The sequence below is a fragment of the Globicephala melas genome, chromosome 14, assembly GCF_963455315.2.
Source record: "Globicephala melas chromosome 14, mGloMel1.2, whole genome shotgun sequence".
NCBI classification, from domain to species: Eukaryota; Metazoa; Chordata; class Mammalia; order Artiodactyla; family Delphinidae; genus Globicephala; species Globicephala melas.
The window spans coordinates 21,204,093-21,276,181 of NC_083327.1; the positions used below are offsets into that span (position 1 = coordinate 21,204,093).

Consider the following 72,089-nt stretch of genomic DNA (forward strand, 5'->3'; position numbering starts at 1 on the left):
GCAGTTTACTGTCTGCCAAATGGGGATAATGATACTTCACAGGCTGGTTGAGAGGTTTAAATGAGATGTTGCATCTCCAAATCAATGAGATAATGCTAACCATTATTGTTAATGCTAAGTACAACACAGGTTCTCAGTAAATACTTGCTATATTGTATTTTACGATTCTAACAAATTATATTTCATTGACTAGTAGAGTATTATTTCCTAGATGCCTTGTTCTATATACAAGTTAAAAATAAAGCACGTGTTTTTTTTTAATTAAGAGAATTAAAATGAAAACTTTGTGGTGGGAAGTGGCCAAAGAGGTGGAAAAATAGTTACTCTAAGCGAGATCAGGAATATATTTGTAGCAGCCAGCTCAGGGGATAAAATAAATCAAACTTCTCAGCCACTGTTTCAGCTACCCAAGGTGAGTGATGATTTATACTAGGCAGGTGATGAAGAACACGGATTTAATTTATTTTGACATCCAGAATGGGTTGGATAAGGTTTCAAATTGCTGCTGTCTGGAGAATGAAGGAGGGAAAACGCAGGTACCTGGCTAGAACCGTGCACCTCAGCACATCCCATGTAACACTGCAATGTTGTCAGGGGGAAAGATCCCGAGCTGGGAGCCCAAGGACCCGGGTTTGAGCTCCAGAGATTCAACTCACTACTAACTATCCATGTAAACTTGGGCAAGATCCACACCTACATATGTGGAAATGTACTGTAAAACACAAGAACTTTGGGTGTTATCTGTAGCAGGCATTCTGGGAAGAAAAGGTAAGTTTCCATCTTTGCATTTCCTAGTGCAGGGGAAGTTTTTGACACGTACTTGTGGAATATATGGCTTTAAATAAATAATGGATGAATGAGTGGAGGCACTGTGGTTTAATAAAATTAATATGGGCTTTGGAATCAAGAAGGCCTGGGTTCTAAGCTTAGCTATGTGGTCTTTACCTGACTGAGCTTTTGTCTCACCTATAATATGAAGGTAATGACACCTACATGATAGCACATACACATCTGTACACACACAGATATATGTGTGTGTGTGTGTGTATATATATACAGTACCCATATAAAGTGCTGGTACGATGCCTGTCACTCATAAGCACAACAGAATATAGCTTCTTTATTCCTGATTATTAACTAAAGCAGCAGTCCCCGACCTTTTTGGCACCAGGGACCAGTTTCGTGCAAGACAATTTTTCCATGGACAGTGGCAGGAGGTGATGCTTTAGGCGGTAATGCAATGATGGGGGCGATGGAGAGCAGCAGATGAACCTTGGTTCGCTCGCCCACCCTCCACTCACCTCCTGCTGTGCGGCCCGGTTGCTAACAGGCCGCGGACCAATAGCGGTCTGCTGCCTGGGGGTTGGGGACCCCTGAGCTAAAGGACTGGTATAGACATTGGCTGAATACGATAAAATGAATTATTTGAACACGGGTTAATTCCAATACTTACATTGGTGTAGCCCTTCATAGTTTTCAAAGCTCTTCAAAACACTTTACATCATCTGATGCTACTGACATTTTCAGAACTGGCATTTTTACTGATAAGAAAAGCAAGTCAGAGTTGTAGCTTGTCCAAGGCCAAATAGCTAGAAAGTGACTGATCCAGAACTACATCCTGGGTCTAATAATTTCTTCTCCAGTGTTCTCACCAGCACAATAGCTGCCTCTGTCAGTCAAAGCTGGGTATCTTTGGCATCTGTCATGATTCTGATGTTAGCCAAAAAGATTGTGTGCTAGGTAGTAAACATTTAAACATTTTCAAATGGATCAGGCTTACCCAAAGATGGGAACAATTCTGTTATTGTTATTATTAAAATAAACAACTGAAGTGCTGCATTCGTCATCTAATTTCTTAGAGTTAAAAGAAAAATTATTCCATTGTCCTACAAATATTTGCGCATCCACGTTCAAAGCAATGAATAAGGTGCTGCAGTTAGTACTGGGGAGTCCCAGAATTCCATTTGGTTCTTAATCCGAGACTGCAACTGTATACTTTAATTACTCATCCCATTTGTCATTCCTTCCTGTCACTCTCTTTCCCTTTGGGTATGTCACAGGGAACTATATATCTTATAATCCTCTATATTCGTTACTCAGCCTTACCCAGAAACTTGTGAAGTAGTTCACAAGTAACCCAACCTGTATTTTTGAGAAGTTCAGAGACCCACCCATGCTGCACATTTCATTACCTCCTAAACTGATCAGATATGTACACTCCAAATTTCCCTTACCAGCATTCCAGGGACAAGGGGTTGACGAACAAAGATAATGTGTATTGCTCACCTTCTATATTCCAAGACTGTACCAAGAACTTCACATGTTATCACCTTCAAACCAGGAGAAACACTTGCCATAGAATATTCTAAAAAGGATGGTGACATTTTTCCAGTTGGAACCATCTGGGGGCATACTGTGGCGCTTCTTGCATACCTCAATTGGTTTTCTGTTTCTACATCATTCTTAATGTATATTTCAATATAGATGGCAACATGTATTACTGATTGGTATCAGTTTTGAGTTTCAAGATGTTTGTGAAGATATTGAAATAAGTATCTTATTCCCTTCAAACCCCAGTATAAAATTTAAGAATTAAGAACACGTCATTTGCTCTTTGTTAGAAGCATTTATCTCATGCAGTTAACTACAATGTTTAATAAAAGAAGAATGAAGAGTTTTAATTATAGCTATTAAGAAAATAAAGATAATCTATTTTCAAATATTTGTCAATTCATCATTTGAAAAATTTAAAGTCTTCTTTCAAAATTGACTACGAACATACTTTATTTCAGACAGTAATACTGTGTAAACGTAATTGTAATGCTTTTTTATTGATACTTCATTATAACAATTTCAAAATATTTTCTCTTATTGTTCAGATAAAAATTTGTTTTTATAAGTTAAGGTGAAAAGTAATGATCTTTTTCACATGGTTCCAAATGTATGTTATAAATTCTTTAAATTTATATATTTTACTGTCTGCTATGTTCCAACTTAATTTATACATTGAAAATAGTACATTTGCTTTAATTTACTTCAAAATCATTAAATGCTTTAATTAAATAATGACATAAAAGGTATGGCAGGCTTTTGTCCTTTATTATGTAAATGATGGTTTTTTGCATGTTTTTCCTATGTTAAAAATTAATATATTAATCCAGTCTATACCCATTTCTCAAATAAAGTCTTCATTGCTTTTGGGGAACAAATCAATCTTTTAGAATTTAAACCCCAAGTGGTTTAACAGCAGACTGTGAAATAAGGCAGAATTCAAAAACACTGTATGTTCTTTGTGATAATCTAGAATTTTTATTTGATTCCAGGTAACTTCGGACAATAGACATGATGGGATGTTTTCTCTTTGAATAAATAACAATTTAACTACATCATTGAACTAAAATATAGCGTGGGCTTAATACATTGTAAATATTACATTAGTACTACTTCACTATCGTAATCTAATGACTGAAGCTACATTGAATAACAATCTTACTAGTACTTGTGTACAAAGTTTTATTACTAACAAAGATATTGCAGCGGTTGCAAGGATGTCACCAGCTCAACAAACATCTAACAATACAATATTCTTCTAAGAGGAAAAGTAATCATGTTTGATTTACAGACAATAAAGAGCTTTGTTTTCCACTTGAAACATTGGAAATAAGAATCCAGATCATCTGGTATCTTAATTCATATTATTACAAGGAAAGGTTTCCTTTCTTGAGCACTCTGGATCCTCAGCAGGCCTGGTACACTAAGTTTACGTGAAGATAGCTTTTAGGATGCCACGGCAATGTAAGGAAACTCTCCTATCTGAAAATTACTGATTTGTAGGCTACTGCTTAAACATCTGACTTTTTAAAAACCTATTTACATACATTCAGCCCAAACCAGTAGATAAAATGTTTTGTCTATATTACAATAGGCATTGTTAACATTTCATCAGAAGGCCAGTGCAAGACAATTGTTAATAGCCGTTGCCCAGCATTTAGGAGATTTTAAAATATCATACAAATATACAGTTAGAACACGAGACATCTAATTTTGCTCATGATATTGGTGGTCTCTTTTACAGACATGGGATGGCAGAAATCGATCAAGAGGACAGTAACTAGAATGCCACTCATCAAGGGCCAAAATTCTCATCTGGAGGTTGGGCTTGTCTCCTGCAGTGTGGGTTTAGACGGCCAAAATTCCATGACACTTAATGCCACATAGACCTGACTCAAAGTGACGGGAGGCTTGGGGATCATCTCAAGTGTAGGCATATGTCTGTAGCTTCTTCCAGATCTGTGTTTCTTTTACATTTATTTCATACGGAGTGGAAAATTAGGGGTTCTTGGAGACAGCCCTTCTTTTCTAAAGAAAACTGTTAGTCTGGGATTGAAAGGCTCATCATTACTCTGAAGAAATTGAGCAGGTTGGCATTTGGCCCTATCTAAAGACATATAGGATGGTGAAATGCAAGATCAGGACACATATGTCAGCCTCAGAGGAGAGCAGATAACTCTGCAGGTAGACCTTATAAAGCTTACTGCAATCTAAATTATATGTCAATCAGTGGGTCTCATTAAGGGACTAATTAATGAATGACACTATTGAATAATAATGCTAATGAGTATATTCATTGGGGAGAACATTTGAGTCACTTGGGTTAGGAAATGATATTAAAAGTATCAGAGTGAATCAAACTCATTTAAATGTTTTAAAATGAAGGTGGTATAACACATACATGATGATATTTCACAGATATTTCTTAGAATATCAATAAGCACCAAGTTTAGTGCTGTCAGCCCCGTTGTCCCTTAATTTATTATATATGACTGAGATCTTATAAGCACAACACACTATAAAATCTACATTGCATACACACAAATACAGTTTCAAAAATGAATCCTGGAATTTTTCTACCAATAACAAGAATTTCCTCTTCACCAGGTCTTCATAGCTGTGAGAAGAGCGTTGGTATTGCCTAGTGAGCTCTGAGATGTGTGGATTAATCTTCAGGGTAATTTAGAACAAAAGAGTGGCAATTCTTCAATGGAAACTAGACCCTGGTGAGTTTTTTCATAAATAATCTTTTCTTCTTCTAAAGAGATCTTATTAATCCTCTAGCACACTGAGCATATCATCTGCATATCACAGAGAGGTAAAGTGAGGGAACCAGCAGGCAGGTTCGAGCCGTACAGACAATTAAAGGCATCTCAGCTTGGCCCACAAGCCACATTCAGCCTTACACTGCAAGAAAGGACATTGTTCCATCAGGCTGCTTGGGTACCACATAGCTAGCAATCACCAGATAAATGCTAGCTCTCTGCTTTACATCAGGCTATGCAGGCCTCCTGGTCCTGCAAAAGCCATGCTTTATCTGTTTAGGGAGAAGATAGTTTGTAAGTAAAATTTGTCAGAGTCAGGTGGCTTCTTAAGCATTATCAGTGCTTACTGGGAAAGGGCCTAATTCAGAGCACCCGTGGCACCATTAAGGAGTATGAAACGGGGCGTAAGAAGAAAGCAAGCCATGCTCATATTTATGCTTTAGCACCTCTTGTTAATCAGGAACAGAGGAGAGGCCTGTTCTTTAAAGAGCCCAAACCTACACAGACAAAGCTGGGCGCTGGGCTGTCACCAAGGGCATCTGCACGAAGCGCAGAAGCAGCCGTATGACATCCAGGCCTCAATCACGAGTGTGTCAGGTCCTCACTGCCCTCTTCTGTCTCACCCACCGTCTGATAGGTCTTCTTACCACATAAGCCGGATCTGGTAGTCCCACTGCAGTGAGCAAAGTATAGTGCTACTTAAACTGGGATCACGCTGCCTACACACACAACTAAAATATGTTACCACTGGAGGGTTTTATTTTAGAGCTACTTCCCTTATAATGACTTACATCTCCGTGGACTTGATCAATATTAGGTGCTCAGAAACCAAAACACTCCCATTTCCCGACATGAACACTGTAAACACAGACCTTGACCTGAAGGCTCATTATAGATGACTCCTTGCTAAACGCTGGTCTTGTGAAATACCTAAAGGTCAGTTTAGTACTACTTGACCCAATTTCAAAGGGAGAGGGTTCTGAAGGCTTATGGTCAGTATTTTTATCAACTAGATTTCCGGAAGAACTCAATTTTAGAAACTGAATTCATGTGCAAGAGTGCAGCAAGGGGAACAGCTTACACGTGGTCACAGTTTTCTCACTTTAGGACATTACTAGAACAGTTACAGGATAGAAACACACACACACACACACACACATACACACACACACATTTATATTCACACTCACACACAGTATAATTTTACTGATCCAGACACTACTTCTTTTCAATTAAGAAAAAATGAAGACTGTTGTTTGGCCACCCAGGCATGAAATCTACTTAAACCTGGAATATAAGGATGCAATACTCTTCAAGAAAACAGCAATTGCACAGTGATAACAACATACATTAAGATTGACACATGCTGTCTTAAGAGGTCCAGTAAGAGCTAAAGTCTAAAGAAAGTCGGAGGTGTCAGCCAAAGTCAACATGCAGTCTCTCTTCTGTTCTGATTGTAATCCATCACCCAACAGAACAGCTATAGTCCAGAAGATAACACAAGTCCTCGTATGAAAATGCTGGACTAAGAAATTTTTAAGTGTCAACGAATTCTGCTCAAGACTTTGGACAGTCTTCAAATTCTTCTTGTTGGATTAACAGAAAAATAAACCTTTATGGTTATTTCAATGTCAAATTTAAATAGAGATATTTGAAAAAAATATTAAGGTTTCTAAAGTTACATCATGGGCAGTAATGTTTTAAAAAGTGGTCTCATTGGCATATATCCACTGCTTATGTGCCATTGTTCTTGTAGAAGCCCACCTTGCAGTTTTGCTGGACTAGACAAATATAAATAACACATGGTAAACACTGATACACATCTCACAGGACACACTACATTTTACAAAATAGCTTTACTTTAGTACTATAACTGTTGTAAAAATGGACATCTCTGATTACTTCCGGACAAGTACATTTCACATTATAATGAAAGTTGTGATTACAAAGGCATTACTCATTTGATGGCCTTTTTCTATGGGTATTTGGGCTTCCAATTGTGTAGCCAAAGGTTCTCTCCTATTTCATTGGGACTTTGAAGGACCTTCCCGTCCCTTAAACAACAGCCTTTCTTCACCGTAAACCCCCGGAGAACTGAGTTTGAGGACCTACACTATGGAAACGTTAGAGAACTGAAAACTGATCACGGTGACAATCACCTTTTCACTGAGCGCGGTCAACTTAAAAAAATATAACCGATGAGACGACAGACTCTTCTGGGTTTTTGAGCTTTTAAAAAAAAGAGAGAGAGAGAGAGAGAATTTCTTTTCCTGTGCTGCCAGGGACGCGTCTGGCTCACAGAGCCTCGGCAGACGTGTCCGTGGACACAGACATGGTCACCTTGGCGATCTTGACCGTGCTCTTGATGCAGCTCTCCGCGGCCCTGTGGACGCTGGCTGCGTTGTTGGCGTGTTTGTGCAGGCAGTCCGAGTCCCCCATGCTGTTATCGAGAGGCTGCGCGGTGCCTTCGCACGAGGGGAACATGCTCCGGAACGCATGTCTCAGGTCCTTGCTCCGCAGAGCGTAGATGATGGGGTTCACGGTGGAATTCAGCAGACAGAGCATGCTGCAGAAGGCAAACACTGTCTTAATGAGCTTGTTCATCTTCCCAAAGACGTCGTACACCATGATTGCGAGCAGGGGGCCCCAGCAGATGATCAAAACCACCAGAATCAGGACCAGGGTCTTGGCCAGCCTGATGTCCATGCGGGCTTGGTCCGGCCGGGTCACCTGCACCTTGCCGTCCTCGGACGTGTGGATGATGATGCTCTTCTGGGTACCGCGCTGGATCATGCGGACGGCGTGGCTGTGCGCCTTCCAGAGAATGTACATGTAGGCGTACACGATGAAGAGCAGCAGCACGCTGGTGACCCCAATCCAGAACATCAGGTAGGTCTCGTCGATGAGAGGGAAAATGTCTGAGCACACGGATTGCAGTTTCTTGCAGTTCCAGCCCAGGAGAGGCAGCACGGCGATCACAATCGCGATGGTCCACATCAGGCAAAACGCCACCACGGCCTTGGGCCGGGTGACGATCCTCTTATAGGCCAGGGGTCTGTGAATAGATATGTACCTGTCGATGGCCGTGAGGAACAGGCTGCCGACGGAGGCCGTGAATGAGGCTGTGACCCCACCCAGTTTGAACAGAAACACGTTGGGGCTGTCTTTGCGGTGGAACACGTGGAAGTCGACGAAGCTGTAGACGAAGATGACGCTCCCCAGGAGGTCTGCCACGGCCAGGCTGCCGATGAAGTGGTAAGAAGGCCGGCAGCGGAGGCTGCGGGAGTGGAGGATGACGCAGAGCACCAGCAGGTTCTCCAGGACCGTGAAGGTGCCCAGCGTGAGGGACAGCACGGCGATGGCTAGCTGCTGGCTGGGGTTCAGAATCATGAAGCACTCCATGTCCATAAAGTTCTCCCCACACTGAATGTTCTCGTCGTTCTCCTTGTAGGAGGACAGAGACTTGTTGTAAAACTCGGTGAGGTTCACCTGGTCTGCTGGGACTAACTGGGGGTGCTCTCCCGCAGTCATCTTTTCTTGGAAGGGACTTCCCCTGAAGGAAGTTAAAGGAAATTTCTGCGGGAAGTAACCTAATTTGGATGCCATGTCGCCTTTGATGTCTTCGTACTGAATGTCATTGGCACCCACGTAGAGGAGGTCTGTGGTGATCGTTCGGAAGGTGGTATCTGCAAGGCCATCGAGGATGGACTTCATCCCCTCTGTCTTCGATTAGGCCACACTCACAGTGACGGAGAAAGAGCCCCGCAGCAGGAAACCCTGATGGGAGGGAAAACAGATAAGCTGAATGGGGAGAGAACAGGGAGAATGAAAACACACGAACAACTCGCCCCCCGCCCCCCAAAAGAACGATGGTAAACATCCCAAATATGTCCCCTTGTGTTATTTCATTCCTGTCTCTGAACATAGGTAAAATCCTTGTCTGATTCTGTCAACAAAATGTGTCGATCCTTCAGTTAAAGAAAAGCTTCCCAGGGCATTCCCTGGTGGTCCAGTGGTGAGGACTCCACACTTTCACTACCGAGGGCGTGGGTTCAGATCCCTGGTCACGGAACTAAGATTCTGCAAGCCACACAGAGCAGCGAAAAAATAAATAAATAAAATAAAGCCACGCATTTGATCAATGTACAGAAAAATATACCATAATAAAAATAAAAACGCAATTAAGATTTAAAAAGGAAGGAAAAAAACAAGAAAAGCTGTCAAAAGTTGGTGAGGTAGGGCACACACCCAACACATCCATTTCTTTCATTATTTAAGCTCTCTGGACTTGAGTCGCTGTGTGAGGCCCGCGTGGACCTCCAGGGTCTGGTGGTCAAGCGAAAGCAATGTGTCTTGGGTGTGGCTGTGTTAGGGAGTGTCTGCCACCTGGCTTCTACTATCACACACACACGCACACGCACACACACACACACACACACACAGAGTCCTGATGCTGGTGGGGAAAGCAACCACATGTCACACAATCTCTGCTCTTAAAGACTTTACTGCCTTGTCACATGCCTTGTCACACAGGTAAGACTGAGCATATAAGACAACCAAAGAACAACAGAGCGTGGAGTCAAGGACTGAGTCGTGTGGCCTGTGTGTTCAGTGTAAAGGCGGAGGAGGACATTGCTGGGAACCGTAGGAAGCAAGTGGCCTTAATGGGAAGATCCAGGTTCTAGCCCTGACTCCATCGGGCAAGTTTCCTCACCCAGAGAAGATGTTTGAACTGAGCCATGGCTGAGGTGAACTTCTAGAATGTCTACACCAGCCAAGAAAAATGTTACGAAGGGTAAATTTGCACTGATGCTCCCGAGAAGAACAAGATCTTTAACACTGGAAAGTAGTCACAATGGACCGTGCTTCCAGACAGCGACTTCCATGAGCAGCGAGGTGACACCAGCACACACTGGAGGACGGGAGAAAGACCCGATCATCCAGGCCTTTCCAGGTGGATGGCACTGGAAGTAAGGATGGCTGAGAGCAGAGGCCAGATTTTCAGGGCTCTTCAATTCTCAGCAAGGCAATTTGCCTCTGTTTCAAAATAAATGGCCAGAGAATTGGTGTTCCTATTTATAAATATTTGTTTAAAATGTGGCTATTGGGCTCTTCAGCTTATATATTAGAAATACTGAGGGCAGTCCAAGATGGCGGTGTAGAAAGATCCAGAACCCCCTCCTCCCAGAGGCCCACCTAATCTACAGCTACAAATGGAACAATTCTCTCTGAAAAAGACTTGAAAACCAGCTGAATGACACTTCACAACAAACGATAAAAGGGCCACATCAAGGTGTGTGGGAGAGGCAAATCATGATGTCGTATACCTGAAACTAAGACAATGTTCAATGTCAATGATCTCAGTATAAATAAATAAAGAAGAAATATTAGAAGTATGGAGTGATATCTACAATCATTTTAAAAATCATCAAAGCCAATATTTTACTCACTAATTGTCTTTTTGTTGTTCCTAAAAATATCACACTGTATTGAGGGGGGAAAAGATAGGCATTAGCTTGGATCCCATTAAAATGTTCTGAATCCTCCTGCTAAAATACAGAGATCCCACCTATCTGAATTAATAATTCATTTATTCATCCATTCAACAAATTGTGGCACACCCAGTATATGCCAGGCACTGTACTAGGCACTAAGAACAGAACAGTATCCGGAAAGAGCCCCTGACCACATGGAGTTCAGTGTAGCAGAGGAGACAGGCTGACCCTGTAAGTATGAGAAAGCATTGTAACAGCTACAGTCAGGGACATATAGGATGCTGTGGGAGCAGCCGTCTGGGGGTTGAAGGCGGCTTCCCCAAGGAAAGGATGTTTGTGCCAAGAGTATGTAGAATTAATGTGGGTGGAGGCAGGACACGGAGACACAGAAAAAAAATTTTAATGAATACCTGAAGTGTCATGATGCGGTTTTTGTTCTGTTTGTCTGGTAATTGGGAATAGGCACAACATGCTAAATGTGGCCCAAGTTCCCACATTCTGCCACTTCTAAGTCCAGGCCACCATCACTGCTCACCAGAACCCGAGTGCCAACCACGTGGTCAGTTTTTTTGGGGTTTTTTTGTGGTACGCGGGCCTCTCACTGTTGTGGCCTCTCCCGTTGCGGAGCACAGGCTCCGGACGCGCAGGCTCAGCGACCATGGCTCACGGGCCCAGCCGCTCCACGGCATGTGGGATCTTCCCGGACCGGGGCACGAACCCGCGTCCCCTGCATCGGCAGGCAGACTCTCAACCACTGCGCCACCAGGGAAGCCCTGGACTGATCCCCTTTTGATCACTTGCCAAATAAATAGCTGCTGCCGTGATCTTCATAAAACAGGCGGCTGATTACGTGACTCCCCTATTTCAACCTCTGTGCCCTAAAGACCAAGTTCAAGTTCATTCACGAGGCTTCCCTTTCAGGCCCATACTCTCCAGACCATCCCACGCAGCTCTTCTCTCTGCCATCTGTGTCAGCCCAGCTGAGGACCTTTCAGATCTGACCCTCACTCCCTTGTGCCCAGAGCTCTCCACATTCTGTTCTCCCTGAGCAGGAAAGCTCTCTACCTGCATCCCCACACCCATAGGATGAAGTCCAGTAAAAGGCTTCCTTCCCAGGGTTGTCTAGCCCCTGCCTGTCTCTCCATCCCTCCTCTCGCCATTCCTGGACTCGCCACTATACCAGAAAATTCGGTTCCACGAACACACCAAATCCATTGCTTTTCAACTTGGTGCTTTTGCTTCCACTGCTTTGCACACTCCTCTGAGCAAACACCCTTTCCCTTCCTCCACCTGGTCAACTCCTTCCCCCAGTTTGATGTAGCTCCTCTGCTCCCATCATACCCTCTTTGGGGCTCCTAGAATAGCCAGATAGCGTTCTACCATGGTGTCCATGGTGTTTACCAAATATTCTAATATTTCTCCGTGTTTGCATCTGTTTTGCCCCTCCCTCCCACCCACTGGGTAGTAAGCTCACTGAGGGAAGGAATTTTATTTATCTTAGTGTTTATTCATGGCATTTAATGTAATGCCTAGTGTATAGCAGGGGGCCCTACCTAAGCTGGCTGATTGACTATAGGTATTTCAAAAGAGAAAAAAAAATCCCTTTCCTATTCAAGGTGGGGGAGGGAGTCACCCAATCATAATGGGAATAAATAAGCATGGAGCTTGAATCAGGGTATCTATCCTAAACAGATGCCCGATCCATTCGTGCTAGAAAAATGCAATGATGCATTTTTAGATGAGTTACCTCATCTAAAATCTATTTAGATGAGGTAACTGACATTGTAAATGAAAGCTGCCTGTGTAGTGATTACCTAGCCTAAGTACTCACGGAATGAGCCACATGACCCAGCCGACTTTGGCTAGATAGAGGTGAAGGAGAATACGGGCAATATGTTACCGGATGGTGAACGAAGCAAGCGTGACAGGTAAGTCAGGAGGGCACCCTTGGCTCCTGCATGGTCCTCTAGCCCTTTCGCACGGTCAGCATCGCCTGCAATGACAGTTCGGAGGCACCGCCGAACCGAGGGCCCCGAATCGTCCACGGCTAACTTCTGGCATCACTCAGGAACTAACTGCTTCTTCTCTGAGCCGGTTCTGCACACCCTCCCACACTGGCAAAGGGCAAGGCACACAAGGGCTGGGAACTGCTCAGCCAGAGGCAGGAACACTAGTGCACAGACCACACAGGGACACCCAGTGTCCACTGAGAGTCTGGTAAAGCCCAGCCAGGTGTCCCGGGGAGGTTGTCTAGTTGTGGAGGATATAAAAATAAAGGATGCAGAAATAGAAGACTGAAGTTCAACAGCCACAGTGGTTGCCCTGCGCTTCCTGGTTCCTCTATTACAATCTCTCCTGAGTCCCCAGCTCAGCCTGGCTCCACCTGTTCACGCTCAAGTGTCCTCAAGTTCCCTGTTCAGCCATCTGTCTGTCATATCCTCTCTCACATCCTCGGCTCTTCCAGAAAATGTCGTACATGTGCCCACCCCTGGGCTGTGTCTCTTGAGTCAAGTTTGCTCTTTGTGCAAACTTACATTCGCTCAACAACTCCACTTATATGGGAAAGTGTTCATGGAATAGGTAGGACACAGAAGATAGCCACAATCTGTGGGAGCCGTTAATGGTCCTGGCACATCCTCAAATCTTACTTTTGCTTCTCAACTGCCACCCATATCGAAACACACAGCTTCCTGGCCCGGGAGATGGCTCCCTGCTCCTTGAATCACGCTTGCACACCTTCCTCCTTTCCTCCTACCCCTCCCTCTGTCTGAAATACTCATTTCCAAGTTGTCTTTCTGAGATAAATTATCTTTACCTCCTTGACCTGCCCTTTGCACCAGGGAGAACTTGTCCCCCAGTTTTCCCCTCTATTATAGACCTCATCATAGCATTTATGCATAAGTTTACATATTTATTTCCATAACTAGAATGTGCTTTCCAAGCACAGGACTGGCGTCTTTTTTTTCTTATGTGACTCACTGACCTGATAACGTGATAGCAGGCGTAGGGGGGATGGGGGAGGCTGGGCTCACTTCGAAATCTTCCCATGAACCTAATACAGTGGCAGTTGAATTTTATTAACTGATCCATGAAAGCTGTGATTTAATAATATATATTTGCCTTTTCTTAAAATTAGAAGAGAGAAAGGTAATTAGTTCAGTGGACATTTGGCCTGAAGATCAAAGTTTGAGCCCAACATTTCCAGGCAGCTACTGGGGCCCAGTCCATGATCTCCATCCCATAAATCATCTTCTCTCAAGTAACTAATTCTCCCTTCACACTGCCTAATTAAAACCTAATTTATCTGACATTTTGATTATTTATATTCCATTCATACAATTCAAAACGTACAAAAGGATATACAGCAAAGAGTCAACCTAACCTCTCCCATTCTGATGTTCCAGCCAACCAGTTTTCCTCCTTAGAGGCAAGAAGTTTCTTGGTACTCCTTGCAGCGATATTCCATGCATATTCAAGCAAATATATATACATTTATCCCCTCTTTCTTTTCTTTTTAACAAATACTAATATAGGTACTGTTTGGCACCTTGCTTTTCCACCTAAAAGTATATGTGAAGACAGTTCCACATCAGTACACAAAACCTCCCTCCTCATTTAGCAGCTGCCTTGAGTATCTGTTAGATACTCACAGATGCCTCCTATGGACACAGGTTTAGCTTATTTATCATCTCTTACTATTACAAATAATGCAGCCATGTCATGTTTCACATTTCTTACAGTATTGTGAATAATCTCTCTAGTCACTCAAGCTCACACCCCACACTTACCCTGGATTCCCTCTCCTCAGCCTCTATAATCAGGTAGACCACTAAGTCTTGCTGATTTTTCCCCTTTTAAGCACATATGGAGAGCTTGTTATGTGCAGCTGGCCCTCTGAGCCTCTGATGTATATCAAATTATTTTCACAGTAGCCCTGTGAGGTAGATGCCATTATTATCTCCATTTTACTGATGAAAGGCACAGAGCGGGTAAAGTAATTTGCCATTCACACAGCTAGTAAGGGCAGAGCCAGAATGAACTCAGATATTCTGATTCTAGAGCAGTGTTGTCTGATAAAAATGGAATGCAGAAGGCTGCTGGACATCCAATATAAGATGCACATTTTTTTTGTTGGTGGTGGTGGGAATGTAAGTTGGTGCAGCCACTATGGAAAACAGTATGGAGGTTCCTCAAGAAAACTAAAAATAGCGTTACCGTATGATCCAGCAATCCCACTCCTGAGCATATATCCAGAGAAAACTATAGTCCAAAAATATACATGTGGGGCTTCCCTGGTGGCACAGTGGTTAAGAGTCTGCCTGCCAATGCAGATGACACAGGTTCGAGCCCTGGTCCAGGAAGATCCCACATGCTGCGGAGCAACTAAGCCCATGCGCCACAACTAGCGAGCCTGCGCTCTAGAGCCCGTGAGCCACAACTACTGAAGCCCATGTGCCACAACTACTGAAGCCTCCGTGCCTACAGGCCGTGCTCCCCAACAAGAGAAGCCACCGCAGTGAGAAGTCCTTGCACTGCAACAAAGAGTAGCCCCCGCTCGCCACAACTAGAGAAAGCCCACACACAGCAACGACAACGCAATGTAGCCAATAAATAAATAAATGAACAAATAAAATAAATCTATTAAAAAAAGAAAAAAGATACATGCACCCAGTGTTCGTAGCAGCACTATTTGCAATAGCCAAGACATGGAAGCCACCTAAGTGTCCGTCAACAGATGAATGGGTAAAGAAGATGTGGCACATATATACAACGGAATAGTACTCAGCCATAAAAAAGAATGAAATAATGCCATTTACAGCAATATGGATGGACTTAGAGATTATCATACTAAGTGAAGTATGTCAGAAAAAGACAAATACCATACGGTATCACTTATACGTGAAATCTAAAATATGACACAAATGAATGTATTCATGAAACAGAAACAGACTTACATAGAAAACAAACTTACAGTTACCAAAGAGGAAAGGGAGTAGGGGAGGGATAAATTAGGAGTTTGGGATTAGCAAATACAAACTACTGCATATAAAATAGATAAACAACATGGTCCTACTGTATAGCATAGGGAACTATATTCAGTATCCTGTAATAAACCATAATGGAACAGAATATGAAATATATATATATATCAGTTATATATATATATAACTGATACACTTTGCTGTACACCAGAAACTAACACAACATTGTAAGTCAATTATTCTTCAACAAAAAATTAAATTTAAAAAAATGCACATTTTTTTCACATTTTAACATCCCTGAAATTAGAGTGTACCTTATAGAGGGTATCATAGTTTCGTTGTCACAGAGCCTCTCCAGCTGGGCCCCCCCCGATGGGGTCAAGGAGATGCCCTCCCAGAGTCACCCTCCTCCAATTCCAGGAACTCCGTGGGCTTGCTCCTGGGGTCTGTCCTCCTGGAGGCCGCTGGAGGCAGCTGCTTGTGGGGGAAGCGGTGTGAGGATGGGAAGGCTGGGCCGATCACATGCGTGTGCCTGCATGCGTGTATCCTCGTGGTGCAGTGTGGCTGGGAGCAGAAGGGGGCGGGCAAAGCTGGCTCCCCCGCACCATCATGTTTTGCTGTCTAACTCCAAGGAGGCCAAAAATTCTAAATTTGAACCTGGCCTTGCAGGCCCTCGTGAAGGCATATTTGTCAAGGTAGGAGGCTGGAACATACTTTATTTAGTAGTTTATGAGCTTGATTTATAGCTTCAAAATATTTTTTTTTTTAAAATGGAATGCAAGCCACATAGGCAATTTTAAAATTTCCATTATCGAGGGTAAAAAGAAAAAGGTAAAAGGTGAAATTAATTTTAATAATATATTTTATTTAACTCAATACATCCAAAATATTATCCTTTCAATAGGTGGAACTAGCCACATTTCAAGGGCTTAATAGCCACATATGGCTAGTGGCGACCATATTGGATATTGACAGGTTTGGAGCTGCTTTAAACCTTTTTTTTTTTTTTTTTTTTTTGGCGGTACGCGGGCCTCTCACTGTTGTGGCCTCTCCCGTTGCGGAGCACAGGCTCCGGACGCGCAGGCTCAGCGGCCATGGCTCACGCGCCCAGCCGCTCCGTGGCATGTGGGATCTTCCCGGACCAGGGCACAAACCCGTGTCCCCTGCATCGGCAGGCGGACTCTGAACCACTGTGCCACCAGGAAAGCCCTGCTTTCAACCTTTATGATACATCATTTCCCTAACCTAAGACAGGGATGCTACTATCTCCCTTCTTTTCCCCAGTGATTCCAGCCAGTCCAAGCACCAGTAATGGAGAGAACACTGAATTAGGAGTTATCAAACCAAGATTAGTGTCAGACCTGTCAGACCTGTATTTGGGTAAGTAGTTACTCTTTCTAAAGCTCATTATTTCATCTGTAAAATAGGAAGGAGAAGGAGTAGGAGGATGCCTCCATCATAGAATTGTTCTGAAAATTACATGAAAAAAATAATGCATAGTGAAGAACTTAACATAGTGCCTGGCACAAAATTTAAGTCTTCAATAAATATTAATTATTATTATCATTACTTAGTATAATGGCTCTTTGCCATATACTAATTATACTTCCAGATAATTCATTGACTGAATTAGATCATAGGCTACTTATTCCATTTTTATTTTTGTCTCGTCACTTAAAGCATGAAGCAAGTATAAGATACACACGTGGGTGAGGGAGGAGGAAACTTTATTGAATGTCTATTACATTCCAGGCATTTGAGAGACTCTGCATATATTATATCGTGAAATTGTCATGACAACTCTATCAGGTGCTTATTTATAATCCCCGTGTCACAGATGAGGAAGTGGAGACCAGTAGATTTTAAATAAATTGTCCAGAATATGAAGAGCTTGTGGCTGAACCCATGTGTCTCAGACACCAGAGTTTCTGCTTTGGGACTTTATACGTCTTTTAAGCATTAACAGTAACTAGGATAAAGCCATTTTGCATCTTATAGTATATTCTAGCCTTCCAGCTTCTTACAAACACGAATTATGGCATTTTGCCAATAGTAATTAAGACTACCGCCTACTAAATCGCTCTTTCCTATCCCACCCCATCTAGGTACATCTGCCTACTGGCATGTCCTCAAGGATGAAAATTTTAGTATTTGGAAGAGGTATAAAGCTTCTTCAGTTAAGACGAAGGATCACAAACCTTATTTCAATAATTCAAAACATGTGTGCCTGTGATTTACTCTATATTAAGATCACCACATATGTGATCACAATTTCCCATTTTAATGTGACCAAGCACTTTCATTAAAAAAAAAAAAAACAGCTTGTTAAAACCTGAGTCAGGGCAGTGTGGTTATGAAATATAGAGTAATTTCTACCCAATATAAGCCAACTTTTTAATGAAAGAATACAGTTAAATATATACATGGATGTTGTGCAGTTCAAGGATCTTAGCAATGTCAAAATGCCACTGTGCACAGGCTGTTTTAACAGTTAATGGGATCATGGCAAGAAAATTGTGCTCTGCATTTCGGTAACCCTTTATTTTTACATTTGGATTACTACAGTAATGTCCACCTTACTATTATTTATTTTTTTGTATTGAGAGTTTTCTTTGAGAGTTCATTAGTAATATAGTTTAGGCTTTGGGGGATGCAGCTACCATTAATTTTGGTTTTGTTTGCTACTGGGAAAATCTAAATGGAAATTTCCAGCAAGAGGTGTAGATGCACCTATTAGAGAAGCAGTTGGGTTTTGTTACCATTATAGTAAAAGAATGATTGAATGACATTTAAAGGGGATTTTCCTAGAATTCTGCTTTTAAAAATATAAGGAACATAGTCTAACGATTTAGGCTGTAAATCATGCCTTTGTAATAATAATAAAAATACTTTAATATATTGAATCTATTATTTTTAAAAAAACTTCAATTTTTAGAATAAGATCACCTGTTCTTTTTGCCCACCTCTCTATGCACACCTGCTTTTCTCCATCCACCGCCTCCAAACTTATACATCAACTCGCAGGCTATGGTGTCATCAAGAAATTGTTATGGATTTGGAAGCAGTATGGAGTTTTTTTTTAAAGTCTATTCAGAGTCTGTATCTTTGTTTCTATAACCATTAAGGGTATAAAACATCCATGTTCTGATTAGGATAAACATGGAGTAGGTCCTCAAAACAAGACTTCAAATAAAGTCTTTTCTATACCAGTATAATTTAATAGCAGGCTATTTTAGACGTCATTGCCCCACTGAAGACCTTCTTTGTTTCAGAGGGACACTTCAGTAATTTAAATATTTGGCACTGTTGATTCTGGAGTCAAAATCCTTGCAGCATCTCTGGGGGAACAGGCACTAGAGAGTATTTGCTTCCTGCAGGATGTCATGTCCGGGAAGGCAGAAAACCCTCTAGAAGCATCAGAAGACCGGCGCTCCCAATATAGTTACAGACTGTATCAGCCGACCAGGCTCCTTTTCTAGATTCTAAGTTTGTAAATGCTTTAAGGAAATAATCCCAAGCTCATCACGTCTAGATTGATAGACGTCCAGGATATCAAACGTAGGAGCCATAGGCCTTTTCTTAATCGTGTTGTTTTCCTTAGTTTGTTGGTTCTGTCTTGTTCTGCTTCGTTAACCTTATAAAAGAGCCTTGCGAATGGTTCAAGAGAAAGAAGGTGCCAGTGGATATATTTGTTTGTTATTTTCCATTCATTTCTGGGAACAAGTCTGGTTTCTCTTAATTTGATCAAGAAAAATAACTTGCTAATGTATTTCTATAAGTCAGTAGGGAAATTTTTAGTTGACTCTTATAACTGCATTATTTCTGAGGCACGTCCTTAATGTACACTGGCAGATCTCACGGGCCAACTTCACAACTTGATGAATGATGCTTCTGTTACAGCTGAATGGGCAACTGAGTCTGTTCTAACTCTTACCTCACCAGTTGAGTTTTGAATTATTAGAGTAGTTTGGTCACTTATTGCACCATCTTCCGTAGCAAAGTCAAAGATTGACTTAACTATCCTGATAATTCAGGCAAAAATACATAATTCTTCTTCCTTGTGTTAATGTTCTCTCTCTTTCCCATACAGAGAAGAAAATTCCATTGTGCTCGTAATGCTCAGTTGGTTCTGAAAGGCTTAGCTTTTCTTATATTTTGTAACATAGAGCAGAAGTTATTAAATGTACCCTTTTCTCTGGTCTATTCTTACTAACAATATGAGTGTTACATTTTTCATTAAAAATATCAATTATTATGAACCAGATAGACATTAGGACACTTATAAGGCTATATTTCTGTTCAAATTTAACCTGAAGTATGCCTAATTATTTAACATTTATAGGCTTCTTAAAGCATAAAGAATTTCAGGGCTCAAGAAATGATGCCTTTAAACTACATCAAATTAAGCACTCACTATTAGGTGAAAATGCTAGGAGGAAAACCTATCACAAAAGCAAGTTAATGATACAGATGAACTGATTCCTTAGATCTGTTGACCTTTATAACCAATTCCATGAATCATTTAATGTTGCTCTGCTGTTTTGATGTTTCCTCCTACCAAGTGCCTTTGCTTGTTTGGCGCAGGGGGGAGTGGGGTAAAGGGAGATACATTTTCTATATAAGCTGTAAAAGGAGCATAATTGAAGCAGCCTTCCCTTAAAATAGAATTTGCAAAGTTTTCAATTCAATAGAAGCCCTGGCCCATATACAAAATAGTCCATAAGACTGTCTTTATCTTGCACGAGGTTTGATCAATAAAGGCCGAAAGCAGTATGCAGAACCCAGTAGGCAGGTAATCTTGACAGTTCATTGCCAAGGACAACAGTGGTTTAAAGCGTGCCACATGTTGTCCAATGGAGCACATTACTTTTCAGTTTCTTCATTCATCTTTCAACAAAAAGTATCTTCTCTTTGAATCCATGAACAGACACATGAAGGCCAACTAAAAACAGAGTCTTGTTTCCCCGGGCTCAAATCTCAGTGACTGGGTGACTAGGATGATTAAATGTATGACAGAGAGAATTCCAGTTCCCAAATATTTTCAATCAGAAACATGTTTATGTGCCATGCATCATGCTAAGGATATGTATTATTTTTAATATTTACATGAATTAGGTGCTATTACAATTCCCATTCTACATATGAGAAAACTGAGGCTTAGAGAGGTACAGCTTTGCCCATCGTTTCCCACTAGAGAGAATGGAGTTAGAACTTCAACCCAAGTCTGTATAACTCAATGTCCCTGCTCTCAACTTCGAGGTCCAGGAACCATTTAATAAGACAGTCTTCTTTCCACTTCTAAGGAAAGGGAAGAATCAATTTTGAGAAAGGAGGTAATAAACAGTTTAATAATTCTACACAATGAACAACTAAAATCTGAAGGAATGCTCTGTTGACAGAAAAAGTTGCCTGTAGCACTTGCAAATCATCCTTGTCCCATGGGCTTTAGGGACAAAGTATGAGAATTAACTCTAAGCTATAAATCCTAGCCTTGGATTAGCACCTTATTTGCAATCAATGGCTGTTGGTGAGTAATAAATAAAATCTAACTTGTCTCTGCCACTAATTTAAAAAATTACGTATATATATTTTTCTTCAGTAGTCAATTATAAAGATTATGGACGGTTATGATAGTTTCCACGACACCAGCGAGGAACAGAGAGGGCACCTTCTTTAGGTCTGAATGAGACATGACTGTTGTAAGTCGACAAAAGCTTGAAACATCCATTGCCCATACGGAGCTATTCAAACTCAAAGGAAATCACTCCACTTCCCACCATGAGCAGGGTGGTTTTCTTAAGGCCCAGAGAGAGGATGCCACTCTCTGGTCAGTTCTTAAGAACTTGCCTGGAATCAAGGCAGAAGAAACTATGTAATCGTCATTTGGGCTCCAACAAGGAAGTGCCTGTGACTCACTCTTGGCGCCCAAATGGCACACAGCTGTGTTACTACAGCAAGGCGGCAGATGGATATAAAGTTATTGGCCCCTTACTTGCTTCGTGTAACATATTTTTGTTGGGCATGTGCTCTGTGCTAAACACTGTAGACATTGTCTATTCACGTATCACACCTGGATAATGGATACAGATCAAGGAAGCAAGGGAAATGATTCTCCATTCCAACCAACCCATCCAATAAAGCCCATCCATCTGCCCTTCCCCTCCCACAGAAGACAGAGTTGAGTAGGATATGAATACAAGTAACAGACAGATGATACTTCATCATCAAATAGTACTGGCTTCGGTAAATTCCCTTCCTATATGTGCTTTGAGGTTTTCTCCCTGGACAGATGATTAATGCTGAGTCATCCCATAGCAGTCTTTCTTGTGTCTATACCCTTCAGATCATGAAAACCTTGAGAGTAGGGACCTGTATTATATGGTCTTGAATGTCCTCTGCCTGGCATAGTGCCCGGCACAGGGTATGTACTCAATGCCTGTTTACTAAATGAATGTTGGCAGTAGAGCAGAGCTATCCTAGCAGAATGACTTTTAACTGTGAATAGTTTTCCTTGGCATAAAGTCAGTTGATCATTAGGGAAGTAAACCTGAGTCTTGGTCTCATACAAACATCCAACTGGAAAGAACTGTAACCAGATGTAAAAGTTACATGAAAGGCATCAACAACTGTGTATCCCAGGATCTTTGATCTCAGTATCAAACAGAAATTATATTGATGGCAAGTAGAAGTTACGGGCAAAGATCAGGTATTTACTTTCTATTCTGATCCTTCTTCAGCCTGAGTATGTACTATGAACCTCAATATTTTGCCATATAACAATGATATATAAGGAGATCTTTGTGAGATGCACAACTGTGAATGAATCCTAACTATATGTGTTGATAGACCTTTAAAGACGGTGTATGAAATTATGATTATAATGGACTTTTTCCTTCCCTCAAATGCATGCTATTATGCACTGATTTTTCCCAGATGGGTTTCTGCGTGTGTGTGTCTTCAAAGCAACTTATCAAGAGAAGTTATGTGAAAATTCAACCACTAGATGGAGTGGCTTTTATAAGCCCTCAGGAATCAATTTGTTACTCTGTTCAGTGGACATGGTTCTTGCTTTGGTTGAGCAACTTTTCCTGCTAACAACATTTTATGCGTTTTACAACTGACTTAATTTAAACATAAATAAGAAAATATGTTAAAGAGGGTTATTACTATTGCCTACAAAAACAAAATTTCTAATTGCTTTTCTGAGGCAAAAAGGCATTGAGAAAATTTAATATATTGATAAAACTTAATTGTGAGTATTTGGAATTGTGCCTCAAGAAAGTAATTAAGAATGAGTAAAGGAAAGTAGTTATACTGAAAACAAATGACACGTTTATGCCAAGAGATGCTAAGAGTAGGAATGGAAGGTCTCAGGAGCCCAAAATCAATTCTAATAACAAACTCAACTCATTTCTATTTTATGAAACATTTGGCTTTCCAATTTTCAAATATAAAATCACCAACACAGGTCATAACTCTGTGATGAAAAAGAATGGAAAATTATTTTCTATCATTACAGAAGCTAAAATGGAATATTTCACAAGAGAAGTTAATATTTGTTTAAATACTCATACAAATCAAGGATACACTCGTTTTCTAAATACTTCAATTTCCTTCCTATCATTTTCTCACTGGAGTAATTTTAAACATTTTTATTGTGTGTAAGTTCAGGATTCCATTTAAACATGATTTTAAAAACCTAGGTACTTACATATCACCTACTTTAATTGAAAGTCACTTAATAAAAAAAATTTTCAGTGTGTATGAACAATACAAGATATAAACAGAAAAACATGCTTTCAAGATGTAAATTATAATGTACAAACAGAACTAGAAGAACTTGGTTTCAGTAATGGTGTAAAGTATGCTTTGGAAATGTAGTAACAAATTGGATGCAAGTACAGAGCTTTTATGCCATTGAAACCATGAGGTAGTTCTATTATACTTAAGAGTTTGACCTTGAATCATGGTTTGTGTGCTACAACTATGTGATTTTGAACAGAGTTGAGGAACTAAAAGTATTCAGAAAAAGTGACGTGAAGATAAAGAACTAGGAAATAAGATAGTTGAGCATAGGCTGGACATCCCAGGGTACACCTTAAAGAACAGTCTGAGAAGTCACAAGTGGTTTGGAAGAGCACACAGAGTTAGTTATTTTATAGGTCAGTGGTTCTCAAAGGATGCTCTCCAACCAGAAGCATCAGCATCACCTGGGAACTTGGGAGAAATGCAGTCTCAGGTCCGACCTCAGACCGACAGAATCAGAAACTCTGTTCCTGGGTGGGGGCACATCTGTGTTTTCACAAGGCCTCCAGGAGATTCTAAGACACTCTAAAATTTTAGAACCATTGTTAAAGATGGAAACCTGTGAAAAAGACTAGATGGGGGAGGAAAATAGAACTAGCCTTTAAGAAGAATTGAGGTGAGATAGGAAGAAAGAATATTCTATGAGCGTAGGTTTTTCGATCATTGAAATGGATGGTGAAGGAAGCCTGTTCATGATAAAGTAGTCTCCCACAGAAGATCTTTAAAACCAAGCTTTTTCTATTTGATTGGAGTAGAACACTGTAGTCTAGCCCGAAAATGAGCGTAAGGAGTGAAGAACCTCTCAAGGATTTTCAGTCTACAATCCAGAGCTTCTCTGCACTTTTTCACGTAACTTATTTGCTAGATCTTTTGTCCAGCAAAGAAAAGTGGCTTCAAGACATAACATGCACTTACCCAGTAAGCAGACACAAATTAAAAACTGCATACCATTTTCTCTTAATTCTATTTACAAAGTCTATGTAAAGTTTGATAGGACTGCTAACCATGTCTATCAACACCGTTGTGAAGGAACCCATGACTACTGAGCATAAAAGAACAGGAAAAAAGTAAAAGTAAGTAACACTCCAGCTTATTTCCTTTTTAAGCTGGAAATGTTTCTATTTGTTCTTCTTTTGCCAAAACCATAAAATAACGTATCACGGGAGGTGAACCCAGAAAATGACGAACTAAAATGGAAATTTTGCAGTAGGCCCAAGTAATGCAAATCTACTGCAAATTATCTTACAGAGTTACCCTGGTAATTATGCAATTTGCACTGCTTATAGCTGGCAGGGATCTTTCAAAAATACCTACAAGTTATAAATATATGGAAATGTATCCCAGAGCACTTAAATATATGACTCTGGGCAGACTGTTCCCTCTCTAATTATTTCATCAATAAAAATGGATCACAGATTACTCATAATTAGTTTCCTTAGCCGAGGACTAAAATCATTCAAAGGTTTCCCTTTTGAAAAATTTGTATGAACTTAGATCTAATTTCCAAAAGTAGTTGTACATTTTCCAAAGCCAAGTTCCCACATAGACAAAGATACAGATTCCTTTGGACAATCTTTTGCTTACTTTAGTTATGAGTTAAGTTGTTTAATTTTTTTCTTTTTATTTTATTTTTTCCTTTTTCTCCACATGCATATCGCTTGTTCACCACAACTTGTACAAAAGCTAGAGAAAACATTTACAAATTCTGGTAGCAATGCATTAAAATGAGTTGAAAATATGGTCCATTTAAGAAGTAACACTGGAATAAACCAAAATACACAGATCACAGTGGTATTAAAATAAGCTCTCTTACAAAGAATAAATCAAGTTGATTTATTTTTAAATATAGCGGGGTTAAAAGCAAACAAGAGTGACAAAGGCACACTACCTATGGTTTTGGTTCACTTACTATATTAAAAACATCTTTTGTAGCCACCTGACCAACAGCAATCAATGTTATAAAATTTCCTAGTACAACTGTCCAATGTGAAAGTAGAATTTTTTTTTAAAGCATACTGGAATTTCTCACCAATTTAAATGTAAAACTCCTTTTAACTCAATTTACAGAACTCACATTGACTCCAATTTTCTTCTCTAAATATATGGTCTCAGAACGAATAAAGAAATGATAAAGGAAAGAGGGGAACCCTCCCATTTCAACATAAACTTTGAAAAACATTATTTCCTAATAATATTTTATTTTAATTATATTTAAATATACTACTGACATACACAGTTTGTGAAAGCATTTGCCAGTATATTCAACTCCCACAACAGATTGCTTGGCATGTCTTTGAAAAATGCTTCTGCTTTTCCTTAAAAAGCAATAGCATGGAATTTGCTAGTGGGAATAAAGAAATAGATATCACACTGTCAAATTTTGGAAACTATGCTGCACTCTACCTCCTGAAGTTAAAAAAAAATTTTAATGCTATTCAGAGTTTATAATGGTGGTAAGGAATCATGCCAAAGGTATCAAATTTCTCTTCAACGAATCCAAACTCTAAACAATTAGGAATCCAAATGTGAGTGGAAAAATAAGACATCAGATAATAAAATATTGTACTCCTAGGGAAAAATGATTTGCCATCTGTGTTAGGAGAAAAGGGAACTTAAATCCCTTGTTGCATTCAAAAATGCAAAATTTATTTTAATAAATTTATTCAAAAATACAGACTATAATGCAATAACAGCGCAGGGGGTTAAAGAAAAAAAGAGCTGGCTAAAAAAACACTGATTCCCATCAGACCAGTCTCAACTGGCATGTTCAATAAGAAAAGAAAAGAAAAGAAAGCAAAACTTTTGAAACCCTTCTTAAAGTGCAGGTGTGAACATTTCTCCAGTTGGGGCTAAAACAGAATTCATGGTACTTTGAAACAACTGCTATGACTCTGCCAGGCCTATTTGCTCAGGTTTGGGGTGTAAACAATTCTTTCCTCAAAAACCCATACGAACACAACTCTGAACCTCAGAATTCCATGCTCGCTAAGTTATGAAATTAACCTGTCCAAATGAAACTTTCAGAGGATATCCCAAAGTTATTCACCAATAATCTATATGGAAAGTACTTCAAATATATGGAAAATAGCCATAAAAACTAGATCAAGAATATATTTGTAATCTTAACTGCCCTAGAAAAACTGTTATAATGAAATGTACTTTATTTTCCATAAGGCACTCTGTTCAGTGAAGAAATATGACCCAGGATTTTCAGTAAATATTTTATGTTAATAACTAGAGGTAATCACACTGATTACTTTATGTAATGGCTTTGACCTCTGATTACTGATATGTCATAAACATATCTATTATCCATGCAAGCCTGTTTGAGATAGAAGTTCATCTAACCTCAAACCATTTGAACAGCACCAAGGGAATCACTGGAAAATGACTAAAACAGCCTTCCCCTTTCCCCCTCACAAATTTCCTATAGTTTTAACTTAGTTGTGATAGCATTATAATGTGTTATATCCAACAAATATACCTATACTAACGTGTATCTTGTGACACAGTAATAACCTTGTGTATCTTCTCCCAACTTTCTTCCAAAATTAATAACCAGTCAGCAAGATTGGTGAAAACTGTGTTAAACACATCCATCGGTGTTTATGAGAAAACTATCATCGAATGTGGTTCTGCCCATCCTAGCATCTTTGCAAGCTTTTTAGAACACAGGACACTGGAACAGATTTCCACTATCCTGGAAAATAAGAACAGCCTTGTTTTGATTCAAGCTGGATACTTCCTTTTGCCTTGAGTTTTCCATGTCCTCTGCATAGCTGCCTTGAATCTGGACATTTCCCCAAATTTGTAGTATTTATTTAAAATCTGAATCATATGTTCAAATATATCAAGGCAACATGTCTCAGTTTTTATTTCGGTCTTGATATATGTCTTTGAAAAAGTTTTTCAGACATATTTATAAAAGTGTATTTATATATCCTGGTCATCTTAAATGATGCAGTATATAACTTGACATTTTGTAAACTCTGGATGACTTTATTTCTTTTAGTCCAGAAAATATTTGGGAGAAATCTGAGTTGATCTGTAATATGTTGTAAAGTTAACCTAATCTAATCTAAGAATATACAGATTGGTGAATTAAATGGTTATCAAAACATTAAACAGCAATTCAGTTACAAAGTGTTGAACCCTCCAGTCCCTCAAAAACAGCATTCATGTGGTTATAATATAAGGTTAACATCATCATGAGCACAGGATTAGGAAAGAGCTGGAGATTCAGGGGGGAAAATAGGAAGTTAAAATTTTGCCAACACAAAATACATCCATTGGTTTGGATTGCCTCTTATTCTTTAACTTCTCTACCAACTTTCAGTCAAGAAAAGCAAAATCAGCAGAGCTTTCAGCCCCTCAAGATATAGATATGCAATATATAAACCTGTCCCGGCATAGTTTTTCACAACAATGTTAGGTCCAGGTCGTTTCAGAGTCAGAAGCAGAATTATAAATAATTTAAACCCAAAGGCTGTCTTCACTCTCATTTGTTAGTTCAATTAGAAAATGATGAATACAAAAATAAAAGAGACAGACTTACACTGGTGGAGACAATGGCATCCCTTTAGAATGAAAGAGGAATGAAAGCTCTCATCTGTGTGCTTTATGCAACTGAGCTAACATCATTACCCCAAGAATAACAGTCAGCAAACTAACAGACAGGCTCCATCTTCCTAAGCAAATTCAAGACCCTATAACCAAATCTCGTTTTACTCACATGTGTTGTTAGGTATTTCCAAATTTGATTTATTACTCTTTTTTGCAGCATTCCTGGAGAGCTAATTATGGGAAATAATCCCTCTCCTTATTAGGCCAACTGTTTTCTGGGAAGAAACATTTGGTAAGCCTGGTGAACTATAAACTGCTATTATAAGTTCCATTTCATAACAGTTTATTCTAATACAGCCGAGAATTCCAATTCTAATTCCACATACTAATGTGTAAGACAACCTAGGAGCTTGTCTAAATATCCTGGTGGTTCAGATTAATTCAGTCAAAGCAAAGAAGAATGTCACATGATTGTTTTGAGTGAGTTTTTCAGGCTTTGCCTTAGTAATTAATAAGGTGACACCGCATACTAAATACATATCAACACAATCACTGGGACTGCTTCTTTCTTGAGAAAATAGGTAAACCGATTCAAGGAGTTTTCTTTTGGAAGGGACTGTGATAGGCCACAAATGTAGTGGTTCTTCTGGAGAATTTCATTCCCAGCAGTTTCGTCTTGGTAACATTTAACAATTTCACTATTTTAACATTTTGAAATGCCAAAAAGAACACACTGATCCTGCAGCTAGGCTTATTAGAGAAGAACAATCTCACAAGCGACACAGAGAGGCATGTGGTCCACTGGGAAAAGGGTAACAGAAAAAGAAAACAGTGGATAGATAACAAACAAAGCCAAGCACTACTCCAACGTGAGATCAGATTTTTCACTAGAAGGTGAAACTTCACACACCAAAGTAAATAATATCACCTAGGGCTTGTTTAAGGGACTAGGCATAACATTCTTTTTATATGCACATGTACTGATGCTATCTATTAAAAGTTGGGGGGGGTGTCATGAATATAATTTGCCTTCCTAACAACGAGTATGCAAGCATAGTAATTTTATTTTTGAAAGGTCAAAACTGAGCAGTTGCCCCCTGTGGCATCATGTTACCCCCAGGGAGACTAAGGAACACAATGAGACCTTTCCCCATCAGACACTCTGATACCTACCTCAGCCAGGATTGCTCCTTGCCAGGAGTGGGAGACATCTTTGGAACAAAAAGAGTTCGTTTACAGTAAGTTCTCTTGATAACCTAAACATGGATTTGTTTTTAAAAACCACGTCCAAGCGTCTTGCCCAACAGTGGTAACGGCTATTGTACCTACAGAAACCGCCTGCAGTATGCAACGTTTAAAATTCTGGAGGTGCGTGGATCCTGTTCAAGTATGGATAAGCAGAAAATAATCTGTCTCACTTAAGAAACTATACGTGGCCTTTTATTTTGAGAACACGGCTTTTAACTGAGTTAGAGAGCGGGGGAGGGGCAAGGAGTACCAGGAAAAAAAGGACAGAGAAAAATCAATCAGTATATCTTCTCTTGCAAACTGTCAGTAGGTGGGATTAGAAAAGCAACACCTTAAATCAGATAAAGTCCTATGGGAACCTTAAAGGTTGGTTGCTCTGAGCTTCTCAATATTCTGCAAAATCGATTGATGGCAGTGGTCACCCACTGATAGAGTTTCCCCAGAGAGATTCCATTTCCCCTATTGTTCAAAAGATACTAACTTGGTCTTAAAAATGAGAAGAAGTTATGGGACCCACTGAGATATATTTCAACACCTTTAAAACCAGGAGATCTGTCCTAATTTCTTATTGGATTAAATGCCCGAGGGTGCTAATACATCGAGAAAGCAACAACAAAGGCAAGAACAGCACTTATCTGAAGGGAAATAAAAAACATGGGAGACACAATGATTAAAAGGTGACTAATTTTTTTCTCATCTGTTTAATTAAAAACTAAAATCAGAAACATGCATGTTGCTTCTAAACTTTCAAACGACCAAATGACAGTTTCTCACGTCTGTCATAGCAAAACACATTTTCATTCAGGAGCTGATCCGTTTGTGATTGTGAGCCTTGGCAAGAAATGTCTCTTAAAAACACAACGTCAACTTTTTTCATCTAACAGCTAGTTCTGAATTAAAAGGTTCCATCACTTCAAATTGAGATATCAGCTAAATGCTCGTTCATTTTTCCTCCAAGAAGAGTGTTTCCTGTAGCTATATTTTTATATGCAAAAGTTTATTATTTGATATACATTCCTTTATATGACATTTAATATTTGACTTTAGACAGTTTTCAGGTTTGGTGCAGAGATCGATGTATTTCTCCGGGAAGACTTAGTTGATATGGCTTAGAAGCATCAAGTACCAACTCAAGCGCCCGTTTTTCAAACATGCACAATTACACATTTTCCACAAACAGACGTCAGTGCATACAGAGAGCCAGGTGCACACACATTCAATAACTAGTAAATGGTAGAAACCTCCAGAAGTAGCACAGACCACAGTTAACAGGCTGGGGCTCTACGGCTTAGTAAACACCGATGCACAATTCGCTCACACGGAATAAGAACTCCACGAAGGACACTTGGGGACCACACTGGTCAGCACCCGAGGGGGCGGGAGGCGGAAGAAGTATTTACAAACGCAACTCTGCCAGGTCTTACCCTTCGCATCCCCCGGTCCTCGCGGGAGAAGCTCCCTCGGCACCTCTTGCCCAGCGCAGGGCTGCTTCTCTGCTAGAACGAAACGTCCCCGCCCCCCGCCCCGACTCTACGGAGAGCTCTGCCGGGAGCCGAGGCACCCCGCCCGGGCCAGGGGAAGGCACTGGCGCCGCGGGAGCCGAGCAGAGGCGGAGGCGGAAAAGAAGTGGAGCAGGAAGGGGTGGCCGAGGGAGTCGCGAGAGGGAGGCGGCGCCGGCGCGGGGATGCGGGCGAGGCCGGGTGGGGTGGGTGGAGCGGGGTGTGCCTCCGTCGGTCGGTCAGTAAGTCGGTCGGTCCGCGCAGCCCGCGCGCCGGCGTCCCCTGCCTCGAGCGCCCGCCCGCGACAGAGATCGGGATTGGCGCCCCCTCCGTCCGCGAGCCTCACCCCTTCCCGGGGCTCTTCGCTGGTTCCTCCCGCTCGCCCCGCCGGGCCCACCGTTTTCCGCCAGCCCGGGCGCCCGTCGCCTGGTCGGTTCGTGCGGTCCCTGCCTCTCCCTCCGCTCGCGCTCTGTCTCTGGCTCCCTCTCGCTCCGGTCCCATTTATGAAGCGCGGTCCCATCACGTGTTAATGAGCCTTTGTCCTGCCCTGGCAGCAGCGGCGGCACAGACACCGCCGAGGGAACTGTGCGGGGAGGGACGGGCGCGCGGCGCCCGTGGCTCCAAACTTTGCTGGCGCTGGGGATCCGCCGCGGCGCCGGCCCCGGGGCCAGAGGGGACGAGCCTCTCCGGGCCGCGTCACCTACTTCTCTTCCTCCTCCTCCGCCGCCGCCGCCGCCGCCGCGGTCCCCAGGGCCCCCACCGCCATGACCTGGCTCTCCTCCCGGATACCCTCACACCCTGGCCGAGCCAAGAAGGGGCTCGTGCCTGTGCCGTCCCCGACCTCGGGCCATTAATCACACGCGCCCCGGCAGCGCCAGCACCTTGTGCGGGGGTCACGTCTGGGCCAGCGGGCTGAGCCTGAAGGGAAGGGGGGACCTGGGGAGGGGGGTGCTGAGGCGGCGGCGCACCAGGACCGGGGGTGCGGCCTCCAGCCCCCCCACGCCCCGTTCCAGGCCGCCCCCCGCGGCGGCCGGCCACGAACCGGGCCCGGGGGCAGGCAAAGGCTGGGGACCGCACCGCGCAGCCTCCGATCCGTTTGCTACCTGGCGGCGGCCACGCGGCCACCTGTCCTCCGCCCTCGGGCACCGCCTGGCTTCGCGCCGGGCGCCGCCACCAGCCCCCGCCATCCCCGCCCGGCGTGGACCACTAGGGCGCGCCCCACCCGCCCGGCCCCGGCTGCAAACAGTTGGGCTCCGTAGGCGGCTGGCTCTGCGCCTCCCTGCCCGGCGCGCCCCCTCCCCAGCCGCCCGGGGGACCCGCTCCTTGCACCTTCTAGCTGGAGGAGGACGCCCCCCTCCAGGGCCTGGCGGGGGGCGCGCGGAGCTCGGGGGCAGCCGCCTCAGGCGCCTGGGGATCCTCGGTGCGCCCGGCGGCCGCGGCAGGAATTAGGGGACATGCTCGTTAATTGGTTCCACTATCAGCCGCCGTCTGCCTCCTGTGTGCACGGATCAAACCTTAATTGGTCTTTACATTTATCATGGTGAATTGCGAACCTACAAACAAGCCCCAGCCGTGGCTTCAGCAGAAAAGGCGCTCCTCCTCCCCCCGGGGCCCGGGCAGTGTTGCTGTGGCAGCGACCCTGGTTATTTAGACATCTTTATCTCTCTGGCGTTGGGTCGGGGGAGGACTTCATGGTTTCCACCTGATGGATGGCGCCATGTCAATCCTTCCCCAGGAGCCCCGCTGAAAACTCTTGGTTCAGTTCCCAAACTCTCCTCTCTGTGGCCACTTCGGGGTTCATCTTATGACACCCCGCTGGGCATCTGGCAAATTCTGCCCCAGTCTTCATCCTACACTCGCTCTGGTACCGACCTTCACTCTCCTCTTGCCCGAGCCCAGAGACCAACAGCAATCGACACATATCTGGGCCCCATATTTGGACTACGTGGTGAGAATCCGGAAAAGCCAGCCTCGCAAGGAAGGGAGGAAAATTGGTGCGGAGGAAGCCCAAGGATGGTGAGTCCAGAGTCCTGGAGGAGAGAAGGCTGTTGAGCGCCTTTTGGGAAAATCAGGCCAAATCCTGGAAAGGCACAGAGCGCCAGTGAAGTCTCTGAAAATCCCCCTAGACTGCTTTAGGTTAGAAAAAGTATTTTTCATTTCTCCATCAGAAAAATGACCATTTGCGATAGAGTTCACAGCTGAAATGATCAATTTCTACTAGGTAGGTAGATGGAATAAGTCATAAATAAAGATCTGATGGACCCATCGGTCGATGGAGGTTGGGTAGATGTGGGATTAAACCTGATGCCTCAGGCAGACTCTGCTCCTGCCAGAAGAAGCCAGCTTCAACCCACTGGCACTGCGGACACAGCTCCACCTAGAGATTTACAAGGGGGGTGGGAGGCGCTTCAGCATCTGTTCCTTTTTTTTTTCTTTTTAGGGGTCATGGTTGTTAATTTTACCTTCACCTCACACCCTTGGCAGGAGGAAATATTCGCCAAGTTTTGCCCCCCTTGTGACCTTACAGACTCTAATTTCCCAGGTGACCCGGTGACTTGACAAGAAATAACTTCAAAGTCTGCCACTTCCTGGTAGCATAGGTTCAGATGATCACTGGTATTCAAAAGAGAGGATCTAGGCAGATCTTCTTCTGGCTATGATGAGGTCATCTTTCAGGTGACAGGAAAAGCTAGGCAGCTGGGCTCCTGGAGGGCTTTTAGGCAATAGGATTTCATGTGGGTGCTGCCGTCTTTCCCTGTAGCCTGGCAATCTATGCTCTTGGGCTGGCCGAGGTTTTTAGCATCCCTCGGATACACAACACTGACACATCCTGGGGGTGCCCCTTATAGGGCATTCTCCCACTTACCAATCTACTCCTTGGTGCTGAACATCAAAAATCTAAGGGTGGAAACCATTTACAACCTATGGAAGGAATTCTGTGGAAATCTCATATCTCAGCTCACCCACACCGACTTTTGCTTTCTCCTAAAGAGGAGCAATCTAATTACCTTAATTGTCTCTAAGTCATCCTAAATCTCTTTTGATTGATGGGGGATCTCTTCTGAATTCTATGAAATTCCAAGCAGAAACCTGGGATCCAAAATGACTTGAAGTCTATTTGTTGAGTGACTGGCTGAAGTGACCTGTGGACAGAGACACTCATTAAGAATCTAATCAAGTAGTGACTCCAGCAGCTATAACTGTTTAGCCTGTTAGTCTGTTGTTGTTCAGGGCGAGGGGAAGGCTGGAGCCTGACAGCTGGTGAATTGTACTGACTTTCCATTTGGAGCTCAAGGATAATGCTCAGTAATGGAGTCAAAATTTGACTTGTGACCTGGCATTTTATCACCGTGAGTGAATGCTTTGTTGAAACTGAGACAGTTATTATGTTGCTTAGAAAATACCTTTCTTGTGGACATGCTTGTAAGTCTTTAAAATTTAAAGCCTGTCCTGGGCTCATCAAGGTGTTGGACTGTCAGTCAAAGAGTGGCTCTACTTTTCCCTTGGAGCTGGAAGATGGGCAGACAGCAGACAGCGTGAAAGCAAGATGCTCCTTGGTGCCTCGGAGTTCACATTTGGCAAGGATCACGTTTATATGGGAGGAAGTGATTTAGTTTCCACATGTGGTTGGCCAGCCACTGTCCTCATGAGAGAGTCAGCAAGCATGACAGATGCAAGCTGTCAGCATTCTTTTGGGAACATTATGTTGAAGACACACATATATTTAACCTAAGACATTGAATGGTCCTTGGTCATCACAGACCTAGGTTGAATTTGAACCCATGACCTTCTGGGGAAAGACACTGAGAGCCCCTTAGCGGGCTTCACTAGTCCCTGCATTGCTACGTGTGAGGCTGTCTGGTTTTTTAGTTTCTTATCCTTTTAAAATTAGAACAGGGCTCTATGATGAGCCAATTTACTGCCATTCTGTGTAATTTAGGTTATTCACTCAGTGCAATGTAGAGGATGAGAGCACAGTTCAGGCTGCATATTTCAACTTCAAAGAAAAAGAGATCTCCATTAATTTCTGCCAAAGTATTGATAGTTATACTGGACATAGAACATTAGAGAAGCACGTTCTGCCTCCCTGAGTTAGATGCTGATCCGAAAGGAGCCGTACTCCACAGTTTCTTTTTTTGCTTGTTTTGGTTTGTCGTACCTCTCGCCCACTCCCTAAAGGAGTGATCTGTTGGGATTGATGAGTAATGGTTTCCTGATTTGGGAAGTGGAAGCAAAAACATCACTCTCTCTTAGAGTTTGGGAGTTCTGTCTGAGTTTGGGCTTCATGTGGTTGGTTTCTTTGTTTTTGTTTTTAGGGTATTTTTTTTTTTTTTTTTTTGTATTTTCAGTGTGATGCTCACACCACAGGATTGGAACGCTCGGTGATTAAAGACATTTTCAGAATGATGTTATGACGACAGGATTCATTCTCATTCGGCGCGTTGCTTTAGAGTTCGACAGTTATTATTGGCTCTCCTTCGAAGCATTAAAGCAGTGTGTTTTTCAGTGGCTCTGCATTGTGAGATGGGAGTTTATTCTTCATTCCCAATGTAAAGGGTGAGTGTGAGTGAGCCTGCAGACTGGGCTGGGTATCTGTCATCCCAAGCTTGAGATCTGAAATGTGCACTCATGAGATGCTCAGCCAGTGATGCAAGCAACCGAAAGACCCTCCCGCGCCACTTCTGTGTGTTTCTCAAGAGCTACAAGCTGGTGATGGGGAATGACATTCTTTTTCACTCCACCATCAGAAATTAAACTTTATGTTATATGCTGTAGGTGGAGGAGCTGGTTGCCAGGGTAGGAAATGAAGGGGTGGGGAAGGAAGGATGATGGGCTTCTTTGACCTTGGGGGACACTGCATTATGTTAGGCACAAAGAAAATCACTGCCGTGTCTCAGTGATCTTTCCATATAACTAAACACATGCTCGTTAGGGCTTTTTTTTTTCACCTTCTCACCTTCTTTCATTAAACCCCACTCTTGAACGTCCCAGCTGAGAAGCAGCAAGGAAGGCTGAGAAATGACAGGAAGGCATTTTTCCTTTGTCCGTATGTTTTGTTTTGTTTTTCATCACCAAGCAGAGGATCGGTAATGAGGAGATAGATCATCCTTTCATTTCAAACCATATGAGGAGTTCGTTCTAACAGATAATAAATAAGCACATAGTGCAAATAAGGGGAGTGAGAAAACAGGTTCATAAAGCTTTTGTTCCCCCCTGATTAAACTCTTGCAAAATAGTCATCAAAACTCTATGATTAGGGAGGGTGGGAGGGAGGGAGACGCAAGAGGGAAGAGATATGGGAACATGTGTATATGTACAACTGATTCACTTTGTTGTAAAGCAAAAACTAACACACCATTGTAAAGCAATTATACCCCAATAAAGATGTTAAAAAAGAAAACAAAAAACTCTATGATTAAAAAGGCTGCAAACATTATATGTCTAAATGTTTCCTTGTGAAAAAAATAGGGCAAGCAGCAGTATTATCGTATCAAAATATGGCAAATAATAGAAAAATAGTGCTAAAAATATGTACACCTTAAATAGTCACTTGACCTGCCTTCTGAGTAAACTCTCTTCTCAGTGTTCTTCATGGTTCTTTCAACTTCAGGTGGGAACTTAGAAGAAAAAACGACTATCTGTCTTGGGTTATGAGGATTAAAAGAAATAATAAACATAAAACTCCCAGGCTGGTGCCTGGAATTTAGGCTCTCAATAAACGACAGCTGTTTTTCTTGCTCTCACTACTATTGTTATATTGTAGCTGCATCTGTATTCACTATCTGGAGAGGACCAGAGTATGGCTGGAGGCTCTTTAATTCTCAAACCAGAGGGCGGGCAGCTGATTCGTAAACAAAGTGTTCACCTTTTGAGGGTTTCTTGGGGCTCAGCTGACACTTCTTTGCTGTTGCTCCCATTCTAAACAGACGCCGCCGGTTATCTGCTTTCTGTGGTGGTCTGGATGTACCGATACCCAGAGAGGTCCCCATTAGCCACTGCCTGCAGTTCACCAGCTTTTTCTTGAAATGCAGCTGCCAGTAAAAATGAGAATTGGCAAAAGCCAATGGGGTGTATGATTAGTCTGTAGGTTTGTTGTCTTGTCTGTTGAATCCAAAACACGTTAAACAAACAGGTACAGCTCAGACTTTATTGTTTCAACAGCACTGAAGAATTGAAAGGATCCTACTGTCTTCTAATTTCAGGTGAGATCTGAGACCAGAACATCTTGCGGATATAGATTTGAATCCAAAGGTATGGCACCAATGACCCAGACTATCGCTTACCATTTCTGGACCTCACTTTTCTATTCTGTGAGATGCGAGTACCACTAATTTGCCTAAATTCTTTTACACTGTCATTGAAAATGGCTAACAAGACAATAAAGGTAGAAACACATTGGAAAAAGCTTTAAGAAAAATTCACTGAAAGATTTTATTACCATTGATAATTTATCTGATATAATGGTTCACTGATTTCTCAGTTGTATAAGATTACATAGAATATTTTAATTATTCTGCTCATGTCGAGAGAATATAATAAATAATGAATCTTAGAGCTGCGAAGGCATTGATTTTGTATCTAAGCCCCAGAGAAGAGGATGTAGTGTGCTAATAACCAAGTTGAAGACTCTTAGGCAAGAATACTGGACAGAGGTAACAGATAATTATGTACATTGAAAGGAATTTCAGTCCCTGGCATGATGGTATATCTCTCTATGCTGGTGAATTGACTGATCCACCTGTGCTTATCGCTACTGCTTGCTGCAAATTGTTGCCCACTGGGGGTCACTTTTTCCAGTCAAGGGGATATACTTTCCTTATGCTTAAAAATCTGGAAGATGTGCAATTTATTACTCCTATAAAAATATAACTTTCCGGGCTTCCCTGGTGGCGCAGTGGTTGAGAGTCCGCCTGCCGATGCAGGGGACACGGGTTCGTGCCCCGGTCCAGGAAGATCCCACATGCCGCGGAGCAGCTGGGCCCGTGAGCCATGGCCGCTGAGCCTGCGCGTCCGGAGCATGTACTCCGCAACGGGAGAGGCCACAACAGTGAGAGGCCCGCGTACCGCAAAAAAAAAAAAAAAAAAAAAAAAAAAAAAAATATATATATATATATATATATATAAAACTTTCCTCAAAACTGGTTGCTGAGTGTTAAGGCAGTATAACTAACATCCTCCCTAGAGTAGGGATTGAGTAAAATAAGAGTAACTTCATCTCCATGTAGTGTGTGGTTTTCAGGCATCAGAAGAACAACTGGAAGGGTAGAAATCTCATATGAGAAGTTAATCTAAAAGCTGTTAATAATTTGCCAGATATGATCCAATGTATCAACTCAACAGTCTAGAAAAAGAAATCATGTGACAATTTTATACTGTCAAAGTTATTAAAGAATATAAAAGGGTAAAATGAACCATCAGTAAATGGCATTTTTAAAAAAGCTTCAGTTTTGAAGTTTTCTATCATGATCTGTTATGAGGAGAATCCCAATGTCAAGGCCATGCCTCCACTGCTCTGTCACCTTCTAGAGGAAGGCTTTCATTTCCCCTTTCTCTAGTTCTCTAATCCTTTAATAGACATTTTTGTTAATAAGGAGTCTGTTGGGTGGGTAGGTGGGAGAGATAAGAAAGGAAAAAGAAACAAGGAAAAAAGAAACAGGAGGAAAGTAGAAAATAAGAAAGATTTCTCTACAATATCAATATCTCTTAGAGTCCCTTAAATAGTGAAAATGAGAAATTTGCAATGGTCTGTGAAATTTGTGATCTGACACTTTGCCTAATATGAAGCTGGTAATAGTCCTCAGCTTTCACAGGCAGCCCCAAGGGTGACTTTGGAGAATTCCTGGCATATTCCGTGTAAGCAGCTCTTAACTAATTCATTTCTGCTCTAAGAGACCTCACAGGAACAAACTGGTCTAACAATAACCCTGAAAGTGAGAGCACACTGAGGTAAAGTTGGACATTTCATTTTATTTTATTAAGAAAATGATTCAAAGACAACACAATGTCAAGATGACACCTTTTAGTGACATTACAGTAATACGTTGGGTCTAATGTACTCAATGGGTTGGGTCACTACTCAAGCTGATCATTTCATTCTCAGCCTTTATTATTATTTTTGAGTACAAATGGCATTCAAAAAACTACTGTTTTCATAAAAGTGAAACATACTCATTAAAATGAAAAATTATGTGATAGAAAGTACAAAGTCTGCATCTCATACCCCAATCTCCCAACTCTTCACTCAAAGGCATTTGCTGTTAAGGGTGATATATATCCTTCTATCCATTGTTTGTATATAGAATTGCTTGAGTGAATGAAAAGACAAAGTCCTAGGAATGGAATTTTGGAGTGAAAGTTTTGTGTATTTCAAATGTTGAAAGAAAATGTCAACTGTATCCTAAGCCTTTTAAATGGACGTGATCAATCCATATAAACGCACAGCTACAGTGAAGTGAGAACTCAGTCTGGCCCCATCTCTCCAACAGCTTTGGGCCAGCTCAAAGATGGTAGATGAGTACTGCCCTGCAGAGGCTTTGGAAATTTGTAGGAGAAAGGGTGTTCTGTTGTCACAATGATTGGGAGGGCGGAATAAGGGGCTGGGACATTAGACATGCTGCAGTGCATAGGGCAGTCTCACCGAATGAACAATTGTCCTGTGTCCCACACAATCTACAAATGTTTTGGTGGGCATTCATGTTGATGAAGAATCTTTGTTATCCTGGGCCCAGAGCCTGGCTACATTGTACATATAAATTCATCCACAGTTTTTTGGTTTTTTTTTTCCTTTGTCGTGTTTTCAATATACATTGAATATTCCAGGAATACAGCCACGATGTAAATAGACAGTTAAACGTTTTGGAAAGTTGTGTCACTGTGGCATTTTAAGTCCTAAACCAACATATTTTTATTGGTCTCTATTTATAACTAGTGCGTTCACAGTGATTCTATTTGTAATCTGACTATGCTACCACTATACCCAAGTTTATACATAATGATATATATGTTTATTTTATAAATTACTTGCCTTTTGGTTCCTTTTATATTGTGTTTAGGGTGTGATGTTCATTTTTTTTTAAAGTATGTGTATAGTAAATTATACTATCTATAAATTCTATTTCACTTTACTTAAGGTTATACTACAAAATATTTGTCATAAAAAGAGGCACTGTGTCTGCCAGGGATGGAACCCACTGTGCTGGGGAACATTCACATTCCCCGGTTCAAGAGGGACCTGCTGGCCCATTTGGCGTCTGAGTTTGCTTAGGCTCTGGGATCCCTTCTTCACCCTCCAGGCCCCTGAACCCACAGGAAGTTAGTTACTCCAATCCTACACAGCAGCTCCAGTGAACCAGCCCAGCCAAGACAGTTCTGCCCAGCCCTCTCCAGAGGGACAGTGCAATCTGTGGGCAGAAGAGCTTCTCTCTGTTTCTAGGAGAAAGCAAACTGGCCAACCTAGTGACCGTGAGCATATGAAAAGGAGTAATAACATGAAGATGCTCGCTTACTGCCCTGAGACCTGCCCAGTATCTAGAGAACATGTGTCACTGGTCACAGGGGACGAGAGGCTGCATAGATCAGTGAAAATTCTCTCCACTACTAGAAGTAGGTGGGTAGTAAAATCTTCATAAGCGAGCAGAGAATTGTTGTTGCTATTGTTATTCTTTTCAATTGGAAATAGTGCCATAGATTTTTTTCTCATTATAAAAGTAATAAATGCTTATTGTAAAAAATGTAAAGTATGAATAATAAAATTTAAAGTAATTCATCTGATTACCCAGAAATGATCATTAATATTTGGAGCATATTTGTCTAAACTGGTTACTCGAACCCTATACATAAGTATTTGTGTGTATTTTACAAGTATGATTAATATCATACAATCTGATTTCACTTTAAACGGAATACATCACCTAAAAATACATCCTCGATATTCATGTAATTATATATGCTAATGCTACTAACCTTACTGTGTTACTTTTTTCCTTTATGGCTGCTTAAAGTTCATCTCATGCTAATGATACTTCTAAAAATATTTATCCATGTTTGTCTTTTAATTTCCCTAAAAGCACATTTAAAAAAAAAAATTATTTATTTATTTTTGCTGTGTTGGGTCTTCGTTTCTGTGCGAGGGCTTTCTCTAGTTGCGGCAAGCGGGGGCCACTCTTCATCGCGGTGCGTGGGCCTCTCACTATCGCGGGCTCTCTTGTTGTGCAGCACAGGCTCCAGATGCGCAGGCTCAGTAGCTGTGGCTCACAGGCCTAGTTCCTCCGCGGCATGTGGGATATTCCCAGACCAGGGCTCAAACCCGTGTCCCCTGCATTGGCAGGCAGATTCTCAACCACTGCGCCACCAGGGAAGCCCAAAAGCACATTGTTAGTGCAGAGACAATTCCTTTTTATTTGTTACACTCCACTAGAACATAGCTGTCATATGTGAGTAGGAAACTTGTAACCTCAAAGCCTAGAATAGAGCTTGCTAGGTAGGTGCTCAATAAAAGTAAATGAATTAAAATATGTATCCACACATTCCCCCCAAAATAAGACATTGCATGTCTTATATAGGAACCTAATGAAACACATTTCTTTTATCTCATGTAAGACAAAACTCTTTTGGAGTCATGAACAAAATTCACATTGTATGGAAATGTTATGATTCCATCTGAGAGAGTTAAAAAACCATGGTGTGGAATGAGACTGAATAGTCAGGGTGGCAGCACCTTGATGCAGGCTCCGTGGGCTGTGGTCTGACCCTTAGCTCTGCATGAGGAACACCAGCTTGTCCTTAGGTCCTTAATTGCTCTAGATCCCTAAGAGATGCTGCCTTATGGTAGCCAAACTCGCAAGAGACTGATGTATGTAAGCTAAAATGACAATGAATGATGAGAATGCACACTTGTGATTCTTCTGATCAGCACAGTCTCTTTCAGAGCACAGGAAGTTAAATTACTATCAGAAGGGAGCTGGTAGGCATGAGAACCTAGGAAGGAGGTTTGGTGACCTTACCAGCAGCTGTCATGAAGCTAAGGTAGCCTGAAACCGCCACGTCCATTACAAGAACCTACTGATGCAGTGAAACAGCCCTGTCAGCTGCCCAGGGCACCTCTCTCCTGGACCGCATTCAGAGAATCCCCTCTCGTTCAGACCTCATACAGATGCCTCACTTCCTGGTAGCAGAAAGAGAATATATGTGACATAAGTAAATGATGAAACATTAATAAAATAAATGCTCATGAACATAACTACCCAACTTAAGAGCCAACTTACTTTTTAAAATGTCTATTTGTAACTCCTTTCCCTTCCCATACGCCGTCTCCCCCATCAGAGTAAATGACATCCTGACATTCGTATTATCATGCCTTGCTTGTTTTCTTCTTCAATAAATTTAAATCACATATTTATCACCAAAAATACTATTTTCAGTATTTATAGAAATATGGTACTGTAGATTGCATATTTCCCTCAGTATTATGTAGACAAAATTTATCCAGCTTGGTTTTTTTAATAGTTGTATTTATTTTTACTTCTGAATAGTATATCTTTGTATGAACACACCCCAGTGATTTTAACTATTTTCTTTTGAAGGATGCTTGTTGCTATAAACATTCTTGTGCACGTCTCCAGGTAAGATATAAGAGTTTTTCATGGATAAATATACCTAAGAATGGAAATGCTGGCGTATAGTGTATGGACATATTTGACTTGTGTTTATAATGCCCAATTATTTTCCCCAAATGCCTGTACTCTTCACTCTCCTATATTCAGTGTAGAATACTTCTGCTTGCTTCACATCACCATCAAAACTTGGTGTTGTCAGATTTTAAATTTTTTTCTAATTTAGTAGTTGCACTTTTTTAAAAGTTTTTATTTTATATTGGAGTATAGTTGGTTAACAATGTTGTATTAGTTTCAGGTGTACAGCAGAGTGATTCAGTTATACATTTTACATGTATCTATTCTTTTTCAATACATTTTGATATTAATATGACTTTTATTGATTACCATTGAAGTTGAACATATTTCATATGTTTATACACGTATCTATTCCCCCTTTTGTGAAATTCCTGTCCATGTCTTTTGCTTATTTTTATTGTATATATAGGATGTAGTTTGTTGTTTTCTTATTGATTTGTGGAAGAGAGAGAATGAGGGTGAGAAAGAAATTGATTCTGGATAATCGTGTGATATTGGTTACATGTGTTGCAACTATCTTCTCCCATTTTGTAGCTTGGCTTTTTACTTTCTTTACAGTCTTTCAATACATAGAAATTCTAACTTCATCCTGCTACAGGAATGTCTTGGCTATACTTCATGCTTTGCTTTCCAATATAAATTTTAGAATTAGCTAGTCAATTTTCTCTGTGTACCTTGTTGAGATCTTGAAGGAATTACATAGAATGATTAGTTTAGGTAAATTTCTTCCTGGGTATTTTATTGCTACTATAAATGTCTCTTTTTTCAAAAAGTTACTTTTTCTGTGTATTTATAGAAATGCAATGAATTTTATATATTGATTGCATATCCCATCACTTGGCTAAACCTTCTTATTTAGCCTAGTAATTTGTCTGTAGCTTCTTTTGGATTTTCTATGTAGACAATCATATCATAGGCAAGTAAGGGTGAATTTGTTTTTTTTCATTTCCAGTCATTCTGCTTTTATTTCTTTCACCTATTGCCATACCATCTAGGATTTCCAACTCAATGTTGAATGGAAATGAAGTCTTCCTCCTTGCCGCAAACCTAGTTCCAATCTCCAGAAACAATGATCATTTGTTGTCTCCTATCTTTAAAGATATTTTATACATATAAATGTATAATCTTACTTCCTACACCACCTTGATCTTATTGTTTATGTGATTCTTCACCATGCTTTTTTATTTAATAATAGATTGTAGAGATTTTCCTTATTAGCAATCGTAGCTTTATTTTTATGTCTACCTATATAATTTCATTAATTTCTGCTCTTATCTGTATTAGCTCTTCCTATCTACTTTCTTTGAATTTACATTTTTCAACTTCTTTACAGTGGATACTTAATCTCTTAATTTTCCAGTCTTTTTTTTCTAATAAATACTTTAAAGCTATACAGTTCCTTTTTTTTTAAAATTTATTAATTTATTTATTTTTGGCTGCACTGGGTCTTCATTGCTGCATGTGGGCTTTTCTTTAGTTGTGGCAAGCAGAGGCTACTCTTCGTTGCAGTTTGCTGGCGTCTCATTGCGGCGGCTTCTCTTGTTGCGGAGCACGGGCTCTAGACACGCGAGCTTCAGTAGTTGTGGCACATGGCCTCAGCAGTTGTGGCTCACGGCCTCTAGAGTGCAAGCTCAGTAGTTGTGGTGCTCAGGCTTAGTTGCTCCGCGGCATGTGGGATCTTCCCCGACCAGGGCTTGAACCTGTGTCCCCTGCATTGGCAGGTGGATTCTTAACCACTGCGCCACCAGGGAAGTCCTATACAGTTCCTTTAAAGTACCTGTTCAGTGTATCCCATGGGCACTGATATGTTGCTTTCATTTTCTATTATTTCTGTGTGTTTTAAAATAAATTTACATTTTTATTTATTTTTTGCACTATGCATTTTTAGAACGTTTACTTACCAAATACAAGAATGGAGAGTTTTAAAAATTGATCTTTTTGTTATGGATGTTGAACCTAATTGCATTGTTTGTGGTCAGAGAACCTGATTATATGACACAAACTCTTGGAAATTTATTGAGACTTGTTCTATGGCTGAGAACATGGTCAACACTTGTAAATGTGGTAAATAGTGGGCACACTGTACTATATACGTCCAAAAGACCAAGCTTGTTAATTTTGGTGTCCAAGTTTTCCATAGCGTTACTAATTTTTTGTCAGCTTGTTTTGTTAATAATTGAGAGAGGTGTGTTGAAATTTTCCACTGTGATGATGGATATATCAGTTTCTCCCTAAAGGTTTCTCAATTAAAAAAAAAAAATGTATTGTGCTAAGAACACTTAACATGAGGTCTACCCTCTTAACAGATTTTTCAGTGCACAATACAGTATTGTAACTTAGGCACAATGTTGTACAACAGATCTCTAGAACTTAATCATCTTACATAACTGAAACTGTATACCTCTTGATTAGCAATCCCTTATTTCCCCTTCCCCTCGGCCCTTGGCACCTACCATTCTGCTCTCTGCTACCATGAGTTTGACTATTTTAGATACTTTATCGAAGTGGAATCATGCACTATTTGTCCTTCTATGGCTAGATTATTTCACTTACACGATGTCCTCAAGTTTCATCTGTTGTCACATATGGCAGGATTTCCTTCTTTTTTTAAGGCTGAATAATGTTGCATTTTATGTATATACCACATTTTCTTTATTCACCTATCAATGGACATTTAGGTTGCTTTTTGGTGTGATGGTAGATGGGACTGTTTCCTTAATTTCTCTTTCTGATATTTTGTTATTAGTATATAGAAATGTAACAGATTTCTGTATATTAATTTTATATCCTGCAACTTTACCAGATTCGTTGATGAGCTCTAATAGTTTTCTGGTGGCATCTTTAGGATTTTCTATGTATAGTATTATGTCATCTGCAAACAGTTTTACTTCTTCCTTTCCAAATTGGATTCCTTTTATTTCTTTTTTTCTCTGATTGCTTTGGCTAGGACTTCCAAACCTATGTTGAATAAAAGTGGCAAGAGTGGGCATCCTTGTCTTGTTCCTGATCTTAGAGGAAATGCTTTCAGCTTTTGACTGTTAAGTATGATGTTGGTTGTCGGTTTGTCATATATGGCCTTTATTATGTTGAGATATGTTCCCTCTATGCCCACTTTCTGGAGGTTTTTATTATAAATGGATGTTGAACTTTACAAAAATCTTTTTCTGCATCTGTTGAGATAATCATATGGTTTTTATTCTTCAATTTGTTACTGTGTTTATCACATTGATTGATTTGCAGATACTGAAAAATCCTTGCATCCCTGAGATAAATCCCACCTGATCATGGTGTATGATCCCTTTAACGTATTGTTGGATTCAGTTTGCTAGTATTTTGTCGAGGATTTTCGCCAGTGATATTGGCCAGTAATTTTCTCTTTTGTGTGATATTTTTGTCTGGGTTTGGTATCAGGGTGATGGTGGCCTCGTAATGAGTTTGGAAGTTTTTACATGAAATTTTTATCAATTTTTATATGACTTTTAACCCCACAGATTGGACAGCATCATTATTGGTATTACCATTTTATGTGGACAATATCAGTTTATATTTACTAATATATTTACTGATTTCTTTGTCCATTACTTATTATTTTAATAATGTAGTATTTTCTTTTGTCCTGAAATACACCTTCATTTAGACTTGTACTATGCCTGAGTTCAAGCCCTGGAATTGGTATTTACTTGCTGCATGACCTTGGCCCTTAATATCTCTGTAAAATGTGGATAATGATAGTGGCTACTGCACAGGATTATCTTGAGGATCAATTGGTTAATAAATAAAAGGAACTTGGCACATAATAAGTGTTATATAAGTGTTAGGTGTAGTTTAGAAGTTAACAGTTCCTTTATTGAAAGTCTGCTTGTGAAAACTTTCTCAGTTTTTGTTTGTCTGGAAATATGTTTACTTTGCTTTCATTTTTGAAAGAGTTTTCTTGAAAGATAATCTAGTTGATTATCTAGTTAATCTAGTTAATCTAGTTCACTTTAAAGGTAAATTACACTGACACCGGCTTCCATTTGCTGTTGAGAAGTATGCTTTGTCTAGTTGCCATTCTCTTTTAAATGATTACTTTTAAGGTGACTTTTAAGATTTTCTATTTTTCTTTGCTATTTGTATTAGTCAGAGTTCTCCAGATAACAGAACTAATACAATTATAGGAATTGGCTCATGTGATTATGGAAGCCAAGAAGTCCTATGATCTGCCATCTGCAAACTGGAGAGCTAGGAAAGTCAGTGGTCTAATTCAGTCCGAGTCCAAAGGCCTGAGAACCAGAATGTGAGGGTGGCTATGATGTAAATCCTGGTCCAAATCTGAAGGCCCAAGAACCAGAAGCATCAGTGACCAAAGGCAGGAGAAAATCATATCCCAGCTGAAACAGAGAGAGTAAGTCACCCTTCCTCCACCTTTTTGATCTATTAAGGTCCTCAATGGATTGGATAATGCCCGCCCACATTGCAGAGGTCCACCTGCTTCATTCAGTTCATGAATTTAAATGTTAGTCTCTTCAGGAAACATCCTCATAGACACCCTCAAAAGTAGTGTTTTACCAATTATCCGGGCATCTCTTAGCCCAGTCAAGTTGACCCATAAAATTAACCATCACACTATTCTACACTTTTGCTACATTGCTTCTAGGTATGGACTTGTTTGTTTATTTATTCTGTTTCAATCATGCCTTCTCTTTTTCTGGGCTCATGTCTTTCATCAAATCTGGGAGTTTCTCCAACATTATCACTTCAAATATTGCCTGTCTTCTGTGATCTCTGTTCTCTCTGTCTGGGAGTCTAAATAGATGCAAGTTAGACCTTCTTATTCTATCCTCCAAGTCTCTTAACTTCCCTTTTATATTTTCCAGCATTTTGTTTCTCTGTGCTGCATTCTGGGTAATCGCCACAGATCTATATTTATGTTAAGTCATTTTCTCTTGAGCCGTGTCTAATCAAAAGTGTAGCTCATTTATATTTGTTTTTATTTATAATTTTCATCTAGACATTGTATTTAGTTCTCCAAGTAATACCTGGTGTTTTGGACAGTTCCTTTTTCTTTGCTCGTTTTTTATTCCACTTCCATTACTTAAACATATTAATCATAATTGTTTTACATCTGTTGCCTAATAATTCTAATATCTGAAGTCTTGGATGGCCGGTTATCTTTTATATGTTGTTTCTGCTCACTTTCACTCACTGTACTTTGTTTCATATGGTTTGTTTATTTTTAATTGAGAGCTCATATTCTGTAGAACTTAATCTGAGGAAATTTTAAGGACCTAAACTGAAGATACTTTCCTTCACAGAGGATTTGTTTTAGCTTTTGCCTTTACTAGAGGCCAGGGGATGCTACTGATTTAGATCTACTTTAATCCTCTTGTAAGGTCCTGGCTTAGTATGAAAATCTTGAGTTCTGCTTTCTCACTCTGCAGGATGTCTAAGGCTCAGTCTTCAGACCTTAAAGTTAATACCCTCATATGTAATATTCTCCTATATATATATGATAGATATATCTCTGTCTATCTATCTATCTATGGAGAGAGAGGTCATTTTTCTTCAACTTATGCTGTGTAATTGGTGCTTTTTGTAGTTTTAGGTATGGAAAGAGAATTCAAGTGCCAGATATATATGGCTTACTATACAAGGTGCTAACCATAGCCCAGACTCCCATATTTTCAGAATGAACTTAACTATTGTGTTAAATTACATAATTAAAATATTATTCAGTTGCACTTTAAATATTTTTCAGTCTCTCTCTCTTATCCTCCAAAGATGATTTATTACTGTTTACTTTCTTTTTACATAATGTGAAAATCCTTTCTCCAAAATGTTGACTACCTATAATATTACCATAAAACTCTAAAATTTAAAAAAAGAATTAACCAACACCAAAATGTCAGCTCAATCCACCAGAATGCAAGTTCCATTTGTATAGGGTTCTGTATGTTTTTTTCTTTTTTTTTTCTTTTTTTTTTTTTTTTTTGCGGTATGTGGGCCTCTCACTGTTGTGGTGTCTCCCGTTGCGGAGCACAGGCTCCCGACGCGCAGGCTCAGCGGCCATGGCTCACGGGCCCAGCCGCTCCGCGGCATGTGGAATCTTCCCAGACCGGGGCACGAACCCGTGTCCCCTGCATCGGCAGGCGGACTCTCAACCACTGCGCCACCAGGGAAGCCCTGTTTTGTTCATTATTTTAGTCCCTGCTCCCACAACAGGGCCTACAGGGTTCTCAATAACACTGAATTAATGAGTTGGTGCATTCTATAAGGAACCTCTTCGTTCTTTTGCAATTATGGGGAGATGTGACCTAGTTACTGTCATTGAACCGTGCAACTATGCTTACATTTCAAAGGTCAAAAACCGTTTTGTATAAACTTTTATTTAAGCCTAATCTGCTAATCTACTCTAATGGTCATGAAGAATCAGTATGGTGCTGGATCACTGTTCAAAGAGTTATATTTCAAAGAGTTATGGCTATTTTCCTAAATGAGTATGATCTAGGAATCATGAAATCCCTCTTATGGCATTTCATTCTTGATACTGGTTTTTGTTTTGTTTTGTTTTTCAGTCTTTCTATTACAAATCAAATCGGTTATTCTTGTTTCTCTTCTAAAGCAGCGTAAAAACTGAAAGTCCTCCTGTTTGATGGCATTGATAAAATGGCATTGTATTGTTTAGGGGGGTTTGGTCCATTACCTGTGTTCCAGAGGGCCCTAGAGTGTGTCAGGCAATTCTCTCTCAGCCTATACCGTAACTGGTACTTTTTGCAGTTTGTTTACTGCAAGGAGAATGCACATAGCAGTGGACTAATGACTTTACAATGTTCTCAGCCTGCTGTGCTTTATCAAAGGTACATGTTTGAAAGACTGGTTCTCTATCCCTATGGTAGGTAACATATTTCACGGATTATCACTTAAATCAAAAAGGTCCGTATAGGAGTATTGATTGATTCCAAAGGAAATGGAAAATAACAACACTTTTCCTGTGTGTCTACATTTATTTATCCACTCAAACTCAAGGACTCTTTACTTTTTCAACTTCTTCTTCTTGTTTAAACTCACATCCTTTTGTTCCCCCTTCGGTACAGCCAGAGATCATTCGGGTTATTTATTTATTTTTTTCTCATTCTTGAAATGTTTCATGTTCTTTACCTTCTAACTCAAAGAACATTTTGTTTAAAATTAATACAGCACATGAAATTATAATAATAACCAGAACTAAAATTTGCATAGCAACTTCACAGTTAAAATGCACTGTTGTCCCCTTCTTTTGAGTTAGATAAGGCAAATTTTTCAGATAAGAGAACTGAGACTTTGCTTAAATGACACACCCAAGTCATATGGCTAGATGCTGGAAGTGGGACTTTGGTTCTACTCTCACAAATCAGTTTGCTCTTTTCTTGACACCGTCGTGCCTCCCATGGCCTATTTGCCAGTCAGATGATTCATTTTCATATTTGTTCTCTCCAAGTACAGAGAGAAAGAATATTGATTCAGGACTTAGAAAACAATAGCATTTTAATAAAAATGACACTTTAGGACTTAGAAACATTAAATTAATCTTTTCTTTAAACCCACAATTTTGTAGAGTTGACAGCGTGTTAAAATAAAAAAGTTTGATTTTTTTAATATGGAAATTTCAGTGACTACTTTTAAAACTCTAGAACTTTGAACTCATTCACTCCAACCATCTAAACTGTTTTTAACCAAATATTGTGCTAGTAGTGCAAGGAGAAAGAAAACATGGTTTCTGGCAGCAACTCAGGCTCCAGGTCACTTCTGACTCTCTCCCTGCTGGATTCTGCTGGTATCTTCTGAAGCCCCTTTTCCTTCATTTTTTTAATCCAGACCCTGATGGCCCTCTGAATGAAGGATCTGGACAGAAACTTACACCAATCTCTGATAGAACCTAACTTAAGTTTTACTTAATTGTAAGCCAAAACTGGGAAGCATATAGCACCCTCTGAACGATGAGTAAACAGAGAAATATCATTGCCTACGAAGATATTTTTAAACCAAGGAAAAATAGGGGGTAATCCAGCTCAGAGAACTGCCATTTTCAGTAAACTGCTTTGAAAAATATTTGGTTTGTCTTCTCATTAAGATTCAAGAGAGATTGTATTTATGTAAGTTGAATAAATAATTATGAAAACCTGAAGTAAGGAAGGATTGCTTGAATTTGAAAAACACAACTGCTAAATTTAAAAGAGACGGAAGCAGCCAATAGAAGGAGAGTATTGCAGGAAATCAATTAGTGAAGTAGAAAGAATTTGCAAAACTCTCCCAGAACACAGAAGAAATAGATAAAAGATTAAAGTGACGATGGAAATAGTAAAAAAATATGGGGAAAAGATCACGGAGATTCAACCAAGGGATATAGAATTCCCAAAGCAGATAACGGAATAGATGGACCAGTACCAAGATCAAAGAGTTAATGGAAGAAAACTTTGCTGACCCAAAGAAATTCAGTCTAAACATCTAAGGATCAAAGTATGGATAATATTCCAGTCAAATGCCATAACAAAACAACAATACTCAATAATACTTGACAACTTTCCTTCCCAATAAAGGTATGTAAAAATTCTAGGCACTTTCAGTTACCCCTCCCCACCCCCAATACACACACAAAGTAAAACCAACAACAGCACATCAAGTTATCTACTGTGTCGGTATGATCACTGTAGGAAACAGTAACCACTTCTGATGGTTCAGTGAAGAGACTTTAATAAATATTCCACTTACAGAGAGGATTCAAGGTACAAAAAAAGGAAGGTGAAACACCTGGATGTTAGCAATAAGGGGAAGTTTTCAGTACCTTGGGCTGAAGAAGCCAGGGGAGAAAGTGGAGTTAGCAGAGTCCAATGAGCTGGAACCCTGAAGGAGGGGTTCTCAAATTGCAAAGGGACAGAGCTACTACCAGAGATGCTGAACTGAGCAAGGGGGGAATGGGGAAAAGCTAATTTTGACCTCTCTCTCCCCTCCTACCTTCTGATTTCCTGCTGGTACCTCCCATTTGCCAAACTCTATCAGGAGCAAGCCAACAAGAATGCCAACAGGGACAGAAGACAGCTCTCAGAAAACAGTGGTCAGAAAAGGTAAAAAAAAAAACATGGAATGGACAAAGAGGAAGGGTGAGGATGTGGGGAAGGCGAATAATAGGTATATTTAACACGAATTAAATGCTAGTCTAATCAAGAAATATCCAGTTAGCTTTGGGGGAGAAAAAGACTATAGTACCATGGATTCTAATTCCAATTACTTTGTTGTTCATGTGTGAATGAAGTGAAAAAATAGTCAAGGATAAGCAGGGATTTAGGGAACCTTCTAGGAGATTCATGGAGTACAAGACAGACTCAGTCTCTGCTTTCAGTGAGCTCATAGTCATATTAAAACAAATTTGTAATAAACAGAGCGATGTGTTGAGAAGAAAAACATTTCTACCAACTTAGGTCAGACTAGTCAAGGGCCTGCAAATTAACTGATGACAGAAAGATTAACAGCAGGGAAAAATTACTATGCATGCAAGAGTATCCTAATAGAAATAGTAGCTCCTGGAACAGCTAAGGGTAAAAGTATATATACCAGCTTAATAAAGGCTGGGATGGGGAAGTGTTTAAGGGTTTCAAAGGATGGAGGGTTCCGATGAGACTTGTTTATACAATTTTTTTGAACGTCCTGGCGCCCAAGGTCAGTGTCTCCCTGACTGGAGACCTTCCTGGAGGTTGGCGGTGGGAGGGCGCTGGGGGTGGGATGGCTGGGATTTGAGGCAGCTGGTTCTCATAAAGTTCCATCCTAGTCGGATATGGGAAATTCAGATAAGGATGTTTTCTGCATCTTTTGTAACTCAGATGTTTCCACTTTGAAGCAATCTCAATACCAGTTGGGTGGGTTGGTCCCTCTTCACTTAGCTTTGGAAGCAGAAGCACAGGATGCTATGGGAACACCTTGGCGGGGAACAACCTAGTCCAGGAGGATCAGGGAGATCTTAGTTGAAACTCCAGGTCTTGGTTGAGACTGAAGGCTGAGTAAATGTTAATGAGGCAAAGCAGTTCAGAAGAAATCTAGGCCAAGGTGTCAAGCTGTATGCACTATCAGGTTGACACTCAATAGGGATTGAACAACCATGATAGAATTTAATTAAAATAGCCTTATTCAAAGTCCTAAGAAAATTTTCGTAGCGAACTGTCTTAGTCTGTGTGGGCCGCTATAACAAAATGCCCCAGACTGGGTGGCTTACAAACAACACACTTTTATTTCTCACAGTTCTGGAGGCTGCGAAGTCCAAGATGGTGTCACTAGCAGATTCAGTGTCCGGTGAGAGCCCACTTCCTAGATGGCCATCTTTTCACTGAATCTCTCGTGGTGGAAGGGGGTAGCTAGCTCTCCGGGGTCTTTTTTAGAAGAGCACTAATCCTACCTCCCAAAGTCCCCACCACCAAATACCATCACATTGAGAATTAAGTTTTAACATATGAATTTTGGGGGTATACCAACATTCAGATCATAGCAGGAACTGATGTCTTGTCTACATTTCAGAAGCATTTACTGATCACCCATTAAGTAGCTGTCACTGAGAACACAAAAGCAAGTAAAATATACTCAATTCCATGCTTTTGATTGAGCAGCGCCAAAGGGAAGCAGGTAAGCATAACACCAAAGAGCTCTGATGAGAGCTGTGTGTTCAAAGCACCATGGGAGAATGTGAAAGCTGGGAGGCACCCAATCTTCTGACTTACAAGCTGGCAAGGGGTTCGATTTGAGATCATCTTGTCCTCACAACTTGGATGCTGTGTTTAAAGGGACCCTAATAAAGTGTCACTAGTAAATTTCACATTAATATAGTCCTTGTCAATGACCGGATTTATTCTCCAAGATGTGTCAGCAAGTTGGCAATATCGACTCCACTGTGTCATTTTTCATCTCATTTCACCACTAAGAGAAATAGTGCAGCTAACACTTAAGTTTCCCAGAAATTTCAATAAGTAAAGTTACTGAGAGAATGCATTGTCAAAAAAAGTTTTTTAAGTTTGTTCAAATGAAAAGGACATTGGGAGTTCTTCAAATATTGCTACATAAGAAATATATCCTGTATTGGCATGCATTTTAGTAGATATCATTCTTAACAATTCTTTAGGACATTGTCTACGAACTGGCATTTTCATTGGCACTTGCCATCTATCTCTACAAGGATTAAATCATGTCCTGCTGCAGCTGCTGACTTTCAACACCCCCTGTAAAGGGTTCGGGTGGAGAGCAGAAATGAGGCACTCTGTGCTCTGGGAAAAACTGGCAGAACAGGTCTTCAGATAGTTAGATATTTTCAGGAGCCAATTTTGTGAGCCCAATTCTTGTATCTCCTCATATCTAGAAAAGCACTAAAATCCTTCATGATGACGACTGCTCCTTGTGACTAGCAGTAACCTGCGTGAGACTAGCAGAAACCTTCTGTAAAAAATATGTGCTTGATTGCATGCATTCTCCCTTCACCAAAATCACATATATACTGACCTTCCCCCCTACCTTTTGGAGCAGTTTCTCAGAGCTATGATGGGAGCAGTTTCTGCAGCCTCCCTGGCTGCAGTCCTCATTTTGCCCCAAATAACAGTTAACTCGCAACTCTCACATTGTGCATTTTTTTTTAAGTCGACAACATATACAAAGGAAAAAAGGCACAAAGAAAGCAAATAGTCACAAAAATGTATCTGGTACTAAACTACATATAGCCTGAAATTCAGATCAGCAATTAATTAGAACTGTTCAAAGTATTTTGCCCTTGGAAAAACAAGACATTTATTATATTTATAATTCAATTTATAATTAATACTCTTTGTATATCATATATAAAGCCATGTTTATACAACGTAATTTTAATCATTTTTATATTATTTCTCAATAAAAATTTAAAAATGTAAGAGGGCTTTGGTGTTTAATATACAGAATCTTAGCTCTCACATGCTTTCACTTTTGTGGGAAAATGTAAACTGATAAGAAATATGCTGGTTTGGCTTTAAAGTTATGACGATAGTGTGATTTTTTGGTAGCTCTGAAAATAGAGTAATCTCTAATGAAATATATGCATGAATGGGGCCATTAAGTCATACTTTATCTTCTTTATCTAGGCTTGTGATAAAATGTTCCCTACTGGTAAAAAAAAAAAAGAAAGAAAAAGAATGCTGTGAATTGAAGAGCTGAGCTCTCCGTCAAGGGACTAATGATTCTTGTGTTAAAATGTAAATGGAGCACACTTGAGTGCTTTAAAATTTGTGAGGGAAGACTGTGGAATTGTCATTACTTCGTCATTACTGTGGCTCCCCACAGGAGCCTTTGTAAAGGTGGGGCGGGGCGGGGGGAGGAGGTGAACTGAATCTCTAAGGGCCAGGGACTCTTCCTGCAGACTTGAGAGGTGAGGAAGAAGCCTGCAAGGATCTTAGGACTCAAAGATTCCGGGAGATAGTAAATGGCTCAGGTTAGACAGAAAGATCAAAATGAGGGGCAGAAGCCCAGGGCCACTGACTAGATGTGTGAGGCCAGGGCTGAAAAGACTATATGATTCATTTGGAAGTCAAATTGGATCAGTCTGGAGTTAGGCTCAATCTGGGAAGGACTTTATTCTTCGAGAAGAAGAAAGGGGCTCAGTAAGTTGTCTTTGGCCTGGGAAGTAAAAGTGGAATGAAAGTAGAGGTTCATGGCCCAATGGAATTATGTGTAAAAATGTGTATGTTTCTGCATTTTTCCTGGGGAGAAGCTCAGACCCTTAGAAAGCATCAGATTCTCAAAGAGAACAATGACTACTCCTTCCTCCTTTCCTTCTTCCTCTCCAAAAACAAAGCAAAAACAAAACAAAGTAAGACAAAAAACAAAAACCCACTGACCTAGAAATGAAACTTTACATAGGGGGAGTTCTTATCATCTAAAAGTGAAAAGTCTTCAGGGACCCCTGGAAGGCATTTATTGTTTTAGATTTGTGCCAAGAGAATTAACCCAAGATTATATTGTGATTTTTTTTCCCCACTCAACTATGTTGTTTATTTCTAAATTCCCTCACCCTTTAGTGAGATTTAATTGTGCATTTGAAATGAATGTGTTAAACTAATGGAAAAGGTGGAATGAAGGCACGTCTTCTGAGAAGAAATGAAAGCCCAGAGCTCAAAGATTAGACCTCCAATCTATTCCTGTACCCCTCTTCCTCCTCTCTCCACCTCCACCCCCCGTCCGGGTATGGTGCCAAAAAAAGCCAGCTTTTTCCTACCAAAGTGTCCTACCCACATTCCTTTAATCTTTACTTGTTAGAGATTCATTTTCCATTTTGATATACATATATTTGGACCCTTCTCCCTCTGTGCACATCCTACTTAATGTGGAGTGACAAAACCTGGGTACTACCCATGAACAAGATGTCATTCTCAGTGTGGCATTTGCTGTCCCTGACACTTTAGGTTTGCTAGATGGTTTGTGGTCCAGGCATCTAACAACTGCTCTTCGTGCAAGTTTTTCTCACTTCTAAGCCACTTTCTCAGGAGACAGGTGGCATCAGAGGCCACATAGAAATGGAAATGGTGGACACTGAACTTGATGAGTGGGCTTCTTTTAGATTATTTAAGGATTTATTCATCTTCTATCAGGAGGGGAAATGTATACGTGTTCTCAATAGTTATGAGTTAAATGCCAAAGCATAGGCATACATTGCTGGCAGTCTTTTTAATGATAGGATGAAAAGCTTTCAGAGATGAGAAGGTAATGGTGGGGAGCAAGAGACTGTGACAAAAATAGAGACTTCATAATTTGTCTCTCCTCCACACTCCTGAATTAGAATGTATGGGAAATTGACTCTGGGGTAAAGCTATTTCTGCTCTTCTCTGCACGCATCCATTTGAAAATGGATGAAAATGCATTGTACAGATGAAAGTGCTGAAAAATTATGAGCCCCCAAATTTTAATGCACCATGCTGTGATGAAATATACAAAAAAATGAACAAGGATGTCTAAAACATATTTTACTTGATAAAAATCTGATACAACCAGGAAATTTGATACGGTTGGAAATTAATCAGCCTATTATTCTGGAAAACAAGACTAGTTAGTCTAAGGATGCAGTGATTAATGTAGAAAAAAAGCCCTTTTCCCTCTCTGGAAATACTGTTATTCAAAATAAATTTTCCAATTTTTAAAAATGAAAATTGATACTAGAATTTTAGGTACACATATCTTTGATATGTGAAGATTTTTAAAGCAAAAAAGCTTAATATACTCCCTGAATTTTATATTTCTTACAAAGGATATTGAATTAAGTATATTTATTTTCAGTGGAATTATACTTTTCCAAAATCATTTTGTGAGGTATACACTTTTTCACTCTTCATATTTTTACCAAATGTAATTGTATATTTATTTTAGTTTAAGATGATTTTGTATTATGAGCAGTTCTACTCTTCATAAATTCATTTGTAAGATTTTGAATATGCCTTTCAACTGAAGAGTTTGTTTAAGGAGGGACCTCATATCAGAAAAACAATTGTTCAAGAGGAACTCTTTTCTCATACATTATCTCCTACTACTGTAGTTTGAAAATCTTTTTTTCTTAACATTTTAAAGTATATATATTTTTAAATTTTTTATTTTATATTGGAGTATAGTTGATTTACAATGTTGTGTTAGTTTCAGGTGTACAGCAAAGTGATTTAGTTATACATATACACATATCTATTCTTTTTCAGATTCTTTTCCCATATAGTTTATTACAGAGTATTGAGTAGAGTTCCCTGTGCTATAGAGTAGGTCCTTGTTGATTATCTATTTTATATGTAGTAGTGTGTATATGTTAATTCCAACTCCTAATTTATCCCTCCCCTTCATCTTAAGGTTTGGAAATATTTAATAATGTCACTCTAAAAGCATATGTTAAAATACTCTTTTAAAAGTCAGATCACTTGAGTAAAATATATGAAAAGTATTTACAATATTTGCTTATATTCTTAAGTGTATTTTATATACTAGCTCTAGCTACTAAAAAAGGCCTAGAAACAGTGACAAAACCAATAACAATGAACACCTTTAGGACCCAGATTGTGGTCTCTAAATAACCATTTCCCACTAAAACAAACAAAGACTTGCTGGAGAAATGGTTGGTTTCATGTCAAGGACAAGATAAGCCTGGCATATCGTACGTGAAAGCCAGGAAGCTATTAAAATCTATTGGAGTTGTCTCAGAAAATCTCAGGCGCCAAGGTGAAGAGGCCTCTACACCCTCATGCAAAGATGGGATCATTGGAATATCAAATATATTAGATGCTTAAATTAAAACTCATCAAGCATATTTAAATTCTTACGTTCATAAGGACACTGAGGGGAAAACTCATCGTGGAAAAAAAACCTCACTGGTCAACTTTGGAGGAGACTAGGGAATCAATTCATTATTTTGAAAACTCGTAAATAAAGGGAAAGAGTCAAGCATTTATTTTGATTTTCCTATATAAACTACCACAGGGCAACCAAATGTTGGAAGAGGGTAAGTTTCTTTTTACAAAATTGCAGTAAATAATTGTAGAAGAAATAACTGGATTAGAATATCACCATTTTGCAATCCCTAATGAAATAATAGAGCTAGGCAATGATTATCATGAGCTGCTAACATCACAAAAGAGGCAAACAGACATTACGTGCCTCCTGATGGAAGTCACGCAACCAATCTTGATGTATTCCTGCCAAAAACTGAACCTGAATCAAATTAGTCTCTACATACAGGTACCAAATTACAGGAAATACATACATAGGATAGGGGAACATGTTAAACTACCTCACAGGGATGCAATCAGCAAATCGAGAAATTAACTGTACAGGACAAATAAACCAAAGCTCTTTTCAATAAATAAATTGCAAGGGAAAAGGAAAGGGAGGGGCACTTATTAAAATGAATGAGATTTGAGATATCGACCAATTGCAGTGCACTGACCTTATTTGATGCTGATTCAAACAAACCATTTTAACATTTTGGGATAAAAAAAGAAATTTGTACGCTAACAGGATATTTGATGATAGCAAGGAATTACTGTTAATTTGCTTAGATGTGATCATAGTATTGTGGCTTTAATTTTTTCAAGAGGTCTTATCTTTTAGAATTATGTATTTGCAGGTAAGGTTTGCTTCAAAACAATCCTGGTGGTCAGCAGAGATTGGAGGTGTGAGCAGGGTTAGAGATGAAACACGTTTGACCCTGAGTTGATGATCATTGAAGCTGGTTGCTTGTCCACAAAGATTCACTATTCTACTTTCTCTACTCTTGCATGTGTTTGAAATTTTCCATAATTAAAACCTTAACAACTATTTGAAGATTTTTCTTAATTTCTTAATTTTTTCTTAATTTCTTAATTTTTCTTAATTTTTCTTAATTTCTTAATTTTTCTTAAAAATTTTCTTAAAAATTTTCTTACCTATGTATATTGAATTAAAAAAAAATGACCAAGTAAAACAATCTCCAGAAGAGATGACTCAGAAATCTTATTTCTATTAAATAGTAAACAGTCCAAACTAAGCTTTATTTCTGAAACTCTTTTTCCTCTGCCAAGACTTCTGTCAGTCATTGTCAACCCCGAGCATTTACAGAAGGCATGTACTTTTGTACTTTTCCAAAGGGAGACAAGCTTGGTTACAAAAGCAGGCTCTGTTGCTGTGACATGGAAAGTAACCTTTTACTCTCAGGTTTTTTCTCAGGAGCTCAGGAGGTGCTGAAGAGTAAGGATAATAATTTAATAATGTACATTCACTTAACAAATGGCCATTTAGTTAGACGTCTTCAGAAGAACATTTTCAAAGGGAAATATAAATATACTAACTGAACTCAAAATTTCAAAATGTCATAAGGGAAAACTTTGTCTATATATTTATTTATTCATATATCTAACCACAAACTTTCTTTGAGAACCTATCATATTGGTAAACAGGATAAAATCTCTGTCCTCAAAGAATTCATAGTCTTAAATCAAAAAAAAATCAATGATTACAATTTACTGTTATAAATATTATAATAGTGTCTACCTTTTCACCATTTTGCACCTAGCAATATCTGGCATGTGAAGAGTCTAAATATTTCATAGATGGATGGATGGATGGTATAAAAGAGGGATGTGGTAGGAGATAAGGCAGGAAAGAGAGAGGAAGGTCAGATCAAAAAGGGCCAGAAATACTGTGCTAGGAAAATAATCTTGATTTTGAAGACTAGGGTTTATTTGTTTTTAATAGACTTTATTTTTTAGAGCAGTAGTAGGCTCACCACAAAATTGAGAAGACGGTAAAGAGACATCCCGTATACTTGCCTTACACATGCACAGCTCTGTACCACGTGGTACACTTACTACAATCAGTGAACGTACATCATTATCACCCAAAGTCCGTAGTTTACATTAGGGTTCACTCTTGGTGTTGTACATTCTATGGGTTTGGACAAATGTATAATGACACATATTCACCATTATTGTATCAAACAGAATGGTTTCACTGCCCTAAAATATTCTCTGTGCTCTGCCTTTTCAGTCCTCCCTCCTCTAACCCCTGGCAACCACTGATTCTTCCACTGTCTCCATAGTTTTGCCTTTTCCAGAATGTCGTATAGTCAGAGTCACACAGTATGTAGCCTTTCCAGATGGGTTTCTCTCACTTAGTAATATGCATTTAAGTTTCCTCCATGTCTTTTCATGGCTTGACAGCTCATTCCTTTTTAGAATTGAGTAATACTCCATTGTCTGGATGTAACACAGTTTATTTACCCATCTACTGAAGGACATCTTGGTGGTTTCCAAGTTTGGCCCATTATAAATAAAACTGCTATAAACATCCATGAGCAGGTTTGTGTGCGGACATAAGTTTTTGATCCATTTGAGTAAATATCAAGGAGTGCAACTGCTGGATCATAAGGTATGTGTAGTTTTGTAAGGAATTGCCAAACTGTCTTCCAAAGTAGCTGTACCATTTTGCTTTCCCACCAGCACTGAATGAAGAGCTCCTGTTGTTCCACATCCTTGTCAGCATTTGGTGTTCTCAGTGTTAATGGGTTTTGGTCGTTCTCATAGGTACAGAGTGGCATCTCATTGTTGTTTAAGATTGTAGTTTCCTAATGACATATGATGTGGAGCGTCTTTTCATATCCTTATTTGCCATCTGTATATCTTCTTTGGTGAGGTGTCTATTCAATCTTTTGCCAATTTTTAAAATTAAGTTGTTCATTTTCTTATTGTTGAGTTTTAGAGTTCTTTGTATATTTTGGATAACAGTCCCTTATCAGATATGTCTTCTGCAAATATTTTTTTCCCACTCTGTGGCTTGTCTTCTTATGCTCTTGACAGGATTTTTCTCAGAGCAGAAGTTTACATTTTAATGAAGCCCAGTTTATAAATTGTTTCATTCACAGATTGTGCCTTTGGTGTTATATCTGAAAGGTTATCTCCATACCCAAGGTCATATAGATTTTCTCCTATGTTATGTTCCAGGAGTTTTGTAGTTTTTGCATTTAGGCCTGTGATCACTTTTGAGTTAATTTTTGTGAAGGGTGTAACGTCTGTGTCTAGATTCATTCATTTTGCATGTAGAGATCCAGTTGTTCCAGCACCATTTGCTGAAAAGACTTAGAAGGGATTTTTTTTTTCTTTTAATTTTAGGAACAAGATGATATCTCTTAAGAAACCAAAGGAGAAACTTTTAAACGATCTTTCATTTAATGTTTCAGGGTAAAAATATACTCTTCATAATCAAATAAGGAACTAACATCAGTATTAGGCATTAAAGCAATTAAGTTGTCTATTCCATTTCTCCCAAAATGCTTATTTATTCTACTGTCCTCAAAACAGAGGTGACCTCACAGTTTCTACATGTTATAATGGGCTGAGGCATATTATTATGAATTTAAAATATATGATTCAATTAATAAAGAAACAGCCACATATGAGATTTCTAACTCAAAACAATACAAATATTTTTAAAACTAAATTACAGGAAAACTGTGGATTCACAGTATGATTGTCGCTCATAGTAACTGTTTTAAATAACAACATGAGATTTTAATTTTATTAACTAAAAATGCAAGCTATAAAAGATCATTCTTTCTAATAAATTTATTATCATTAATAACATGGAATTGTTAGTGCCACTCAGAAACTACAGTAGAAGTGCTAACTCCGCTATGCTAAGGTATACTAAGGAGAGACAAAGACATTACCATTAAATACAATTCATATGGCACCGTGATCTCAGACTGCAAAACTTAAAGTTCACATTTACAGTTACTGTAAATACAATATAGATAAAGCTAGTTCATAACATGATCGATTCTTTCCACTAAGATTTGGGAACAAAAAGTAATATTCATTCATTGATTCAATATTTATTATGTCCCTACCACAACTAGATAAATGAAGAGACAGTATTAACAGTAGATACAAAGATATATTAGCCAGAGTTCCACTCTCAAGGAGCAAATATTCTGCAAGAGTAGATAAGAACCTACAGAAATGACTTACAGTTCGAATAGAAAATGATCTGAAGATAAAAGAGGCACAAATTCATTGCTAGAGATATCAGGGAAGAAATGAATTATTTCCAGGTGGGAAAATCAGGATATACTCCATGGAGGAGAAAATATTTGAGTTAAATCTTAGAAAAGGAAGAGACCTTATCATCTCTCACCGTCCTTTCATATGGAGTCTGCTTGTTTTCCAGATGCCAAATAAATCTGTGTGAGGAGATGGGATTGGCGTCTTCTTCTTGCATCCCATTCTTGCTTCTACACCATTAGTATTCCTCCATCTTGTAAGAGCTCTGTTCCTCTGACGCTCATGCCATTGTATTTTCTACCTTACCCCCATCCTTGTTGCTGTCAAATAACAGCCTCTGGTCACTGTCTTTTAATCACTGACAATATTGGTTCCTGGAATATTTTCCTCTTCACCCTGACTTCCTATTATCCTTCCTGGATTCAACACATACCGACAGGGCTGCTGCCTAGACTTTCACAAGTCCAGGGGATGGTATCCTTCAACATCTCTAACATTGATTATCTTTGTTATTTTGACAATTTTGACAGATGATGGTAAAGTATCTTAAGGAAGAGGTGATATTTTCTAATTTGCACAAAGTCACCATAGTGACTAGTAGCAGGGTTGTATACGGATAATTCATTCAATATCTGGCCACTTTGTTCTTTGACCTCCTCTCCACCAGTTACCTCGACCATCGCTACACCATACGGTCCCACAATCACATCCTGGATTTTATCCCACACACACACAGAGGTTAGACTACCTTACAATGACTCTAGAGACCCTGTTTTCCTACTGTATCCTCCTCCGGTGTTTTTAGCTCAATTACTCAAGTGTTTCTTTGAAACAGTTTTTCTATGGATACCATTAATTCCATCTCTCTTCTATATTTTTCTGTTCATTAGTTCCAGTCATTTATTCTTTCTTATCTAGCTTAGATTTCATGATCTATTCTAATAGATCTATTAGAACTATTCTGTTACAAATACTCTCAACATTCTTGCCCTCTCTCCCTCCTTCACATTCCCTAGGGGGAAAAAAGCAATCCTGGATAAACCCAACATCTGCCTTCTCTGGACTAACACTCGTGCAAGAGTGTGGGAGAAAGCCCACAACCACTGCAGGGTTATCTCCCTCCCTAGTTCTGTAGCAGACTTCCCCTCACTCATGCAGTTTCAGCCATGCCTTTTCTTAGATCCTACAACAAGCTCTATTGCCTTTGTACATTCTGTTCCTTCTTCTTGGAATGCTTTTCCCCCAAACTCTTAGCCTGGTTCACCCTTACTTGGCCATCAAGTCTCAGCTTAATAATAATACTCATTAGTAGCTAATATTTACTGAGCACGTTCTTTGTGCCAGGAGTTTTATATAAATTAGTTCAATCTCAGTATCATTAGAAATAGATGGTGTTATCACCTTCATTTTACAAAGGAGAAAATTAAGGATTAGAGAAGTCAAGTAACTTACTTAAGTCACACATGTAGAGAGTAGTAACTAGAATTTGGATCCGTGCTAGTTGACTATAGGGCCTGTGTATTTATGTAACCTACTATTCTCTTTCCCTGTTCTGGGCTGTCTCCTACTCTCTTCTGTTATTCCTCCACAGAGAGAGCTTCCAATGACACCCTAAAAATATTTTATAATAATTTTCTCCATTTGTAACTGTACATTTATTTACCTCCTTATGCCTTGTATTTTCATTGTCTCCTTCCTCTAACTAGACTTAAGCTCCATATGTCCATTTCACCTTCACTAGCAACGTGTCTGGCCTATGACAACCATCAGTCAGTGTTTGTTAAATGAATGGAGAAAATTGAGAACAAGTAAGACAGAGTAGGGCACTGTGGCAGAGCTAAGCATGAACAAAGCCTGGGCAGGAAGATTTGGGACACGCTGATGTGATGACCTCATGTAGTTGGGACATAAGAGACTTTTCCACCCTGGCATCAATGAGAATAATGAGGCTAAAGAATTGACAAATACCATGTGAAACTAAAAAGTACAAGGCATCCTATCTTCCAGGGCTGAGGAGCATTTGTGAGGTCCCTGTCATTGCTGGGGAAGATGGGGCCAGGTCACTCCACCCTGAGTTGTGGGCTGAAGTGATATCAGAGTTTCCTCCTTCAGCCTCCCACGGGGTCCAGCTGAGACTCAAGGGCACTTCCCAAACAAGCACAGATAGAGCTATCAGGGCACAGATCGCCTCAGTGGCACCTTCTGTAGAGTAGGCAGGAAGTGTGAGATGGAGAAGAGAAGCAAGATAAGTAAGCTACAATCTGGTAAAACTTTATTACATTTGACCAAAAGTCATTCCAACACACTTAACACAGCAAAAGGAAAGTACAGGTAATCTTTAAAATAACTTACAAAGATCAAAACAGAGCAAAGCTAAAGGGAATTCTGGGTGTACAGAAAGGTGACAATTGCAGCATTAATGTTATGAGAGGAATCTTCAAGGCAATAGTATATCACCAGGTCATTTTAACTGCCATGTCTAACAAGCTTTAACTCTAAATTTTAAAGTAGCAGGTGCAAAAAGGGAGTCTCTAAAAGTTACGTACATATTTATGTGCTACAATAAGTCACTTATCTTTTCCGATCTTTCTAAAGAGTGATCACGGTTTTACAAAGTCCTCAAGAAAACTGCAGCTTGCTACCACATATATAGGGCAGAATAAAAGGTACTGAGGAGGTGTGGGCTTCATAGGGTAAGGAAACATAGAATCAACCTGGGGTTGTAGTAAACATTAAAGCAGAGAAGACAGCAGGATGTGTCTCAGAGTTGATTAAACCAGAGTGCTCAGATTTCCACCCACATCTTGTGCAGAGCTGCAACTTGCACTGTGGAATCCAGAACTCGTCTTGGCTACCAACAATGTCTTCTGTGAGAATGAGGTCCTCAGGAGTCTAATTTGCCTTGGCTTCCAGGAGGGGTTTATGAAGAAGAGGAATAAGAAGAGTCCAGGGAAACTTACCACAGGTCTGCCTTCCCATTGATGACATCAAATACCATGGAAGGTGGACAGTGCTTCTGAATGCTGCCTCTGTGCTGGTGTGTGCCTGGGAGATTACATCTGGAATGCAGAAGACCCCATCCTTGTCTGACCATAGCTCCATGGTCTTATTCCTACAAGCATCTGCAACTCTTGGCCACAGGAGTGTGCTTGGCCCAGGCAGGGCAGGCCAAGTGTTGGGGAGCAAGTGCCCATGGGAGCATCCCTCAAACAATGTCAGCTGGGAGATGGTAGAGAAACTCCATCTCTCTGGGACATCACTGAGGTGTGTTGTACCCTGAAAGATTGAGCCCCATACACCCCAGCAGTCCCCTCTCACTCCTTTGTGCTGGCTTCCTTCCACCCTCATCCCTGTCTCATTTCCCCACTGCCCCCGCTCTTGCTCCCTGAGATCACCTCCCAAACAAACAGGCTGCACTTGAATCCTTGCCTCAGGCTCCACTTCTGGGGGAATCCAACCTCGGACAAGAAGCAAACAAACATGAATTTGAAGGAAAAGAAGTAGAAGCATTTGTCTTTGTAATTTTGCAAGTAGTGGTAAGGTTCTAGTGATCTGCTATAACTCTATGGTTAGAGTGTACTTGTCTTAGTCTGTTTGAGCTGCTATAACAAAGCATAGATTGGGTGGCTTATAAACAACAGAAACATTTCTCACACTTCTGGAGGCTGAGAAGTCCAAGGTCAAGGGGCCAGAAGACTTGGCTGTCTTCTCGCTGCGTCCTTACATGGCAGAAGGGATGATGGAGCTCTCCAGGGTCTCTTTTATAAGGGCACTAATTCCATTCATGAGAGCTCCAATCTCATGACCTAATCACCTCCCAAAGTCCCCACCTCCAAATACCATCACATTAGGGGTTAGTTTTCAACATATGAATTTTGGGGGGAAACGTTCCATTTCTAGCAGTACCTTTCCTTTTTCTTTTCCTTCTTTCCTGTCTTTCTTTCTTTTTCTTTGCTTTTCTTTCTTTCTTATAGGTTCTTCTTCAGTAGATTGGCAGTAACCTGTTACCAATGGAACAAACTCAGTGTGGTATTTGTTTTGACACTTGAGGGTCAAGGTGATTTCTAGGGGTTCCTAAGTGAGAGTTTTGACAGCTGAGGATGGGGTCTCAAAAGTGATTTTGGTAAAACAAACAGAAACTTATGAAAGTTAATCAACCTTCTTTTCTCTCTCAGGTATTATCATCATTTTTGCAAATATGGAAAATAAGTCTTAATAAGGTAAAGTAAGTTAATTTTTAAAAATAACTTTATTGAGATATAAGTTACATACTATACAATTCACCCATGTAAAGTGTACAACTCAGTGATTTTTAGTGTATTCACAGAGTCATGCATCCATCACCAGAATTTAATTTTAGACCATTTTTTGTCACTCCAAATGGACTTTGTTTCTGCAATAATCTCTGTGTGAAATCCTGAGCCAGAATGTGTGCCAGGCACTGGGTCTTGGGGGTGAACATGAAAGACACGTTCCAGCCCTCACGCAGCCTGAATCCCAGTGGGAGGGACGGGTGCTTACAAACGAAAATGGGGTAACAAGAGAATTGTAGGCTGTGGTAATAAGCAGGATGAATAAGAGCAAGAAAAATAAGGACAAAGCTTTATATTACAGAGTCAAGGACAACTTCTCTGAGGAGATAACATTTAAGCAAGGCCAAAAAATGTTAAGGATGCATCAGGTAGGTGCAGACAGGGATAAGAATGTTCCAGACTCAGAGAACAGCAAGAGCAGAGAGTGGAGAGTGGCCTGAATTGACCTTGGAGAAATAAGAAGAAGGCATCATTCCATCATGAGAAGGAATTTGAGTTTTTTTCTAAGTGCTTTGAGATGCCACTGAAATACTTAGTTTTCTTGGCAACTACGACACTACTTGCCAAGAAGTAATCTGCTTGGCAAATCTCTCTCTAAATTTGAAGGCATTCGAAGTCAAACCTAGAGGAAGCAGTATTTTCAACTCTTTTTGTTATCTACGGCTCACAGATCTGCCCAGAGTGGTAGAAAAGTGTGTGGCAAAGAACTCTTAAGCTTCCACGAGGCCAGACTCCAGCCAGCTGGGTTTGTTGGAGGAACTCAGGCTGACAAGCCTGCTGGTGACTTTGCCAGGGCTCTGGGCAGGTTGGGGAGGAGCTGGGGCAACCTTCACATGCAGGCCATGGGATCCACTTTGGAGATCGAGTCCCCTCCGGGAAATGTGTGACTCCCTGACAGTTCCTTCAGCGGGGGGCAGCCCTTTCCAGAGGCAACATTTCCAGATGTTACTGAATTGGCTTTTTTTCAAGTTCCTCTGAATAGGCGGGTCAAACACATGCAGGTCACCAGGAGCAGTGCTGTCACCTCCTAGAACACCCTGACCTTGACTTGGGTAGGCCTTGGTGAGGGGTTCTGCTCTGCCCTAGCTCCGATGCTCTTCTCACCCTCATTCTCGAAAAGACCCTGTCCTGGCTCTGCAGGCATTATCAGAGCATCCTGACTGCTCTGCTATTCAATGCCATGAGGCAGTGGGCAACTCACACAACTCATCTGCACACATACAAACATATTCCAGCATGGCAGAAATAAACAAAAGAAAGATATCTCCTTGCAATCGTTTACAGACAAAAGTTTTATTAATTCTCATGAATTGTATTATTTAGCAAAGAAATGTTTAATAATTTATTCAATGAATATTTAAGGAGCACACCATTTGCCAAACACTGCAAGGCGCTGGTAAAATAAAAAAGAGTATGATTCCCACTGTCTTCTGGAAAAGACAAATAATTATGGTAGTAAATGCCCACCGTAATGGAATTAACTATAAGAGTTATGGATGCAAAAAAGCAAGGGATGAACTCTGTCACAGAAACTCAGTGATGATTTCATAGAAGAGAGTGGACTGAGCAGGGCCGTGACAGATGCGTAGGAGTTTGCTAGGTAGAGAAGTGGCAAAAGCATTTTCTGGATTTATGAGAAAGTGTACAAAGCCATGGAGACCTTAAAGGAGTCAATGTGTCTGAGACGCAGATACTTCAGTATGCCCTGGGTATGGGGCAGGCCCAGAGACAGGCAGGGATGAGGCTGGGAAGGGTGCTTGGGTCTAGATTGTTACTTTCTATGCTAAGGGTACTGCTGAAGATTTCTAAGCAAAGAGAGAAACAGGATCTGACTAGAATTTTAAGAATATCCCTGTAGCAGAAGAGGCTTAAAGTGAAGCTGGGAGATCTTAAGGAAAACTGTCACCATGGCCCGAAAGATGCCACTGTGCTAGGTAAGGCAGGTGCAGGGCAACGGGAGAAAGGGAGATAGAGACCTGGAGGGGTTAGATTGAAAGATCTGAAGAAGACTGGCTATGGAGGGTGAGGGAAGACTTGTGATTGACTAGTTTTCTGCTTTGGTGACTAAAAGTAAATCACAATACCCTGAACTAAAAAAAGTGATAAGGGAAGAGAAGCTGGTTTAAAGAGAAAGAAGCTTAGGATTTAATAATTATGTGTGCAAACATCTGAGCACATGTGCTGTATTTAATATCTACATATAGATATTACCAAGACTTTTACATTTCGTTTGATAGTCTTTTTGGCCACCATTGATTTTGAGTTCTTTTTCTAGAAATAAAGATAGATTTGCATTGAGTCTTCTCCACTCACCTGTCCTTCTCCTTTGTAGTCACATCTGTGCAAAATCTGGGACCAAGACCAGGACTGTAATCCATGGAGGAGAAAAATCACCACAAGGGATGGACCCCCAGCCTTCTAGAGGCTTCCTCACCATCCTCTCCCCAGGGGTTAATTGACTATGGATAATATCACAAACAGTGCATTCCTATTGCCACTGGATTTTTTTTTTAAATAAGCATTCTGCTATTTCCACATCAAAGCTTATATGAAATAAGCTGTAAGTGGGTTTCACACCATTTAAGAAGCTCCTGACATTTTCGAAGTTCCCCTGGGGTTTACAATGAGAACCTTTCTAGGAACACTGATCTCTGGGAAATGAGAGGAAAATTCCTTGCAAAATTTTGTCTAAATGAAATAACAAAAGGTATACTCAGTATTCAAACTCTTCAAAGGAATTGCATTTAAAAAAATAAAAGCGTAATAGTGGCTGCGGGTTGCAACTTGCGTTTTGCTTTTGCTTTTTTGCAGGGAGTGGGGAATTTGATGAGAAGGGATTGAGTATAATGAGCAGAAAATTGCGGGTGATCAATCTGTTATACACATTATCTCAGTGCCTAAGTGAAGAAGGGGGTGGTGAAATTATCCTTTGAATTCAAAACCATGCTAATCGTTCATCTAGATAATTTTTCCAGTGGTGTGTTTTGTTTGCTTAATTATCCAAACTGGCCATCCAGTGACTTCAAATCCATTATGAACTGCACAGCCCCCTGCTTTGTTCTTGTTGAGTAGACGAGTATTTCATCTTTCCTTTCAAACAAGGGTGTGCTTTTGATGTGCTGACTTAATACTTAGCTGTCAGAGTATGATTGAGTAAACAGGAAGTTTACAATGTTTTATCAAGTTCTTGAACTAGGAAAAAATATTGAGAGATCATATAACGCATGCTTAGTTTGTGCTAATCGTTATTCAGGGAAAGGTCCATGAGTGTATCTGTGCTACTCATTACTGTACAAGCAGCACTTAGCACAGTGCCTGGCACGTGGTAGAACCTCAGTGAACTTTGTTGAATGAGTGAAGAAATGAATGAATGAATGAATGGTGACTGGCTGCTCCTGCTCTCTACACCCACAATTGTTCCAAATATTATCACCAACAAGAGATATTCATTTGTTGATTTTCTTCACAGAATATCTTAATAAGGTGAGCATATGATTTATAGTCCAAACCAGGACACCTTTGAGAGTGAAAGGGATGCTGTTAACGATTACACCAGAGCAACTGGCATAAACTGGACCATCTCAGACAAATTGGGACATATGGTGACTCTATACACAGAGAATTACAAAACCCTGGAGGGCCAGAGAGCATTTTTCTTGCCCATATCTCATGTCTTGTCTATTTTCTTGACACCTTACTTGGCTTGATAGAATTGATCTGACCTTTTGAGCTGATTACTAAATGTTCCCTAAACTGAATCATTTTTCTTTTTTTGCCTTTAGATTCGATTTTTGCACTAAAGTGGCAGAAAAATAAGTTTTATGAGGAGTGGCAAAGAGCCTTTTGGGGCACTATTGTAATCCTCATGACTAGCTGTGTTTGATACATAGTTGGCTCAAGAAATTGTTGCTTAAAAAAAAAAAGAATATAGTTCTGATTTCAAAGTGGCCAAATGTAGAATGAATAAATACTGCTCCCGTGTAAAATCCATTAAAATGATTAAAAATACATAAAAATTGAGAACTTTTACTTGACAAGGAACCAATGAAAACTTGAAAAGTGGAAAGCACGTGGTTTAAGACGAAATTGGAAAATCACTTCTCAGAACATGTATAGGAGTAGTGAAGGAACTCCATTGCTAGAAGTGGTTAGAGGTAGAGGACAGGAAGGAGACCCGGGGCAATTAGCAAGGGTACCAGCGTGGCAGCAGCCATACACATTGACCCCCTACACGCGCGCATGCACGCGCGCGCGCACACACACACACACACACACACACACACTGCGTATCTGTCTTTACCCAGGAGCAGTAGGAGCTGGGGATAGAGTGACAAGGCAGTTCTCCCAAGTGTCTACAGCATCCCAGAGGAATCAGGTATGTCTCTACCTCGCCTAGTGCCCTGGCTCATTCCTCTATCACTCTCACTGAAAATAAAGCAAGCCTCTCTCTCACCAGGCTGTGCAAAGAGAGTTAGAAAGTTCAATAAAGAAGCTCAGCTACCAATAAAAAAATTCATAAGAAAGATGCAAATATTCTCAAAGTTTGAGGAACACAAACACTTTAAAAGGGTGACTTTTCTCAAAAAAACTAGAAACTAGACATATGAAAGAATTTACCCTAGTGGAAGTAGTGCAGGACTGTAACATAAGCTTATTTTTATATCATCTGGAAAATAAAGAAAAATATTGCCTTCAAAAAACTAGGATGAATGATTATGAAAAAGAACCAATTAGATATTATGGAAACACAATAAATAAACCTTTTGAAATAAAAAAATCTCAAAAGTGGGCTGAATAACAGAATAAACACAATTGAAGAGCAAATTAGTGATCTGAAAGACTGCATCAAGAAATTATCCCAGAATGTATCAAAAATGGGGGGAAAAAGCACAAAAGAAAAGTTAAAAACAAACCAACAAACATGAAGAACAGGTCTGGAAATCAACATCAATCCATTAGGGAGTCCAAATGGAGAGGATATGGAGAATGCAAGGAAACAATATTTAGTGACATAAAAGCCAAAAAATTTCTAGACCTGAAGAAAGACTTAAGTCTTAAAATTGAAAGGGCCTACCAGGGAACAACAATAGAAACAATGCTTACAAAACCCAACTCTAGACATTTCAAAGTTATGTCAAGTCTAAATGAAAATCCTAAAAGCTAGCACAGAGAAAAAAATCAGAATACCTACCAAAACATTCGAATCATACTGACACCATACTCAGCAGCAGCATCATTGGACATAGTATTGGAACATCTTCAAAGAGCTAAGGGGAAGTAGCCTTGAGTCTCTACCTTTATATACAATGAAACTGTCACTCAAATATGAGGGCAGAGTAAAACATTTTCAGACATGTCCTCAGAAAGCATATTCCTCATAAATCTTTTCATAAGAATTACTAGAGGATATACCCCAGGAAGAAGAAAATAAATTCCAGGAGGAAACAGTTGAATGCATTAATTGTGTAATTTACAACTGATAATAAAATGACATTTTTCCTAGGGAAATCATGTTTAATTTTTTAAATTGTAAACTTGAAATTAGAATTCTATTAATATAATTTGCTCCAATTATACAATATGTCACAAGCCCATCAAGGTACACACATCAGAGGCTTGGAACCCTCTGATTAAACCAGACCATGCTCTTAGGGGAGTCCCCACTTGTCCTGATGCCAGAGAAGGGGGTGGCCAGAGTCCAGGACCAAAGCAAGATCTAAACTCTCCACATAGAAGACATGAGAACTAATGTAGCAGAGTAGCCCTGACACAGAGCCACCTCTAATATTTAACAGAGCTTCGTGAAGATCTATATTTTTAATTTCTGTCAACAACTAGTTTTTTCTCTATGCCATTTTCAAGGACTCTTCCAAG

General features: G+C 40.0%; 1 protein-coding gene across 2 annotated transcripts; it reads right to left on the reverse strand.

Moving 5' to 3' along the window:
- Nucleotides 1–2,976: 2,976 nt before the first annotated feature.
- CNR1 (cannabinoid receptor 1) lies at nucleotides 2,977–31,521 on the reverse strand. Of its 2 annotated transcripts, none has more exons than XM_060283630.2 (2): nucleotides 31,036–31,521; nucleotides 2,977–8,873 (listed from the first exon to the last, which is right to left on the reverse strand). In XM_060283630.2, exon 2 carries the CDS (start codon nucleotides 8,808–8,810, stop codon nucleotides 7,392–7,394), a length of 1,419 nt encoding a protein of 472 aa, XP_060139613.1. In that variant the 5' UTR covers nucleotides 8,811–8,873; nucleotides 31,036–31,521; the 3' UTR covers nucleotides 2,977–7,391. The 2 variants fall into 2 exon arrangements, with proteins under 2 accessions (XP_060139613.1, XP_060139611.1); XM_060283628.2 differs by having other exon boundaries at nucleotides 30,615–31,520.
- Nucleotides 31,522–72,089: the final 40,568 nt, after the last annotated feature.

Coding starts and splice junctions, on each gene's coding strand:
- CNR1 (XM_060283630.2), bottom strand. CDS start 8,810: ATGAAGTCCATCCTCGATGGCCTTGCAGATACCACCTTCCGAACGATC.